A 72089-nucleotide genomic window follows, 5' to 3' on the forward strand; every position below is an offset into this window, starting at 1 on the left:
TTTATTGACAATATATGCTTGTAATTTTGAAAATGTAATAAAAAAAAAAAAACGAAAAAAAAAAAAGTAGTGCATGCACTATTTTGGTGTGGTGTGGCATTAGAATTGCACCATGCTGAATCACACAGGAATCACCCAAGAACATGGACCATGTTCCCCTGTATGAACCGGGCCCTTAAAGTGGTTGTAAACCCTTACATATACCCAGTGAAGTGACCAGCCTCAAATGATACACAGAGAAGAACCACATCCCCCTATATAATTTTTACATGTTTATCTGCTGTCTTCATCTCTCTCTATTTTTTTTTTAATTCTTACATCGTGTTAGAATTTTTACTTTCTCATTCTGCAGCAGGAATGGTGTCTGGGCTTACACTGTGTGACAGCTGATTGGAGAAAAGGCACCCCTCCCTCCACATAGGAAGCAGAGGAAGGAGGATACTTTCAGAGCTGTGCTGTGACAAGACAAGTTCTCTGCTAATCTATTTATAGCACCCACCCCGACAAAATTTTAAGGCTGGTTTTATCTCCGGTCTTGGAGAACTTTTCAGAAGTTATCATGCTGATAACAGAGGAACGAAACAATAGAAAGACACAGGATTTAGGACATTGGAGAGAGATAAGTAAGCACTACAAATATATATGCCTAAGTCAAATTTCATGAATCAGGTTTACATCCACTTTAAGGAGTCATAGACTCCCTTTTAGAAATCTGGTTTGAGGTGCAGCAGTGAAAGTGTCCACACTAGCCCCCACCATCTTCAGTGCATTCACTTTTGACCTCCCTAGCCACTGAGCCCATCACACTGACAGACTCATGGCTACAAATTTTTATACTGGGGTGGGCGGAGCCTGATTGGGAACTGATAGGCTAGTTCCCCATCAGGTTTTCTTTACTGTTGATTGACAGCTCACAGCAGATGGGGGGAGGGGGTGATCATAGCTGCTATTCTGTCCAATAGCAGCTTTCACATTTGCCTACTGCCATGCAATGTCAACTTCAAAGTCACGGCTCATTTTCCAAATACAGTCATTGCTGTATTTGGGTAATGACATCACCTGTCTACCCATTGGCTAGAGAATCTCCTTGCCAACAGCTGAATGGGGCAAGATACCGCTCTGTATGGCATACTGAGGGATATTTACTAAAACTGGTGCACATAAAACCTGCTTCAGCCAGGGCCGGACTGGCCTACCGGGAAATTTCCCGGTAGGCCGCCTGTAAAGGGGCCGCTTTGATCTGTGGCTGCAAGCGCTCCCCTCCTGCCTCCTCTTGTTTGTCACACAGCACCGGGAGAGCTGTGTGTCACATAGCTGGGTCTTTGTGTGTTTGGCAGCGCTGTAACAAGGTCCCGCCCCCCTAGACCGGCTCGTGTGATAGCAGATTGAATATGGGCACAGTGAGGCGGCATTGATGGGCACAGTGAGGTGGCATTGGGCACAGTGAGGCTGCAATAATGGGCACAGAGAGGCTGCGATTATGGGCACAGAGAAACTGTGATTATGGGCACAGTGAGGCTGCATTGATGAACACAGTGAGGCTGTGATTATGGGCACAGTTAGGCTGCGATTATGGGCACAGAGAGGCGGCATTGATGGGCACAGTGAGGCTGTGATTATGGGCACAGTGAAGCTGTGATTATGGACACAGTGGGGCTGAGATTATGGGCACAGTGAGGCGACATTGATGGGCATAGTGAGGCGACATTGATGAGCACAGTGAGGCTACATTGATTGGCACAGTGGTAGGCTGCAATTGATGGGCACTGGTGAGACTGCATTGATCTCTTGTATCAGGTCTGCAGTCTCTGACCATCTTTAGTATGATGTCCTCAGTCTCTAACCATCCCCTGAATCATGTCCACAGTCTCTAACCATCTCTTGTATCATGTTCTCATGTCTCTGACCATCTCTTGTGTTATATCATGTCTGCAGTCTCTGAGGGGGAGTTTGGAGAGGAGTCAAGAGTAGGAGTGCCAACAGGATGGGGGTCATGGGAGAAGTCAGACGTGTGTGGACTGTGGAGAGGAGACTATAGGATAAAACCAGAGCCACCAACCTGGAGCCATCTGTATGAGCCCTACACGTGCACCTGAGAGGAGGTCAGTGAAAAGCGTTGCCAGGCCAGTATAAGGGGGGGGGGGTCACTGATGTAAGGGGGGAGTTAATACAATAATGTAAAGGGATACTGATATAAAGGTTTCCCCCCTTATATTAGTAACCCACCCCCCCCTTACCTTAATGTATTCTTTTTGCGGAAGGTGGTCACCAGAGTCCCCCCATGTTCCCAGAGTTCCCAGAGATCCTATGTGATTTCATATCGGTCATATATATATATATATATATATATATATATATATATATATATATATATATATATATATATATATATAATACGCTCTTCAAATATGCTTTAAAATGCATGGGTTTTTCCTTTCATGAACAAGAAAATAATGAGGTTATGATGTTGGGCTGGTATTATAATGCTATGGGGCTGGTATAAATTTTTTCCAGGGCTGGTTTTTATTACCAGTCCGGCTTTGGCTGCAGCTGTGCATAGTGACCAGTCAGCTTCTAGGTTTTATTTTCAAAGATTAACTGAACAAGTTGACGTTAGAAGCTGATTGGTTACTATTCACAGCTACACCAGATTATGTGTGCACCAGTTTTAGTAAATCCCTCCCACTGTCACATTCATGGCAGTTTCCCAACACAGACACGGCTAACTCTGAGTTCTGGCGTAACCCTTTACAGCAGTTTGGAATTGGTCTTAATTAATGCCAGTTTCTTAACCTGAGTACTGGCAGTATTGAATTGGCAATTCCATACTTACAGATTCTTAAAGTGGCAGTAGTAAAAACGACCTGAATTTGCCGCACGTGTCAGTAATGTTACCGACACTGGCACAAATGCTTGACTGAGTAAGACAGAGGTGGTTCTTAAGGGAACTACCACCAAAAAAGTGCTGTGAGGGTTGTTTTGAATTTATCTGTGTCTCTTTCCTATATTGTAGATGGAAAATCCAAGATCATGATAGTTCAGCATAGGTTCCTCAAAGATCGTGACATTTGTTAGGCACTAAGGTGCTAAAGTCATATTAATTAAAATAACATTTAATGACCTCTGACATTCCTGGAACTGCTAAATGCTGAAGAGTTCTGCTGAAGCCTTAAGCACTTTAAGACAGTAAAGTTCGGACTTGCTGTCTACTTGAGAGGTAAGTATTTTGAGTATTCTATCACAGATGCAATATTTTTTTTCTAGAAGCAACTTAGGCTCCCTTTGAAGACAAGGGATTTTGAACCCAAAGACATGTCCTATATGTCTTAATAGTCAAAGGATTAGAATAAGCATAGCTTAGGCACAGATTTTTGATGTAGAAGTTATCTAGATGGCTAAAAAAGCCAGCTGATTGCTTTTTTCAGAATGTGGAAGTTGCAGGACCCCCCCCCCCCTTCTGAACTGTCGGCGCTAAATAAATCTGTATAATAATAATAATGGTCAAGCTGGCCAACAGTTCATAACCCATAGGTACGATATGTCCACTGAATACACTTTGCTTTATCTGATAAATAAATCTGATGCCAGTGATGCACACAAAAAAATATATATATATATTGTTTTTTTAATTTCCCTCCCACAAGACTGGGCACTTAAAGTTAGCACAGGTTTCTTCCTATTTATAGTCATACACTTTGCAAAGTGAACATTCACTTTTACAACATGAACATTTACTCTGCCTCTACTCCTTTTGTAAACCAAACACAGTCATCAGTTTTTGTAATGCTTGGAAACTGTCTCAGAACACTCTCCAGAGACTCCTTAATAATACAGTCAATGCTCTGCAGGAAAAACTGAGGCAGAATCACTATGAGTCCACAACAGACATTTGGGGAGTTATAGTTAAGCTACTGTCTCAACTTAGTTAGCTCCACTTAACAGCTCCATCAGTATTAGCAAAGTGCCATTGCCTTGCCAAAAAACATGAAATGTGAAACTAAGGAACATTAGCATGAAACAATACCAAATAGTAAAGCTTACATTTTTTTTTTATTATTTTAATCAGCACAAGGTATTATACTTATGTTTATTCAGAGGTGTCCCTTGTGCTGATGGCTGATCTTTTTAGTTGAAATGCTCCATCCTCTGGGGCAGTGGTGGTTGTTACAGCTACTGGATCTGTCAAAGGCACTCGTCAACTATGCCTACCGTTTCCACCCCCTTCTCCCTTCATAGAAGCTTTACTATAGCTTCCATCAATGAACAGTGTCCTATGAATAGAGGAGGTGGATCTTTCAGTCATCCACCCATCCTCCATTAATAAATCGCTTTTTATTGATGGAAGCTATAGTACAGCATCTATGAATGGAGGAGGAGGCAGAAAGAGTGGGCACAGTTAGCAGTTTTAACGAGTGCCTATGGCAGTTCCAGCAGATTTATTAACTCCTGCAACACTGGAAGATTATGGCTGCAGTGTGCGCATTGGGCAGAGGATGAAAGATGTCTACTAGGATAGCCGGCACTAGCACAAGGAACACTTCTCATTAAGCCCCCGTTAACACCAGTGCAACTTGTCATGCAATTTGATTTGACAAGTCAAATTGCATAACAATTCGCACCCTATTGTCGGCAACAGAACTGTTCAAATCGGGGTGACGCTGACTTTGCGGTGTCACACTGATTTGAAAAAGTCTCTGCACTACTTTTTTCTGATTTCAGGTGCGATCTGCATACACATCTGTGCATGAAGTCACACAAATGTCAGCCAAGTAGCACCTGAAGTCGCACTAACGTGTGGCTTTGAAATTGTGCGATTTTAAGTGAAGTTGCGCGATTTCAAAGCCGTATTCAGTGTGAACCAGGGATAAAGGATAGGTTCACATGTTGGGCCATGTTGCATGTTACAATCATATTCGGGTGTATGTTACAACATGTTCCAGCCTCCTCCCCCTCACCCCCTGAGCTCCCCTTTCCCCTGTGACAGTGAGCAGGGGTTTCTCTCCCCACAACCATTGTCACATTTAAAATTGTCTCTGCCACATCATTCATTCACAGTGATCTGTAAATTAATAAACTACAAGTTCCTCCTCCCACCGTGGCATACAGACTTGTAGTTCTCAATGGTCTATGAGAGTGCCGATCAGTGCCCTCGTAGTCCATTGGCACTTCCTGCATCTAGGCAACAGTCTGCCCATACAGAGGTGCAGGCAAAAAGCTGTACCAATGTCTGCAGGAGCCTAACATTGCACCTGAGATCTACTGAATTCGGGTGATATGTTCTGTAGGCAGGCTGAGAAAATAAATAAATGCACATTTTTTTTACCTGAGCAAACAATAAACATGTGAATGAAACATTCCAAATTTAAAGTTACAGGTAAAAAAAAAAAAATGTGCATTTATTATTTTTTTCTCAGGAGCCTGCAGAACATATCACCCACATTCAGTAGATCTCAGGTGCAATGTTAGGCTGCTGCAGACACTGGTGCAGCTCTGTGCCTGTACCTCTGTATGGGCAGACAGTTGCCTAGCTGCAGGAAGTGTCAATGGACTACAAGGGCGCTGATCGGCACTCTCATAGACCATTGAGAACTACAAGTGTGCCGGCCACGTTGGGAGGAAATGTAAAATGTTCAATGTTTCATTCACATATGTAATTTTGAATGTTTCATTCACATATGTATTGTTTTCTCAGCGCCACTATTTACCTAGTTGCTTTTCCTTATTTATGGTAGATGGGTTTTATGCTAATTATTTTTCAAGTGGCAGCTATATTTTAAAATGTACTATTAATTCACGTATATTCTTTGAAGCATTCAGATAAAAAGCCATCTGTGTGCAGCAGCCTCCTTCACCCCCCCCCCCTAAAACTCATCTAAGCCAATCAAGAGAGAGGGGTCGGGCCAGCCACGCCCCTCTGTCTGAATAGACACAGGGAGCTGTGACTCGACTTATGTGCCCCCATAGCAAGCTGCTTACTGTGGGGGAACTCAAATAAAGGGAGGGGACAGAATGACAGAAGAGGGACACGAGAAGAGGAGGATCTGGGCTGCTCTGACCAAATTTACTGCACAGAGCAGGTAAGTATAACATGTTTGTTATTTTTATAGGGGGAAAAAACAAGACTTTACAATCACTTGAAGGTGCATGTATCAGTTTTGGTTTAAAATATATTTGAACCTTTTGGATATTTTTATAGATATATATTTGATACTTCCCAATTATTTTATTCAAAAATAGTAGCTAAATTACTACCATCCACACTTCCAATAAGGCTGACTATCTTAAAGAGGTTGTAAAGGTTCATTTTTTATTTTCTAAATAGGTTCCTTTAACCACTTGCTTACTGGGCACATATACCCCCTTCCTGCCCAGGCGAAATTTCAGCTTCCGGCACTGCGTCAAACTGACAATTGCGCGGTCGTGCGACTTGGCTCCCAAACAAAATTTTATATAAATATGCACTGATTACTGTATAAATGTGACTGGCAGGGAAGTGGTTAACACTAGGGGGAGAGGAAGGGGTTAAATGTGTACCCTGGGAGTGATTCTTACTGTGGGAGGAGGGGACAGACTGGGGGAGGTGACCGATCTGTGTCCCTATGTACAAGGGACACTACATCTGTCTCCTCTCCCTGACAGGACGTGGATCTCTGTGTTTACACACAGAGATCCACGGTCCTGCTCAGTTACTGGGCAATCGTGGGTGCCCGGCGGCCATCGCGGCCGCCGGGCACGCACATCGTGTTACCAGTAACGCGGCGGCCCCCTTAGTGCCTCTAAAAGACGAGGACGTCATATGACGTCCTGTCAGAACAATGGAGCTATCGTGCTGCCGTCAATTGATGGCGGCCGGTAGTTAAGAGGTTAAGCTAGTGCATTGTTGGTTCACTTAGATTTCCCTTCTAAATGTTTTTTTTTCTTTCTTTTCTTTGTCTGAATTTCTCACTTCCTGTTCCTCCTCAGTAAGCTGTTCTGGCTGACTAACCACCGCTCGGATGATGGTGTGAAGTTTACTGAGGAGAAACAGAAAGTGAGAAATTCAGACAAAGAAAAAAAACATTTAGAAGGGAAATCGAAGGCAAAGGTAAGTGAACCAACAATGCACTAGCTTAAAGGAACCTATTTAGAAAATAAAAAACGAACCTTTACAACACCTTTAAAGCACACATTAGATCCCATACATAAAATGAAAAGAACCAGTCGATTTTTCTTAATTTGTAATGACAGCTAGAATTTGATTGGTTAATATGAGGACCACTCCTATTTGTTATGTAAGATCCTGCTAATGCAAATAAGACATTATTGAGTCGTTATGAAGACGTGCCTTGAAATGTACAGCTTTTTGTAGATGAAATAATAGTAAGTTTGGACATAGAAAGCACCCGGAAGGAAGGCATGAGAACGTGTCTGGTAATGGACTCCATGGGCTTTATATTTATTAGCAGTCTTATTATTAAGCACCTATTGACCTTGCAAGTTTAAACAAACTGTGTCATAAAGAAATGTGTCATTCAGCATAATATTCCAGCTGTAAGGACAACGGTTCAACATAGGAGCCAGGTATATATGACTTGTTTATACATAAAAAGTCAAGAACAAACACAGGTTTATTAAATAACAGCTAAATAGGACAAACCTTTGCAACAGCAGTGTTAACATTTAAAAATCAACATAGAGGGGTAAAGGTCACAGAAGATCAAGTAAGACGCTAATAGTTGTGCTTTTTCCATTTTCTTATCGATCAATAGTATGTTTTTTCGAGCGAAAATGCAACAACAGAGTTATTGCTGACCTTTTCCTCACCTTTCTATTGTGAATAAAATCACAGCAATATAACAAACGACTTTATAAGCTGTACAGTTTTTCTGATTGTTTGAGAAAGGGCAATTCTTTGAGTTTAAATTTTGTGCACTTGGCATTTGGATTTCTCACTGATCGCTGGAATGTTCAGACCATAAAAATAGAAAGAAACTTTTATTTCATGTTTTCACAAACACCTATGACAGAGGGTTAGTATTAGTATTTATGTGGCTGGCCCCAAGAGCAGTAAATACACTCGAAAATCAGAAAAAATGGAGAAACACAGAAGGGAATTATGATAAAACTGAGTGCAAAGGAAAATAACCTTTGGAAAAGAAAAAGGGAAATGTATATTTACTGGTATTCCCTGTGTTCAGGGACCACTACAATCTCTGGATCAACTGTGGGTGAAGGATTGTGTACATAGGATTGGATTGTTTTTTGGTTGAACTAGATTCACTTGTGTCTTTTTTCAACCTGACTAACTATGTAACTATGTAATGTCATAGTTATTGAACCCAAAATATAAATATGCAATATATTGCAGCTTGCCAATCCTTAAAGAGGAGTTCCAACCTTTTAGGGGCAGATTCACATAGAAATAGATGGGCGCAGCGTATCAGAGATACGCTACGCCGCTGTAACTTACTTTTGGCCGGTTCGAATCCCCAAAGAATTTGTGCCGTAAGTTACGGCGGCGTAGTGTATCTCTGGTGGCGGAATTCAAATCGGCGATTAGGGGGCGTGTTTCATTTAAATGAAGTGCGTCCCCACGCCGAATGAACTGCGCATGCTCCGTTTCTAAATTTCCCGCCGTGCATTGTGCTAAATGACGTCACAACGACGTCATTTTTTTTAACTTAGACATGAATTACGTCCATCCCGATTCACGGACGACTTACGCAAAAAAAAAAAATTCAAATTTCGACGCGGGAACGACGGCCATACTTGCAAGTCTAACTATACGCCGCGAAACAGCAGCTTTAACTATACGCTGGAAAAAGCCGACTAGAGACGACGTAAGAGAATGGGACGGCCGCGCGTATGTTCGTGGATCGTCGGAAATAGCTAATTTGCATACCCGACGCGAAAAACGACGTGAACGCCACCCAGCGGACGCCGAAGTATTGCATTTTAGATCCGAAGGCGTACGAGGAGGTACACCTGTCGGATCTAACCCAGATGCCGTCGTATCTTGGTTTGAGGATTCAAACCAAAGATACGACGCGGGTAATTTGAAAGTACGCCGGCGTATCAGTAGATACGCCGGCGTACTCGCTCTGAGGATCTGCCCCTTAGTGTTTATTAAAAGTCAGCAGCTACAAAAAGTGTAGCTGCTGACTCTTAATAAACAGACACTTTCCTGCTCCACGGTCCAGCGACGTGGCCGCCCGGAGCTCCGCTCTTTTTTCCCCCCTCTCCGGCCGGCGCCTTCATTCATAGTGTGGGCACCCGGCCCTGACAGCTTTTGGCTTCACGGCCGGGCACTCACTGCGCATGTGCGAGGCGCTCTATGAATGGACAGGCATTCTCCCGGGACCTGTTACGTGCCCCTGGAGATCACCTAAAGGGAGGGGCCACCTAAGGCGAGAAGAGAAGTCGCCGAGGCGGTCCCTGGGCAGAAGGAGGAAGTGGGACAGAAGGTCCCACCCCCCCAAAAAAAATTACATGCCAAATGTGGCCTGTAATAGGGTGAGGAGTGCTTAAAGCGGAAGTTCCACTTTTGGGTGGAACTCTTCTTTAAATCAGGATTAAACCCAAAAGAAAACATGCATTATATTGCAGCTTACTAATTCTTAGATGTGATGGCTGCATTAGCTTATTTTTTTAGGCTTTCTTTCTTCTGTTTTCACCTGGTGATCTAACCACTAAGTCTGTTGTTTTTCAAAAGAACAAGGTTTCTTCCAGAAGTATATCGTTTAAATCTGGGAGACAATCCATTTAACACTGACAGGGGTCCTTACAATGATCCAATTGTATTTATTTATGTAAAACCTTTATCCCAAATGTAAGCTGTAATTGTTTAACTAATGTTAGCTGGAGTTTGGCTGCAATTTTTTAGTGTTTTTAAATCTGCAAGTACATCTAACACTCCCCTCCCCACCAGACTGACAATGCTGCTGTCCAAATCTGCCCCTGTGCACCATCCAGAATGAGGGCACTTTAAAGCAGATCATACACGATTTCAATCTCAGCAGGTTTAGCAGGAGCCATGTAATTCTCCCGCTCTACAAGACTCTGGTCCAGCCGCACCTGGTGTATGCTGTCCAGTTCTGGGCACCAGTGCTCAGAAAGGATGTACTGGAAATGGAGCGAGTACAAAGAAGGGCAACAAAGCTAATAAAAGGTCTGGAAGATATTAGTTATGAAGAAAGGCTGTGAGCACTGAACTTATTCTCTCTGGAGAAGAGACGCTTGAGAGGGGATATGATTTCAATTTACAAATACCGTTCTGGTGATCTCACAATAGGGATAAAACTTTTTCGTGGAAGGGAGTTTAACAAGACACGTGACCAATCATTAGAATGAGAAGAAATTAGGTCTAACCTTAAACTACGTAGAGGGTTATTTACTGTAAGAGTGGCAAGGATGTGGAATTCCCTTTCACAGGCGGTGGTCTCAGAGGGGGGCATCGATGGTTTCAAAAAACTATTAGATAAGCACCTGAAGGACCACAACATACAGGAATATACAATGTAATACTAATATATAATCACACACATAGGTTGGACTTGATGGTCTTTTTTCAACCTCACCTACTATGTAACTATGTATGGGCAGGTTGAATGTACAGGTTTTACAGCGATTATCGCTATAGCCGTTAATCTCTGTCTCTCTCTGGAGGGGCGGCTTCCCCCTCCCTCCCCCACCGGGAGAAGACACTGGCCCAGCAGGAGGGATTCCCTCATCAACACTGTCTTTCTTGATGGGGGAATTGGGTACATTTCTTTCCTGCAACCTGTGGTTGCATACATGTACCTATAGGTAAGCCTATAATAAGGCTTATCTATAGGTACGGTAAATATCTCTTAAACATGCGCTGTTTAGGAGATATTTACTATATATGCAGCTGATGACGTTATCAGCTTATGAGCTCTGAAGGAACCATTCCTTCAGAATCCTGTGCTGTAAATGGCAGCTCCCCTATGCATGCGTGTTTGTGAAGTCATCACGACTCTGGCCAGTCACACAGCTTCACCCAGAAGGAAGATGAGTGAAGATGGAAGCGGCCTCCAGTGATGACATCACATCGCTGGAATGCTTCTTTTTCAGGTAAGTTTCACATAATGTGCTAGTATGCAATGCATTCTAGCACATTTTGAGTTGACCTTGCAGGTCTGAAAGGTAAACCACTTTGAGCCTGGTACACATTAAAAAAAAATCCGTTCAACCCAGTGGGCTGAACTAAAAAAAAAAGGAAGACCTCCGGAGGAGCCACTGTACTAACTATCCGATGTTAGAACAGCAATCTCCCCTGCTGAGCTATTGTGTTCTGACAAGGGGACGGCACCCATGGCAGAACACACCAGTTAGCGTTCTCAGCCATCGGCTTGTGGTGTGTTTGTTGGCAAAAATGGGGTCATAACAGGTGGTGAAGAGGCATTATATTGCCTCCTCACCACCGGTTCTGTCCCTAGATGTAGGTCTAGTTGTTTATGTGTTTATCAGTTCACATTGCATTTTTTTACCTGTCTTGTAATTCATGTGCATTATATTGTGTGGTAACAGCACCATCTACTGACCAGTTCATGTATTTCATTCAGCCTGTTTTCTCTGTGCATTATGGGAGTCCCAGTGCTTTCTGGGTAGTTCCTGGTCCTTGCTAGTCTTGTGCTGTACAGCAAGCAGTCACCATCTTGTGTCTCAGAAGCCAAACATTCTCACGGGATTTCCTGCCCCATCATCTGTTATTTAGCCTGTTTTCAAGCATAGTCGGTAAGAGCACTATCTTGTGACATTTATCATAGCCTATATGTCAGGGGTGCCCAACCTTTTGAAGAGCGAGGGCCACTTAATCAACTTGGTAACCAGTCGAGGGCCACAATGAGCGGAGCGGACGGATGACAGGTCACAGCTATTCTATAGGCCCTCCTATCTGCCCAGATGAAAGGGGACAAATGTTTTTCAGATTGGAGGTAGGTGGGCGTAAACAGACATCTGTCGCTCTGTAGAGGTGAATTGAGGGTCCCATTTGGTCGGGCTGATCGTGTGAAAAGGGCCTAAGACTGCTTTCACGCTGATGTGTTGCGGTTTACCCATACCGCGAGTGCAGCTGTGTCTATCCTGCCGGTTAGCTGAACTTTGCCATAGACTCCACCTGTGACAAAAGCCGGCGCTGTAGAGGAAGCATTGGCTTATGGTGCTCTGCTCTGCAGCCGCTATCTTCCTCTACCACCAACTTCCTATCACAACACTAATGCTGTGGTATGGCGGGTCGGCAACTTGCGATCTTTGCTTGCCAACTCGCCATTCCAGAGCTGGAGGCCGCGGGCCACATCAGAGGGCTCCGCGGGCCACATGTGGCCCCCGGGCCACTGGTTGGCCACACCTGCTATATGTGTTACTTGTTTGATAGCTCGTTACTGTCATTTGTATTACCTCATGTACTGCATGTATAGCAGATAATGTTGTGTCTTGTACCATGGATTTTATGTTCTAAATGCTACTGTTTTATTCTGTAGTTTCACCTTTCCTGTCAATCTACTATCAATAAAAGAGAAAGTTAAAGCAGTACAGTTTTCTCTTCTTCAAGACAGAATGGTTTAGCTCCATGTCTGATTACACACCGTGCTGACGTGTATGAGGACAGTATACCACCTGTAAATCGGCTCAGATCCATGGATCCGAACATGGATCGTGCTTCATAGGAAAGGTAGATTAAGACTTATGAACAAAAACAGTTTTTTGGACTAAAAAAGCACCATTGTCAATGTTACATGTTTTGTTTCAACACTCTAATGCCGTGTAAACACGATCGGATTTCTGACGGAATAAAATCCGATGGATTTTTTCGCTGGATATCCAATGAAGCTGACTTTCATCAGTCTTGCTTACACACTATGAGGCCCCGTACACACGACCGAGTTTCTCGGCAGAATTCAGCCAGAAACTCGATCGGAGCTGGATTCTGCCGAGAAACTCGGTCGTGTGTACACTTTTCAGCGAGGAAGCCGACGAGGAACTCGTCGGGCCAAATAGAGAACATGTTCTCTATTTCCTCGTTGTTCAATGAGGAAAGTTGGCCCGCCGAGATCCTCGGCGGCTTCAACACAGAACTCGACGAGGAACTCGATGTGTTTGGCACGTCGAGTTCCTCGGACGTGTGTACAGGGCCTCAGACTAAATTCTGACCGTGCCAAAACACGGTGACGTACAACACTACCACGAGCCGAAAAAAATGAAGTTCAATGCTTCCGAGTTTGCCTATTATTGCTTTATTGGGCCCTGGCGGCTTCCCTGGTGGTATCTTAGTATGCAATAAGCCAAAGTTAAATACAATAAATGTTTAAGAGCAATTATATGTATCAGGTCTTCCTGTAGAACTACAAGTGAAACAATTGCTACTTATCCATTTTGTAGGGCTTGAGTTTAGCAGCAAGGGACTCCGTAGTGTAGGGCTACAGCAAGGAAGAACTCCCAGGTTGTCTGCAGCGATGGCAGGCTGGACGCAGTGAAGGACTTTGCTAGCTGGCCATAATGTTGCCTGTATTGTAGCGTGGCCGGTACGGCTGACAATAATAGAACGGTGTCTCTATGTATAATGAATGCCTTTATAGGCAAGAGCCAGGTGTAGTGCATCAGCACTGAATCCAGCGCAGCCGTGATGTGCAGCGCACTTCCGCGTTTCAAGCTGGAACGCATGCGGCACCGGGCGATGACGTCATCACGCGTTCGCCGTAATGCGTTCCAGCGTGGAACGCATTACGGCGCTAGGAGCGCCTGTTACACTGGAACACATCAGTGTAACAGTTTTATTAATATGAATTAAAAACACTGCACTTACAAGGGATGGGGAACTGACAGGCACATCTAAGGTATTCCTGGCCACCTCTCCCTGGAGCACTGGATCACATCCCAGTATTTCTGTCTCTATAGAGCTGTCAAAGCTCAGGAGACAGCACTCTGTGTTGGAGGAGAGGTCCTTTACCGTCAGGACTGGGAGAGTCGGGACAGCTAAGCTAGTCTGGAGGACTGGGAAAGCTCAGGCAAGTCCAGGATACTGAAGGAACTATAAGTCTCAAAGGAGTGAGAGAGCCCATAGTGCCAGGGAGTGGGCCCGTATAACTGGGTGCTACAACTAAAAGGTTGAGTGAGCCAGAAGAGCCCAGAGGGTCAAGCTGGGATATTTTAAAGAGCAATGGAACTGCTGAAGAGTGATGCAGCTAGCTTAGTATTATCATTATCGGTTGTGTTGGTGATAATCAACCACTTTGTGAACTTTTAGTTTCCATTTTAAATAAAAGTGGTCTCACAAGCTCTAAACACCACAGTTCAGACTGGCAAGGCCTCAATAAAATACTTTTAAAACTGAATTACCCCAATATTAATATACAGTATACTGTATATGTATACATATAAACACATTTCTGGACATATGAGAGCAAGTGTTTGCTTCTTTACACCCTCCCTTCTTATATTTTCACAGAATGCCAGAGCGACATATAGCTTTTGATCCCTTAGTCAACAAGAGTCACAGATTTAGATTTACAATTACAAGGCATATGTAGCCGTCAGTTTTCCATCAGCAGCTCAGTCTGTTGCCATATTGTATTTTTGGCAATATGACAGTGGATGGCAGAGTTGAAGGAAAACTGCTAAGTGTGCATTTCTGCTCAGGCAGTGTACAGGAGGATAGTTACATAGTAAGTCAGGTTGAAAAAAGACACAAGTCCATCTAGTTCAACCACAAAAAAATAAGGATTTATTCACCCAAGACTGCCTGTATATTTTTCTCTTCTCATAGGTGTAACTTCCAACATGTCTGTGCCATGGGGCCAGCACATAATACTGACATATATACTTCTCCACTGTCCTCCATTGCCATAATGCGTTTCTCCAAAAATGGTATAAATGCACTCACTATTATATAATCTCCACGTACTGCTACCTCACTGGCTAGCGTCTCTACTGACCACCATGGAACCTGTGCACTTTAACTATGACAACCACTGCATTAACAAGCTAGTCCACTGACCACCACAACCATGACACATCTTTCTGGAGACTTCTAATGTACAAATGCACATCTTCAGTTACCATCACTTTACTAGCAAACTTTTTTACTGACTACACACTTCTTTACTGACCTCCATCATCACAGTGCACTTCTGCAGAGATTGCTAATGTTCAGATGCACTTCTTTACTTGCCATAACTTTCTCCTCTGAACAACACTCCTCCACTGTGGTGTAATTACTTAAAGGGGTTTTCCACCCATTTTTTAAGTTTATTAAAAGTCAGCAGCTACAAAAAGTGTAGCTGCTGGCTTTTAATAAACTGACACTTACCTGCTCCAGCGTTCCAGCGACGCGCCGGCCGGGGGTCTGCTCCTCTCCCTCCCTCCCCGGCTGGCGTCTTCATTGTCACTGTGGGCACCCGGCCGTGACAGCTTTCGGCTTCACGGCCGGGCACCCACTGCGCATGCGCGAGCGGCACTGCGCATGTGCGCGCGGCCCGGCGCTGCACTGTTTGATTGGACAGGAGATCGCCTAGGACCTGACGTGTCCTAGGCGATCGCCTACAGGGAGGGGCTGCCAAAAGGCGATTAAGCTTAATCGCCTTTGCAGCCCCTCGGCGGAAGGAGGAAGTGGGACAGGAAGTCCCCTTCTCCTGAAGCCCCCACTCCCCCCACCAAAAAAAATTACATGCCAAATGTGGCATGTAAGGGGGAGAGGAGTGGGTTAAGAGGAAGTTCCATTTTTGGGTGGAACTCCTCTTTAAGTTTCTACATGGAAAGTATTACATTAGGAAAACTACAGATCAAGTGAAAGATTGTTTTGCTAGACACAGATACTCTATTAGACATAGGGTTGTGCAATTACCTCTTGTTGCCCAACATTTTGTCGACCATTAAAGTGTAATTCAAGGCTATTAATAACTATGCTCACATCTACTCCAACCCCACTTCTAAGTCCTATTCTAAATACCCTTTACAAGAAAGATGCTTATACCTACCTATTCTCAGGACGCTCTGGTCCAGTCACATGATCGGCTCCCAGAGGTGGCTTTAGGGGAGAGGAGGGACAGTCGACAACAGATGTCCCATAGTAAACCTATGGTGACATCACTGGGCAAGAATTGCAGCCAATGTCACCGGTCTCTCCTCTCCCCTGAAGGTCGCCGCTAGGGACACCGCATGACTAGACCAAAAAGCTCTCAGAATAGGTAACTATACACATCTTTCTTTCATAGGGTAGATAAAAAAGAATTTAGAAAGGTGTAGGACAGTGGTCTCCAAACTGCGGCCCGAGGGCCGGATGTGGCCCTTTGCATGCCTTTATCCGGCCCTTGGAGCACTATCCCTCCCAATGATACGAGATACTATTCTCTAATCTGACACCGACAATGGAGCACCATTTCTCCCACTGACACCACTAATGGGGCACTGTTCCTCCCTATGATTCCAGCAATGGGGCACTATTCCTCCCCCAATACCAGATGTTTACTCCCACTGATGCCAGGAAAATTTTCACTCCCACTGGCCAAAGTGCGGCCCTCCAAGAGTCTGAGGAACAATAAACCGGCCCTTTGTTTAGAATGTTTGGAGACCCTTGGTGTAGGATCAGGTTTAAGCCTAAATAGCAACAGCCTGTAATTCCATTGCAACATTTATCTGTACTGTACCCAAAAATAGGAGAGGGGGCAAAAGGGAATTGACACTAAAGAAGTATGAATTTTTTTTTTGGATTGAGGGTCTGAACACATTACAACCCAGTGGTTTAAATTCAGATTTCGATTGATGCTTGTTTTAGTTATAGGATATACTGTAGAAGAGAAAGATTAGTGGTATTATTATTATTATTATTATTTTTTTAAGTGTATACGCATTTTTATTTCTGTTTTGTTCTTTTTTTTAGGCTGCTTTGATATATTTAACATTTGATTGAGCTAAATAAAAGTTTATTTAGAATTGGATTTGCTCTCCCTCTACTGAGTTGAGTATCAAGGGAACATATCTCTAAAGATTCATGTGCGCTCTATAATTATGTGATTGTTAATCACATAATTATGCAGTTAATTAATCGATACTATACTTCTGGTTCCCATGTACATAATATACTAAGTAATATTCTTCTTGTTTCATATCCGAGTAAATATATTCCTGAAAGCTTGCATTGTTGATTTTGCATTGGCACATACACACACATCAATATTTTTATAAAGAGCTAAATGTGAAGCAATAGGATTAATATTGCAAGCACAGAGACACTTTAAAATATTTTTTATGTACAACAAAAAGCACAAGAACACTTTTATTGTTAATTCAATTTAAATGTATTTATTAGAATTTATTAGGATGTTAATCACAGCACTGAGACACTTTAAAAATAAATACATTTTTTACGCACAAAGAAGCACAAAGAGACTTCATTGTTGATTAATTTGAAATTGATTATTACTATATAAATTAGCAGCATTTAATCACAGTATGTATTCATGAAGTATATACATTTGTAGAAATTTCAAAAGGGATGGACAGCCGCACTCCAAAAAAACTTCTTAAGTTGTCTTTATTGATAAAATAAATAGAAATGCATCACAGGATACAGCCAAAGAATCGGGAAAATGAGCAGCCGACGCGTTTCACACTAGTTAGTGCTTATACATTTGCAATGGGAAGGTTTTGAGGCACAGAGAGAATTTATTTTATCTAGAAGTGTTGTATATGTTTAGAATTAAAGAACGTTTTTTTTTTTAACACTGTGGTCTTTAGTGATTGCACAGGGATGCTATAGCTGCTTCTAATGTAGAGATACAACAGTGCAGCTGTATATTTAAGGGGTAGTAGTGCAGGTGTTTCTAATTTAATAAAAAAAAATATATGTGTATGTATGTATGTATGTGTGTGTGTGTATATATATATATATATATATATATATATATATATATATATATATATATATATATATATATATATATATATATATTCCATTTTGTTTTTTTCTGAAACTTACTCTTCACTCTTTTGCTAACAGTCCCAAGAAGCAGCAGAGGTGGGTGAAGTTGGAACATAACCCTACAAATTACAATGCCGGCAAAGGATTAAAACATTTTTTTGAATAAAAAGTGTTTAACAAACTGCACTTCAAAAATAAAATATAAATCTCTCTGCCTTTGAACAGGAATTGTATTAAAACAAGCATCACAAAATAACCTTTTCTATTTATTTTTGGTAGTGTTTGCTGAAGAATGTGATGAGGACGTGATGAGGGCTCTGGAGACGACTGCAATGTTTTCCACTAGACTTGCCTCACCTTATGCGCAGGCAGAAGTGCAGAGGTGAAGAGATTTAGATAACAGTATCATAGGGCCAAAACACAGATGTGTTGGATGTTTTTGTAGTATTTCAAAGATGTAATGCACAACACAACCAAAAAGGACAAGGAAAATGTACTGAAAATATTTATTTGTAAATCTGCATGAATAACTACATTTATTATTATGTTTGACTGTTTAAAAACATAATATACACCACATAATAAGTATGTTAACAAAAACAGTTTTTTTGAAATGGAGAACCAGAAGTAAAAAACGTACAGTATAATGTAAAAAAAAAAAAGTAAAATAAAATGAATGTGTGGAACTGTTTTGTTTTATGTGTTTTTTTTTTTTTTTGCAATATGATGTCAGTAAGGATATTCATAACATCAACTGCAGAATGTCATCGGTGTGTTTTTTAATGAAAACTAAGGATATTCTAAAATATTTTTTTAAGGTTATTATATAGTTATCAGATGAATATGTTTATAATAACAGTTAGTAAAAATAACACTATTTTCTGACTTAAAGTAACCAAACACTGTAATGTCTATTTATAAACAAAATTTTCACAGCCTTCATGAATAATCTCTGTCATTTGTGTATTATATCTAAACTGTCATTTAATATTTGTTGCCTTTCATTCTCAGTTCTAGTGGCCATAATGCAGTATTTTCCTAAAAATGTGATGTAGTACCCTGATGTTTAACCACTTGCTTACTGGGCACTTAAGCCACCCTCCTGCCCAAACCAAATTTCAACTTTCAGCGCTGATGCATTTTGAATAAAAATTGCCTGGTCATACACCACTGTACCCAAATGACATTTTTATAAAAAAAAAAAAATTCCCACAAATAGAGTTTTCTTTTTGTGGTATTTGATCACCTCTGTGGTTTTTATTTTTTGTTAAAAAAAAATGAAAAAGACAAATTTGTTTTAAAAAATATTTTTTTATATTTTGTTATAAAAAATTTCAAACAGTGAATTTTTATCCTTCATTGATGTACGCTGATGAGGCTGCACTGATGGGCGGCACTGATGGGTTGCACTGATAGGCACCAGTAGGCTGCACTGATGGGCACCGTTGGGCTGCATTGATGGGCACCGATAAGGCGGCACTGGTGGGCATTGATAGGTGGGACTGGTGGGCACTGATAGGCGGCACTGGTGGGCACTGAGAGGGGTACTGATGGGTGGCAGTGAAGGGCATTGATAGGTGGCACTGGTGGGCACTGAGAAGTGGCACTAATAGGTGGCATTGATAGGTGACACTGATAGCTGTCAGTGATGGGCACTGATAGGTGGCAGTGATGGGCACTGATGGGTGGCAGTGATGGAGACTGATCGCACTGGTAGGTTACACTGATAGGCAGCACTGCCAGGTGTCACTGATGAGGCCCTGATTGGCACCATGGTGGGCATTGATAGGTGGCACTCATGGGCAATGATAGGTGGCACTGATGGGCAATGTGGACTGGACACTGGCAGGTGGCAATGGCAGTTGACACTGGCAGGGGGTATGGATTGCACAGATGACGGATTGATGGATTGTCCCTCTTCGGGACCGATGTCCCTTGCACATAAGCCAGTGGTCGGCTTTTTATTCTCCACATAAACGGTTACTGAGCTTTTGTTTACATCACGTGATCAGCTGTCATTGGCTGACACATGGTATGGGGCCAGGATCTGTGATCACTCGAGTCTCAGTGACTAGAGTGATCACAGCGCACGCCGAGCATGCCACGCAGCGAGAAGGGGAGGACGTCTATTGATGGACTCCCGGCAATTGGGGTCCATGCTGTGGCCGTCATTCGGCTATAGCACGGACGCATAGTGGTTAAGCACGGTTGCTAGTAAACTTATTTGCCAAGTGATAGTTGCCTTGGCCAATTGATAGGTCAATTGATTTCACCCTAATTCTGGAATTGCTGCACTTCTCTCTTCTGTCACTAGATGGCTGGGTATCTGGTGGCATTAGATAAGACAAGGGTATTGCAAGGACAGATTAGGAATGAATGGGTGTCTCAGCCAATGGGCAGAGATTTTATTGGGTCCCTTGGCCTGCTGGGAGAGCCTATTTATTTGGGTGAAGTCAGGTGATCGGGGTTCTGGGCTGTCTGGGTGAACATGTGTGGTGCTGCCCTGGGCTGCTAGGCCAGAGCCTGAGGCCTATCCTGGGGACATCTGGCTGCTAGACTGTCTGAGGGCCTATCCAGAAGCAATAAAGCAGCATAGGGTTGGGATTGCAGCTTGCAGCCCAACCAGAAGTGGTGGTGGAAGGCAGAGGGGAAGCTGTCGCCACTAAGGGACCATTAACCTTACTACTAGAGGCCGCTGTGGGTAGCTGAAGCAAGTACCAGAGCAGTATTCTCACTAACCGGGGACAGTGAAGAATTGAGAAATTTCAGCAGATGTCTAGCCAGGGACCCAGAAAGTGGATGTGACGCTTGAAGAGCAATATTGTGTGCCAAGCCAGGAACCAAGCAGGCCAGCGGGCTCACATTTGAGGAGTTAATGTGAGTGCCAAGCTAGGGACCCAGCAGGGACGTGGAGGGGTGACACTTGAGGAATATATTGAATGAGAAGATTGGAAAAGCTCTGGGGATCCAGTGGCAGTGGATCAGCAAGTCTAGTGAAAGACTGGGAGCTCAGTTGAATGAAGATCTACAATAGGAGATAGTAGAAGTGGATAAGTTCATTACAACCTTTGTTAGAAAATGTTTCAAGATTGTTGCCATAGGAGACAGCGATCCTACTCATGTAGATTAAGTGTCTTGCTGGATGCCTTTCCCTGCATGGCTGTCTACCTATAGAAATCTTGGAGTCTGCTAAATTAACATTGCCAATACTAAAGTTTGTCCTGGCCCTAACCCTCTCTCCCACGGTTCTGTTTAAGAGACAATAAATCTCTTTGCATTCAAGAAGTGTCTGGCACCCATTAATCTAACTTGCATCGCACCCATCAGGCCTCGTAACCCACTCTACACAGAAGGATGTTAGATGTCCCTAACTCTGGAGGTTACCATTAGGCCTGGAGAGGCCCGGGACTTGGCTACAATGACAATCAGGAAATACTGCATTATAGCAACTAGATTTAGCTGACGATCATAAGAACTAATAGGGTTTGACATTTCACGCAAAGTAGACTAATTACAGGGATTACTCACAATGGCATGTGAATGACGACAAATGTTTGTAAAATAGCTCTGTGTAAATACCTTTTCTTTTTTAATCTGCTTCGGTGCAGTCATGTTTTTTTCTAAACTATGGTAGCCCTGCATTAGTGAGCAGCTTCACAATAGAGCTGAATTTCAAGATCCATCACCTCACCCACCGGGTTCTATTACCCTCCTCTACACAGATCCAATATTAATATCAACAAAACTAGTTCAGGCCAGCTCAGTAGATAAAAAAAAAAAAGATGGATACAAAATATAACTTGATACTAACTTAGAAGTAATAATGCCTAAGATTGTTGATCCAGGGAATATCCTATTCATTTCCGGGGGGGTGAATTGGATCATGTTTTTTTTTTTTTGCCCTCCTCTGGATCAAGTATGGGATTGTGTATATGGAGGTTTTGAGGTTTTCTATTACCTTTTTTTAAAATTTATTTTTATTTTCACTTCTGCTGGAGAGACCACAACTTAAATCACCTTTGCGGTATGGGACTCTTTTGCAAATTCATGATAACATTCAGTACTCTGCAAAGTGGCCTAAATGGAGACAAAAATGTATGTGCCACTATGACTTTCTACATCTGACATCTCTGCATCAAGGGGACTTCACAAAGACTAAAGTTGGCCATAGATGGATCGAAAATTGGCTGGTTCAACAAAGAGTGGACACAATTTGATCCATCTATGGCTGTTTTCACTCAAGAGAAGATCTAATGATCAGTTTCTTTTGAACATACATGTTGGAAATTTTTTATTCAATCAGCACATACAAATAGTCGACTGCAGTGCCGATTAGTGTATTCTGATGTCAGAATACAATTGCACAGCGGTGAGGATTCCTGCTAGCTAAACAAAAAAAACAAAAACAATCCTATGGTCAGTTTAACATCATCCCCACTAAGGCCCCGTACACACGTCCAAGGAACGTGACTGGCAAAACTCATCGTTTTGCTCGTCGAGTTCTGTGTGAAGCCGCCGAGGATCTCGGCGAGCCAACTTTCCTCATTGAACAACGAGGAAATAGAGAACATGTTCTCTATTTGGCTCGACGAGGAACTCGTCAGCTTCCTCGGCCGAAAGTGTACACGCGGCCGGGTTTCTCGGCAGAATTCAGCTCTGATCGAGTTTCTGGCTGAATTCTGCCGAGAAGCTTGGTCGTGTGTACGGGGCCTTAGGTGTGAAGTGAGACAGGACAGCTTCTCCTTCTCACAGAGAAACTACATCTATTTATCCCAATTGTTTCAGCAACTAATGCAATGTATGGCTGTTAAATTGATACCATCTCTATCTATTTGTTGTTTTGTGTATAATATTCATGTTTCTTACTATTAAGAGGAAGCCAGGATGCCTTTAAAGCTTGTATCACAATCTAATTAGTTAGTCAAACTAGCCATAAAGCCAGCCATAGATGGTTTGAATTTTGGCCGGTCCATACAAGACTCAAACAAATTATGGGCAAGCTGATTGTACCCATTTCGATCCATCGATTTGGGTACAACCATCATGTCAGATTTTTACGTGCAAATATTTCCATATATTTCTATAGCTCCCGCTGGGAGAACACATTAGCTCTGTTGGAGGGATTCTTTCCTAAAAATTACCACCTTTTATCCAAACCCCTTCTGCTGCTATTTTAGGAGCGAAACTACTCAAACCACTGAATGTTTTTTTCTCAACTGGTTGATGCATCTTTTGGTGTTTATCACTCTTTCTCGACAAAAGTCTTAACTGATACCCAGCTGTGCAGAAACAGGGAGTGCAAGCCTGAACTCAATTGGCTGGAGTTGCTTGCTCTCTGTTCCAAAAGAATTAATCGCTGCTGCACTACTTTCTTACACTTTAAAAACTAACCTAAAACAAGCATGCACATTGGGAAAGTCAGAGGGGTCGATTTACTAAAACTGGAGAGTGCAAACTCTGGTGCAACTCTGCAAAGAAACCAACCAGCTTTTGTCAAAGCTTAATTGAACAAGCTGAAGATAAAATCTAATTAGCTACCATACACAGTTGCTCCAGATTTTGCACTCTCCAGTTTTAGTAAATTAACCCCACATTGATGTAAACTCTGATCTGCATGTTTTTGTTCAGTGGTTTAGAATGCACCAATGCCATTGGCAACCAATAAATGTATTACTATGCATAAAAAGGGTTGGTATATGGACTCACCATATTGAATGATGTACTTTTTGGTATGTACTCAATATTCATGCTTTTGTACTGTAAACTATGATGTTATGTTTATATAGGTTTATGTGTCCTTGGACCATACCCTCTGACTAAATAAAAGATTTGAAAGAAGGGTTCTGCCAGTTAAACTGAAAAGTTATAAAAGGTTTGATGATTTACATCTTTGATATGTTCCTTTAATTTCCACCCAAAAAGGTACGCCTGCCACCCTATATTATATCTTAAAAGATAATTCATGGTAAAAGCAGAATTAAACTTTTCTCTAGTGATCTCTGGTCAAAACTAAAAAAATTGAATTTAGAGTTGAGTGGGCTGATTAGATGAGCTTTTTTTTCTTCATTGTAAGAACTATATCTTCCATACTGATTGTGGGCTGGTGGAACTAGCCAACTAGTGGATTTTCTTTTGGAATATAATTCATTCCTGAGAGAGAATTCACAATGTTTCACTCACATCAGATTACTTGCTGCCATGCAAGACTAGGGATAGGGTAGGCCTCCTCATCAAGATAACACATAGCAAAACAGACCTGGCAGAACATATAACCCTGCCACACTGCACCTAAACAAAACAACAACAAACACGATATGAGTAGCGTTCCACTTTAATTGCTAAATTTACATTGTATAATCAATAAGCAGGTTTAATATTTTCATTGTGAATAAACGTAATTGGATATTCTTTTAATATGTTTTGCAAATGAACAGTAGCTAATTCTCATAGTGTGATCTTTTCACCTGTGACAGTTTTTAGTATAAGGATTATACTGGGTCCTTTAATGACCAGTTTTATTCCATCTCAAACTCCTTTGTGTTCTGTCATAGGAAATGCTGATGCTGTACATCCAGGTTGAATTCAAATTAACAGTAGTCTTCATGTAGAAATAAAATGACTGGTTTAAGACACTCACATAGTTATATACTCTCAGCAGGGAACTTGCATTAAAATTATATTTAAAGGTCACATTTGCAATAAGAGAGTGGGTATGAGTAATTGGTTGAAGACTCCGTTAATACCTATGCAGACCATTAAAAGCAATCTTTTGCACTTCAAACAATATATATTATAGCCATTTAAAATCTGGATATGTGTTTTATTTAAAGTCAGTGAATCATATTCTCCATTTACAACATACTTGTTCTTAAGGTGTTACTAAATCCAGGAGCCTGCATTCACGATATCTGGTCTCCCACAGTTTACAAAGCATGGAAATGCAATTATTTTAGTAAATATAAACTGCAAAATACATTTTCTCATCATTAGTATTTAGCAGTATTGTGACTTCTATCAGACGAGCACTGGTTAACACTTGTAGGAGGAGTTTTCGTTGTCCTCTGATAGTCCAATGAGGCCGCATGACTTCTGACCATGTCTTCCCTCAGTATGCACCATTGGCAAAAAACCTCCCAGTAGCTGGCCAGAAGAAACATAAATATTCATAAATTATTGTTAATGTGGCCTCTCACTCTAATGCCAGACGTACTAGTGAAACCTATTGGCAGCAGGCAGAAACAACAACAACAGTGAGATTAGGGGAAGACTCAATGAGCATGGGTTATCAATCAGCGTGAGCTGTTTATCACCCAGACTAAATTTAGAAATGTAGCGGCTACACTTATGCATGTAGAATTAGATTACAATTACCCTCCCTTCTAGATTGTAAGCTCTAACGAGCAGGGCCCTCTGATCCCTCCTGTATTGAATTGTATTGTGACTGTACTGTCTTCCCTGATGTAAAGCGCTGCGCAAACTGTTGGCGCTATATAAATCCTGTATAATAATAATTATAAAACAATAAACACAATTTAGGGGATACCTTGTTCTTCATTGCACAAATAAGTTCTTAAAGTGATTGTAAAGTCTTGTTTATAAAAAATAACAAACATGTTATACTTACTTATACTTACCAGCTCTGTGCAGTTGGTTTTGCAAAGGGCAGACTGGATCCTCCTCTTCTTGGGTCCTTTTTTGCTCCTCATGGCCCCTCCCTCCTGTCAAGTGCCCCCACAGCCAGAAGCTTTCTATGGGGGCAACCGAGTCAGAGCTCCATGTATCTATGCAGACATGGAGCTCGACACAACCCCACACCCTCTCTCCATGACTGACTTTGATTGACAGCCATGGGAGCCAATGGCACTGTTGCTGTGTCTCAGCCAATCGGGAGGAGTGTCCCGGATGGCTTAGACATTCATGGACATCGCTGGAGAGAGATGGGGCTCAGAAGGTAATGAGGGGGTGCTGGGGAGGCTGCTACACATAACGATTTTTTTTATCTTAATGCATAGAATGCATTAAGATAAAAAAACTTCTGCCTTTACAACTCCTTTAAATCATTAAAACATGTCATGAACATTACAGGAAAATTTGTGCATCATATTTACAAATATTTATTCATTTTTTGAGAGTGTGTTTTTAAAAGGAACTGCTATTTGAAATAGAATTCATGTCTTTGATCTAGATTCTAGATCACTAAGTATGAGTTCTCACTTCCCTCATTTCCTTTGTTTTGATGAATGTGTTTAGTGGAATGAGATCTGACTATTTACATGCAATGATTCTTGTAGAGAACCGTTAAAGTTTATAGTTGCACTGTGATTCCAGATTTAATGAACAGGCACTGCTTCTACTAATATCTGGAATTAAAGATGCTGGGCCAGATTCAGGTAGAAGTGCGGCGGCGTAACGTATCGTAGATACGTTACACCGCCGCAAGTTTTCATCGTAAGTGCCTGATTCACAAAGCACTTGCGATGAAAACTACGCCGGCGGCCTCCAGCGTAAGCCCACGTAATTTAAATGGGCATGTGCCATTTAAATTTGGCGCGCTCCCGCGCCGGACCTACTGCGCATGCTCCGTTTCGTAACTCCCACCGTGCTTCTACGAAGAGAGGTGATTTTTTCTAACGGCGACGCGCGTAGCGTAATTCCGTATTCCCGGACGGCTTGCGCAAACGACGTGCATTTTTAAATTTCGACGCAGGAACGACGGCCATACTTTATACAGCAATACGATTGCTGTGTAAAGTTAAGGCACCAAAAACGACGACTAACTTTGCGACGGGAAACTAGACTAGTGGCGACGTAGCGAACGCGAAAATCCGTCGTGGATCGCCGTAACTCCTAATTTGCATACCCAACGCTGGTTTACGACGCAAACTCCCCCCAGCGGCGGCCGCGGTACTGCATCCTAAGATCCGACAGTGTAAAACAATTACACCTGTCAGATCTTAGGGATATCTATGCGTAATTGATTCTATGAATCAGTCGCATAGATACTCTGAGAGATACGACGGAGTATCTGAGATACTCCGTCGTATCTCCTTTGTGAATCTGGCCCGCTGTTTCCATCAAATTCTAGGAGCTGTGGGAAGTGAGTAGAAACTCCTATACATTGCCATACAAAGAAATCCTAGGTAGATTTAAAATAGTTTAGCTCTAAAGTAAACAAATAAAAATTACAAACATAGCTTGTTATATCCAAAGAAAAGGCACAACAATGCATATGCTGATGTAAGAGTCAAAAAGCATTGACCCTTGAGCATTGTAAAAAGGTATTATGGCATTACAAGTCATTTTTGCAATTTTTCCAACATTAAGATGGATTTATGTTTGGAAAAATCCAAAGGATGCCCTGAATCCATAATGCTTGTTGCCAATTAATTCACACAGAGCAAAATCCATTATGGGAGTCATTGTAGTTGATTTCCTAAAGGCAACTAGGCCATTCACATTGCAAGGAAATTTACACTTTGCAAACAAATTTTTCCTTACCTTACTGAATGTGGTGAAAATTCACTTTATAAACAATGCCATATGCAAGGAAGTTAAAAAAAAAAAAAAAACAGTATGTTGGCTTGCACATGATTTGTTGATAGAAGTTGACAGCGCTTCGCCACATTCACTAAACATAGTAGAAAAATCCCTTGCATAATGCAATTTCCTTTGCAAAGTGAGAGGCATATTTGCCTTTAGTAAATCAATCCTATTGGGTCCGATGGTTGCTCTTCATCTTCATAAAACACAGAGGAATATAAAAACATTTACAGCACTGTGCACAATATATGGCATGAACACTGTTCCCTTCTTCATATGAAAAACACTTCAAGAGTGTTTTCAAGAATATCATACTGAAGTAAAACAAATTCTTGGGCTCCATAATCTCTGTTTATTTGTGTAGCACAGGTCTACTACCAAAGTTATCATTTAATAAATGTATTGTTCTTTAGAAAGGGGTTTGGCTCCCTCTAGTGGCCATTGAAACTTTATCAGGATATTTCCTTCTGGTTAAGAAAAACAGTTATGCATTGTGGGATATCTAGGACAATGAGGAAGTACTCATGTTGTTAAATCAGACTGGGAACTACAAACCCACAATGCCAAGCTACACACCCACAATGCCAAGTCACAGCACAGCCTGCTGGGTAAGCAGATAAAAGGAAAGGCGTGGCCTGCTTTCTCTCTCTCTCTCTCTGGACGTCATTCAACAACCAGCAAGAGGCCTATGTGTGTGCCCAGGGCTGGGAGAGCCTGTGGCCTATAGAAAAGAGCTGATTGCCTGGCCCAGAAGGATCCTTGTGAGCATCCCTGCTGATCGAGCAGGAGAACCAGCCAGCGCTTCAGAGTTTTTGAAGCCACCTGCCTTCCAGCACACCGGGAGGAGCAGCATGCTGTGGAGGTGCCATCTACACAGAGTCCACAGCCAGCTGGGATCCAGAGTGGTGAGAAGGCATTTGCCTATCCATGTAGTGACTGTACTATTGCTAAGTGATTGCTTGCTATACAGACTGCTGCTGAGACCTGTAGTTCCATGGCTGTGGAACTATTTTACCTGAGTATTCTATAGCTGGATCCTGGGGTTTTCTGTTTCCTTTTCCCCCATGCTGCAAGGTCAGTACTGTACTGTTCACTCACAGAAGGAATTACAAGTGGGAATAGTTTGCAGCTAAGTAATCAATCTCACCATATTCTACAGTTACTGTTTCCTTTGCTATTTTGGATTACAAATACATGCACCACCTCACACTGCAGTACAATTAAGCTAGCTGAAGACAAGAAAACTGGAACTGGAGGAACTTTCAATACTTTATTCTTTCACATGGCTTTACTGCTATACAATTGTGTGTCACTCTGAACTGCACTCTAGGGGGAGCCATTTAGCAACATACAGTTAGAACTTGTACTTTTATTACTGTGTTCACTGTTGTGTATTCTGTGTGCTGAGGCCTCAGTTGGGAGGTGCTTCAATACAGGTATTAAAGTATTGAGGAACTGTATTGAGAAGGTTGCAATTGGATACAGCGGTGGGATGTTATTGCTTTGAACAAATATCTCTGCCAATCAATGCTTGTGTTATTCATCTGTTATTCACGACATTTCTTTGTTATTCTTCTCCATTTTTCATCATAGTAAACTTTTACAAGTTGCTCATTGATACCTTGTGTGACTCTCTATTTACTGCCACAACTGATGAAGTGACAGAACTCAGGGGCTCGGTAAATATACTATTTTCTCTTTCATTATTGTATCACTTTCTGTTGCTGGGTTCTACACTAACATTGTTAAGCAGGTGTGCCAGAGGGGTTGAGACAGTTCTTGGGGCTGAGCGGCAGAGTGCAGAACCAAACAAATATTAAGCGGCTCCTACGGGGATGGCACTGATTTATGTTTGGAAAATTCCAAAGGATGCCCTGAATCCATGATGCTTGTTGCCAATTAATTCACACAGAGCAAAATCTAAAATGGGAGTCATTGGGGTTGATTTACTAAAGGCAACGAGGCCATTCACATTGCAATGAAAATTACCCTTTGCAAACACATTTGCCCTTACCTTAGTGAATGTGGTAAAAATTCACTTTGCAAACAATGCCATGTGCAAGTAAGGTTAAAAAACAAACAAAAAACAATTAGCTAGATTCACATAGAGTTAGGTCGGCATATCAGTAGATACGCCGACCTAACTCGGAATCTGCGCCAACCTAAGTTTAAGTGTATTCTCAAACAGAGATACACTTAAACCTATCTAAGATACGACGGCTTGCGCCGTCCTATCTTAGGGTGCAATATTTAGGCTGGCCACTAGGCAGCGCTTCCATTGCGGGCGGCGTAGAATATGTAAATCACTACATACGCCTATTCACGAACGTACGCCCGGACGACGCAGTACAGATACGCCGTTTACGTAACGCATTATCAGGCCTAAAGATATTCCATCAAATAGTTGGAAGAGTAATGTTAAAGTATGGCCGCCGTTCCCGCTTCGAAATTCGAAAATTTTACGTCGTTTGCGTAAGTCGTTCGTGAATAGGGATTTACGTCATTTACGGCCACGTCAAAATCAATAGGACCGCAATGCACACTGGGAAATGTAGGCGGACGGCGCAATGCGCCGTTCCAAAAAAACGTCAATCACGTCAGGTCAAACCAAATTATCATAAAACACGCCCCCTCAGCCTATTTTGAATTAGGCGCGCTTGCGCCCGCCGCATTTACGCTACGCCGCCGTAAGTTAGGAGGCAAGTACTTTGAGAATACAGTACTTGCCTCTCTGACTTAAGGCGGCGTAGCGTAAATACGATACGCTACGCCGCCTTAAAGTTGCGCGGGGCTACCTGAATCTAGCTAAATATGTTTGCTTGCACATGATTTGTTGATAGAAGTTGACAGAGCTTTGCCACGTTCACTAAACTAGGAGAAAATTTCCTTGCATAATGCAATTTCCTTTGCAAAGTGAGAGGTATATTTGCCTTAAGTAAATCAATCTCATTGGGTCCGATGGTTGCTCTTCCTCTTCATAAAACACCGAGGAATATAAAAACATTTACAGCACTGTGCACAATATATGGCATGAACACTGTTCCCTACTTCATATGAAAAACACTTCAAGAGTGTTTTCAAGAATATCATACTGAAGTAAAACAAATTCTTGGGCTCCATAATCTTTTTTTGTAACATATTTTTTTAAATTGTTGGGCAGTTTTAGTTAATTACATCCTATTTCATTCCTTTTTTATAAAGAATCATGGAAAACCTTCAACATACACTCCATCTCGCTTACAAGCAAGCATTGAACAGAGGACTGATGCTGTTCAGGTGGTAAGGTTGCTCTTTCTGTTTATTAGGTTCTTGTGTGCGCACTGTTTCTTGAAAAAAAACATAAATTTTTGCATTTACCATGTTAAACTACAGATGCTTCTGCAATTTATCCAGTGTTTTAGCTAAATACTGTTTATGGGGATCACCCTTTTGTGTGAGTATTGTATTTTAAGACATTTAGGGATCAAAATTCTTATTGATATAAAGTTAATCTTGTTATCTTTAGGATAAGGAAAGGATTTGAACTCACAGTCAATTGTATACTTTTAGAGGCATTCTTTACAAGTGCTTTTAAGTGATTATAGAGATCCCTGCTGAACTGGCCAAGATTTGATCGGCTTTAATGCATTATATATATTAAAGGAGTTGTAAAGGAAAAAAAATGTTTTGCTCAAATGACTGTTTACAGGGTACAGAGACATAATAGTTAACTGATTCCTTTTAAAAACGATTAAAAATAGATAACAATCAATCATAAAATGTACCTGTAGTTTCAGTTTCGTTTTTCCATGTTATCCTGCCTTTGTGCTGTATAGAGCCATAGGGAAGTGATGGTTTGGAAAACGAAACTAGAAGCTCCCAGTACTGTGGTCATCAGGAAACAGACAACCAGGAAGTGTCCAGAACAGAGCAGAATTACAGCAACATCAGAGCAAAAACGAACAATGAGGACATGAAACCAGGACTGCAGTAAGGTAAAGGAAGCTATTTAGCTAAAAAAAAAAATCCTTTAGTGACCCTTTAAGGTAAAAATCCTTTTAATAGCTGCTCCTCCCATCACACGCCCCCCTCCACAACCCCTCCCTTCTGAACCTTTACAGTTTTACCAGATCCCCATCTGTTAAGGGGGGTCACCACCCTAAAACACTATATAGTCGATGGAAGATTGATGTAATTTAATGAGCTTAAATCCATATTTTCACTTTACAATTGGATGATTTTCAAGTTCTTACAACTACGGCATGCGGTGAAAACTCAATTCCTGTTGCCTTAGACTTTGCAATTGGACCCCCTGGAAAGACTGATCATCACTAAAAAAAATGGAGAAGCCATTGTTCGCTATATATGCAGGTGTATACGTCTATTTCAGGCTTATGCCACCAAGTTAGAGTGTACCTAGTGGAAATGGAGAGGTGATATACATAACCTTACTGAAAAAGTTTGAAAGCACTGTAGAAAAATAAGTTCCATGCATGAGCTCAGTTAGAAACAGATTTATCCAACCCAAATTTCTTCAAGGGCTTATTACACCCCACTGAGACTGGCCGGTATCTATCTTACCTATATCCCCTTCTGTGTCCGTTGTGGTGCCTTGGTGGGTACCTTTTTTCCTCAAGGTGTGGACCTGTTCCTCTCTGCAGCCCTTCTCTGGGTTGGTGATCAAGGTCCTTATTGTCATCTGCGACCTGCGGTTGTGACATGATCCTTTTCCTGTTATGAAAAGCTTGATGATTTAGAGGCGAGCCACTACGTTAAATTGTTTATTTTCTATGCTGGGCTCTATGAGAGGAGAGAAGTCCTGATACACCGGAAGTTAGGCGCCCCCACCTTAACCACCTCGAAACCAACCAATAATAGGGTCCTTCCCTTGTATAAATGAATTTAGTAGAGTAGGAATTGCTAAAGAAGTTAAATAAAATCTGGTCTGCCTGGATCGATGGGCGGAATACTTCCCATGAGATGAAATCTCTGAGCATTTTTTTAAATTTCTGTTGTTTCATTTGGGCTTTACTCTGTGAATCCCCTGGATGGATTACCAGCCCCCCTCCCCCCTTTTTTCCCATCTATATTTCTGTTGATTGCTATTAGAGTGGTGCATGATGGAAACATTTGTTTCTCTTAGTTTCTGTTTCATTCGTTAATTTATTAATTAATTTAATCATATTCCTCATGTTAGAATTATCTGTTTTCGGAATTTATTTAGTATATTCGGATTTATTTAGTATATTCGTTGTTCTGAATCTATTTGGATTTTTGGAAGTTATTACAGAAGATTTGGATTCATTCATTATGTTATTATTTTAAGATTCTGATGGATCCACCTCTACCCAACCTAAACACAATAATAAGGAATCATCTTATTTAACTTTTATACCTTACTATAATGCCCTGTACACACGATCGTTTCATCCGATGAAAACGGTCTGATGGATTTTTTCAGCAAATATCCGATGAAGCTGATTTTCATCAGTCTTGCCTACACACCATCAGTTAAAAAAACGATTGTGTCAGAACACGGTGACGTAAAACACGACGTGCTGAGAAAAATGAAGTTCAATGCTTCCGAGCATGCGTCGACTTGATTCTGTGCATGCGTTGATTTTTAACCGATGAATTTCCTCACAGACAATCGTTTTTTAACCATAAGATAATTTTCTATGTTTTTTCACTGATGGGAAAAAAAACAATGGGGCCCACACACGATCGGTTCGTCTGATGAAAACGGTCCATCACTATTCATTGCAATTTTTCCCATTTCATGCGTATTATGTAGCACATTTTTTTATTATTCATGCTACGCTCACTAGAGTAAAACCAAATGGATCTGAATCAGTTTAGATCATTTGCTATGTTGTTATGTTATTCTTGATGCTTCAAACATTGACAAAAAGAGGATATCGGGAAACTGGAGAAAGTGCAGAGAAGGGCAGCTAAACTAATAAGAGGCATGGAGGAACTCAGCTATGAGGAAAGGTAAGAGGAACTGAATCTATTCCCTCTTGAGAAGAGGAGATTAAGGGGGGATATGATCAACATTTACAAATACATAAGTGGCCCATATAGTGAACTTGGTGTTGAGTTATTCATTTTATGGTCATCACATAGGACAAGGGGGCACTATTTATGTCTAGAGGAAAAAAGACTAAAAGTTTTTTTCACAGTAAGAGCTGTCAAAACAAGGAATAGACTCCCTGCATAGGTGGTTCTGGCCAGCTCAGTAGATTTTGCTTAAAAAAAGGCCTGGATTCTTTCCTAAATGTACATAATATAACTGGGTACTAACATTTATAGGTAAAGTTGATCCAGGGAAAATCTGATTGCCTCTCGGGGGTTTGGGAAGGATTTTTTCCCTCTGCTGTAGCAAATTGGATCATGCTCTGCTGGGGTTTTCCACCTTCCTCTGGATCAACTGTGGGTGAAGGATTGTGTATATGGGACTGTTTTGTTGTTGTTTTTTTTGGTTGAACTAGATGGACGTGTGTCTTTTTTTAACCTGAATATGTAACTATGTAATGTGCCTAATTCATCCTTTGTGGGCTACCATTTTGATGCAATGTTTTCTCATGTTATTCTCTCTGATGTGTATGGTGATGTTCCATACCAGGCATATGATATTGTTTGTATACTATGTTGTACAAATTCAATAAATGTTACTTTGCAAAGAATACCCAATCCAATGCAAGGAAAATAAATAAAAAACCTGCATTTTTGCTTGCACATGATTAATGATGGAAGTCAGCAGAGCTTCATCTTATTCACTGAGCTCTGGAAGAACTGCCAAAGTGCACAGTCTATAATCCACTCCACAGGGTGTGCAAGCAGTGATTACAACCACTGGCAAGAATCAACTGCTAAACTGCCATGTGAATATAGTCTAACTCTCCTGTGCCCAGGGCCATTTTTAATATTGACTGGACCCTGGGCAAACATTTTCTTAGGTCCCTCTTCCATGCAATTTCGCTCTTCACATGCTTTGAGACATACAATAAATAGCAGCTAGACTCAAAATCAGTTTACTGAATCAGATCAGGCAGCAATTGTGATTGGTTGCCAGAGGTTGCAGTGTATCATTACCGCTTACTGACTGGCTGCTAGAGGTTACAGGACACGTTATGGCTCACTGTTTATTTTCTAAAGGTTTACAGCACATGACTTCTGCTTGTTAATTGGTTGCTAGAGATTACTGTACATCAATACTGCTCACTGATTAATTGCTAAAGGTTACTGGACATCTATATCACTCACTAATTGGTTGGTAGAGGTTACTGTACATTATTACTGCTCACTGATTGGTTCCTAGAGGATACTGCATATCCTTACCACTTAATGATTGGTTGCAAGAGGTTAGTGCACAGCATTACTTCTCACTGATTGGTTGCTAAAGGTTTACAGCACATCATCTCTTCACTGCTAGGTTTTTGTGATGGTGTATATAAGAGGAAAGTCGAGGGGACCCATCAACAGACAGAAATCTGCTAGGAATCCTAGGACTCCTGGGATCAGTGGCAATGCTGGGGGGTTGATGGGATCAGTGGCAGTGGTGGGAGGAGAGGATTACCGTATTTTTCGCTCTATAAGACACACCTAGATTTTAGAGGAGGAAAATATAAAAAGAAAAATCCTCAACCAAATGGTGTACTAAAATATTTAATAAAATTTAACAGAATAATATTTCTACACTGACAACCAATGTAAGGGGGCACCCTACACTGATCCCCAATGTAACTGGGACATTTACATGACCTCAACACAATAGGAGCATTTGCATATTGAGACATTTACACTGACCAATGAAGTAAATGCTGTATTTACAGTAACCCCTCCCCCCATCTCTCTACTAATCTCTGCATTCTTATCTCCCCCTTTGATCCCCCTCTACATGCTCCCTATACTCACCTGTATGCTGTTCACACCTTCTAGGTGAGCGGCATTCAGAGGTGAGGGCGTAATTTGCATATGAATTGTGGCGGCCGACTAATTAACATAACAATGCCCGAGCAATTTACATATCAATGCCGATCCTGTGGGGGTTAAATAAAGAACAATACCCTTATGTTTCTTTCCCTGTAGCAGCTAAAGGCAGGGGAGGAACATGATTTAGCTGGGGCAGAGTGATGCATAGGGCATCGTTCTGCTGCTGAAAAAATCTCCTTTCAGCAGCTCTCCTGGTCAGTATTCGCTCCGTAAGACACACACATATTTCCGCCCATTTTTATTTGGGGGGGGGGGGAAGTGTGTCTCATGGAGCGAAAAATACGGTAGTTAGGAGGCAGTACACTGTGACAAATTCTAAATCATGTAGAGCAAAGTTGGAAATCTTTGGCAAGTATATAGTGGGAAATTCTACCAATGTCATGGGGAATGTACAATGATCCCCAATGTGAAGGAAGATTTACACTGACCATCAATGTGAGGGGGAATTTGCACTGACCACCATGTAATGGGAGATTTTATGCCACCCACCAACAGAAAAGAGGGATTTATACACTAACAACAATGTAATAAGAGCATTTACACCAACCACCAGTGTAAGGGGGATTTACACTGACCCCCAGTATAAGGGAAAATGTTGCACTAACCACCAATGTAAAGGGAAATGTACACTAATCACCAATGTTATGAAGAATTTACACTGATAACCAATGTAATGGGGGATTTTACATCAACAGCCAATAAATGGGGATTTCTACACTCACCACCAATTTAAAGCGGGCTTCTACATGGACCATGTAAGAGAGGATTTGAAACTGACCACAAATGCAAGTTTGGATTTTTTAACGATTACCAATATAAAGAGAAGTTTCTACAGTGGCCACCAATGTAATGGGCATTTACAGTGACCACAAATGTAATAGGAGCATTCACAGTAGCCACCAGTGTAAAGAGGGATTTACACTGACCACTAATGTAAAGGGGACCACACTGGCCACTAGTGTGAATGAAAGGAGACGATTTACACTGACCACCAATGTAACTGAGACATTTAGCCTGCGTTCACATTTGTGTGTGTCGGGAATACATGCAAAACCGCTTTCCTGACACCACAGAAACATGCTGCCCTTTAGCAGATACACAGAACTGCAGGTAATTGTTAATGACACCTTAATGCATTGGCTGAGATGTGCGTATTCACATGCACCAAAATTCAGGGTGCTCACCATGTTCTTTTGAAGAAGGGTTCCACCTCCAATTTTCTTACCTTTGCAGAACAGGCTGATGTTAGGCTTGACTATAGTTGTAGGCAGGACTTTCAAGCATGGTCCTTTACCTCCCCAGTGGGCAGCATTCAGCAGAATTGATGATAGATATGACCTCAGGGGTCAACATTTTAATGCTGCTGCTATTTACATATCAATTTAGGTTATTTCAGGGGTCAAGTCCTGGGGAAAAAAGTGTGGGAACTCCCAACCAAGATCCACTTCCCCAGCAAAAAAAATAAAAAATGATCCGCTCATATGCATAATTACTACCGCACGTTTTTTTTTTTCGATCCACTGTACCTTAGTAATCCTTTATGTTACTGGCCGTTTCCTGTATTTGGATTCATCGGGTAGTGTGCGGGTATTTCGTCACTTCCTTGATGCCGCAATGTCTCCTGGGAGTTTTTGTCATTGTTCCCAGGAGACATTGCGGAGGTCTGCCGTGAGTTATCGCGGGATTTAGAAAGAAGCAAGTTCACTAGTGACACTACATGATGAATCCATATACAGGAAGTGGCCAGTAACATAAAGGATTACTAAGGTTCGCCTGCCCCTGCCAGTGACTCGAGCTGGGCATCGCTGCTTAGTGAAGGATTGGCTCAGGCGGCTCGGCTGCTCTAGTCCTGCAAAGGAAACTGCGTTTCTGCTGTGAAAAAAGTGCAGGAACTCCATTCCCACGCGTTCCCGAAGGACTTGAGCCCTGGGTTGGTTACATGTAAACACATGGTCAGCAGGTGAGTCATTTGTACATAGCAATAGGGCAGAGCTGGGCAGCAGCAACAGAACTTTACACTACTAAATCAGGACACAACACTGAACTAAAACTTCAAGGGATAAGGGAATTTAAACTGGGATAGTTGGCAAGTATGAGGCAGCTGCTTTGGGCCCCACAACAATGATGGGGCCCAGGGCAGATTCCCCTTTTGCCCTGCTTAAAATCGGTCCTACATGCTAATGTATCCTTCTTCAAACTATTGAGCACGTTAAAGTAGGTCTAAACCCTAACAAGATGACATTTAATTTGCTAAAGCACTGTGGCATAAGCAATTGCCAAGTATTTTTGTTTTCATAAAATACTGTTTTCACCAATTTTCATTCCCTTGGCATATCAACACTGTTTATATGCTCTAATCTCTTTGCAGCCATTTCCTGTCTTTATGCATGCTTTGGCAATTCTGAGGTTTTCATGGTGGTGACAACAGTGGACTGTGTTTGTGCAATGAAATTAAATTAAATTAAGAAAATAAATTAAATTAAATGCAAGTACATTTATTCTACCAATACCCTCTTAATAGGCACAAGTATCTTGGTGCTTTGTTATGTTTTTTGGTTATTTTGTATCTTACTTTTACTGCACCTTGAAAACCTTTTATGGCGAGTTCTTTTGTTCCTCTAGCAATAGCTTGTATTGCCATTGCAGAACATAGTTACATAGTTAGTCAGGTTGAAAAAAGACACAAGTCCATCCAGTTCAACCACAAAAAATAAAAAAACAAAATAAAAAACACAGTAAAATCCTATACACCCAACTCCATACCCACAGTTGATCCAGAGGAAGGCAAAAAACCCCAGCAGAGCATGATCCAATTTGCTACAGCAGGGGAAAAAATTCCTTCCTGATCCCCCGAGAGGCAATCGGATTTACCCTGGATCAACTTTACCTACAAATCTTAGTACTCAGTTATATTCTGTACATTTAGGAAAAAATCCAGGCCTTTCTTAAAGCAATCTACTGAGCTGGCCAGAACCACCTCTGGAGGGAGTCTGTTCCACATTTTCACAGCTCTTACTGTGAAAAAACCTTTCCGTATTTGGAGGTGAAATCTCTTTTCCTCTAGACGTAAAGAGTGCCCCCTTGTCCTCAGTGTTGACCGTAAAGTGAATAACTCAACACCAAGTTCACTGTATGGACCTCTTATATATTTGTACATGTTGATCATATCCCCCCTAATTCTCCTCTTCTCAAGAGTGAATAGATTTAGTTCTTCTAATCTTTCCTCATAGCTGAGCTCCTCCATGCCTCTTATCAGTTTGGTTGCCCTTCTCTGCACTTTCTCCAGTTCTCTGATATCCTTTTTGAGAACTGGGGCCCAAAACTGAACTGCATATTCCAGATGAGGTCTTACTAATGATTTGTACAGGGGCAAAATTATATCTCTGTCTCTGGAGTCCATACCTCTCTTAATACAAGAAAGGACTTTGCTCGCTTTGGAAACCGCAGCTTGGCATTGCATGCCATTATTGAGCTTATGATCAACTAAAACCCCCAGATCCTTCTCCACTACAGATCCCCCCAGTTGTACTCCCCCTAGTATGTATGATGCATGCATATTCTTAGCCCCCAAGTGCATAACTTTACATTTATCTACATTAAACCTCATCTGCCACTTAGTCGCCCAATTAGACAGAGCATTGAGGTCGGCTTGTAAATTGGAGACTTCCTGCAAGGACGTTATTCCACTGCATAGCTTGGTGTCATCTGCAAAGACAGAAATGTTACTTTTGATCTCAGACCCAATATCATTTATAAATATATTGAAAAGTAAGGGTCCCAGCACTGAACCTTGGGGTACACCACTGATAACCTTGGACCATTCAGAGTAAGAATCATTAACCACGATTCTCTGAATTCTGTCTTTCAGACAGTTTTCTATCCATTTACAAACTGATATATCCAATCCTGTAGACCTTACCTTACACATGAGCCGTGTGTGCGGAACTGTATCGAACGCTTTTGCAAAATCCAAATATATCACGTCCACAGCCACGCCTCTGTCCAGGGTTTTACTTACCTCTTCATAAAAGGAAATCAGGTTTGTCTGACAACTTCTGTCTTTCATGAATCCATGTTGTCTGCTGCTTAAATAGTTTTTTTCCAGCAAGAACTCATCCATGTGGTCTTTTATTAAACGTTCCAGTATCTTCCCAACTATAGAAGTTAAACTAACAGGTCTATAGTTACTTGGTAAAGACTTTGTTCCCTTTTTAAATATGGGCACCACATTGGCCCTGCGCCAATCCAGTGGTACTATTCCTGTCTTTAATGAGTCCCTAAATATTAGATACAGTGGCTTTGAAATGACAGAGCTCAACTCACCTAGGATCTGTGGGTGGATGCCATCTGGTCCAGGTGCTTTATCCACCTTTATTCTGTCTAAATATTTCTGGACCATATCACTTTTGAGCCATTGTGGATTTGAGGCTGTGTCACTCCCACCCCCATTTTGGACATGAGCTCCCCCATGCTCCATTGTATACACAGAGCTGAAGAAAACATTTAATAAATTTGCCTTCTCTTTGTCCCCAGTCACCCACTCTAGATTATTTTGTAAGGGGCCTACATGCTCAGACTTCACCTTTTTACTATTAATATATTTAAAGAATTTTTTGGGGTTTGTCCTACTATCTTTTGCAATCTGTCGTTCGTTTTGAATTTTTGCATCCTTGATTTCCTTTTTGCATATCCTGTTATATTCTTTGTAACATTTAAACAACACTAGTGTTCCTTCATTTTTATATTTTTTAAAAGCTACTTTCTTATTGTTTATAGCTTTTTTAACTTTGACCGTGAGCCACATAGGTTTTATTTTTAGCCTTTTAAACTTGTTGCCCATGGGAACATACTTTGCAGTGAGGTTCCACACAGTCTTTTTGAAGAATTCCCATTTCTGTTCTGTGTTCATCTGTGCCAATTCCTGGAGAGCAGCCCTCATCCTTGGAAACTTTGCTCTCTTAAAATTTAGTGTTTTAATATTTCCTGTATGTATTTCTTGCTTATAGTTAACATTAAATGAAATCATGTTATGATCACTGCTACCCAGGTGTTCCTTTATCTGAACATTAGTAATAAGCTCTGCATGGTTTGAGATTATCAGGTCCAACAGGGCATCATTCCTAGTTGGGGCCTCAATAAACTGCACCATAAAATTGTCCTGCAATAGGTTTTTAAATTTTTGTCCTTTAACTGTCCCAGAAGTGCCATTAATCCAGTCAATTTCTGGGTAGTTAAAATCCCCCATTATTATCACATAACAGACCATAGAACTGATTAGACACATTAAGCCCAGGTTCATACTGTTTCACACTCCCACTGGCAGTCCCGATTTCGGCCCCGATTTCAGAGATATCTGTGTAGGTTTCTGCACCGATGTCAATGTAAATCGTGGCCCGAAATCACAAAAAGTAGTACAGAAACTACTTTTTGAAATCGGTGCAATGCTGCAGATGGGGAGTCGCACCGATTAGGATGGTGCCATTGCCACAATTGCAGGCAAATGCTGCCAATTTGACATGCGATTTGACATGTCAAATTGCATGACAAAACGCATAAGTGTGAACCAGGGCTTAGACTTCAGTCTTTGCTGACTCAAGAACAGCTGAGTTGGTGATCCAATTACATAGTTAGTCTGCTTGAAAAGACACAAGGTAATTTGGTTCAACCAATAGAAGGGGAAAAATATTTATACAATCCTATATACACAATCCTATATCCACAGTTGATCCAGAAGAAGGCATGGTCCAATTTTCTCCAGCAGGGGAAAAAAATCTTTCCTGATCCCCCAAGATATTCCCTGGACCAACTTTACCTATAAATGTTAGTATCAAGTTATATTATGTACATTTAGGAAATAATCCAGGCCTTTTTTAAAGCAATCTACTGAGCTCGACAGAACCACCTCTTGAGAGAGTCTATTCCACATTTTCACAGCTCTTACTGTGAAGAAACCTTTCTGTATTTGGAGATTAAATCTCCTTTCCTCCAATGTCCCCTGTGAGGAAAAAAAAAGTAAATAACACCAAGTTCACTATATGGACCACTTTTGTATTTATACATGTTGATTATATCCCCCTTAATCTCCTCTTCGCAAGAGAAAATAAATTCAGTTACTCTAATCTTTCCTCATAGCTGAGTTCTTCCTCTTGTCAGTTTGGTCGCTCGTCTCTGCACTTTCTCCAGTTCCCCGATATCCTTTTTGTGAATTGGTGCCCAAAACTGAACTGTGTATTTCACATAAGGTCTTACTAATGATTTGTACAGGGTGTGGTGGTGTGGTACCCCACCAGAGTATGAATGCAGGATTCTCAACCAGGCAGGTTGAGGGGCTCCAGTGTATTTGCTTGTTTGGCAGGAAACTGGCATTTCCTCATTATTTAGTCCACTTTGGGACCTGAAGCCTAGGGATTTCATAGAGATCTGGGTGGGATAAAATCCCCAGTCCTGGGTCTGGGTTTTGAGACTCACCAGCACACTGATTGTTCAGGTGTGTGTGGGCCTGATAGTAGAATCAGGAATAGGGTTCTGGGCTCCACCCTCCCGAGGAGACCAGGCTTGCAAGGGAGAAGCCAGAGAGTGCAGGTGTGCACAGTGAAAGCCAGAGACCCAAGTCTGAGGGTCAGAGCATCTATATTGACGGTGTTGGCAAGGAAATAGTCTGAAGGAGACAGATGAGAGCCTGAAGTGGTCTTTTATAGGTGTATATTTGTATAAATATAGGCAATATAGATACTTTGATATAGCAGTGCAGCACACCCTTCATAAGAGTTATTGTAATTTGTATCAATAAATGTCTAGCATGTTATGGGGTTTCATATCTGCCATTGAAAATTACAGCTGTTACTGTTAGACAATACTGTAAAGAAAATATGGTACCATTAGCAGTTGTAAAAGCATAATAGTGCATATTGCACTAATTGAATTCACTGTGTGTACAAGGCATAGGTTTCGCAGCCTCCAATGAACTCATTTTGGGGAGAAACTTTAATAGTGTGGGGAATTTTAAGTCCTCTTATATACACCATCACAAAAACCTAGCAGTTGGAAGAACTTCTTTGAATATTAACTTTTGCTGTATCCAAGTGAATAGGTAAGTGTTCCAAATAACCCCTTTGAGATTTCCATTTGTGGGAAACCAAGAAAGTCTTTATTTTTCCATTTAAATTTGCATGTTATATGCACCTGTGCATTTTGCTACTACTGTATTTTTCTGTGGGGCCAGTAACATTAATTCCTGCAGATCAAATGTGCATATCAATTCTCTATTTTACCAAACCACAAAATAGCATGATATTGTGAACTAGCTCACATAAAATAATAAAACCAAATTTTCTTGGTTTCCTGCCACACATTTAATGCACTTCACATGCATGAATGAACTCTTTAAATGCTTATTTTTATTTAATACAACCTTCTTGTACAGCATGCCCATATGTAGACGAAAAGTGAAGGTATTTCACCTGATTCTACCTAATATGAATTTGTGTGCATTACTAGTGGGTTATCAAAAACCCACTCCACTTTATGGCAAATGGGAAAGAAATGCTCATACTACCAATTACAAATGATAAAAGTTCCTAAAATCATTTATGCATATTTTATAGAGATGTGTGCATTTTGAAGATGATCAGCCAAAGCATAATTGGTTTAGACAGTATAATTTTAAATTTTAAATACTTTTAGAAAAATGAAAATTTAAATCTCACTATGTCTAATAAATTAGTACTGTAATGCTGATATTAAGCTCTTAGGAATCAAACCAAGCTTAGCATGACTAAAGAGGTCTGCCAAATGTAAATTTCTCAACTGTCTCTCCAACTTGGAACTCTCTCCCTTTATTTAAACTAAAAGTAAAAAGAAAACTCTACAAAAATTATGTCTTGTAGTCTGTATGGAATTTTAATTACTGCATTCCAATGTCTGCTCTTCACTAAAAAACAACCTTTTACCAATAAATGGCTATTTAAGGACAGAGTAGCGTTTTAATATCTTACCACTAAGGTATAAGTTATGAGTTAACACCACAATTTTTTTTTCTATTTGTGTCCCATTGTGACGGTGACGTAAAACACAACGACGTGCTGAGAAAAATTTCAATGCTTCCAAGCATGCGTCGACTTGATTCTGAGCATGCGTGGATTTTAAACCGATGGACGTGCCCACAGACAATCGTTTTTTTTCTATCGTTTTTTTAACCATCAGATCATTTTAAAACAAGATCCTAGTTTTTTCACAGATGGATAAAAAACCTATGGGGCCCACACACAATCGGTTCGTCTGATGAAAACGGTCCATCAGACCGTTTTCATCAGACGAACCGATCGTGTGTACGCGCGTTACTTATGGGGAAAGCTAAACTGATGACCTGCAAAGGTTTTCAAAGTGCCGCCTACTGACGATTTTAAGTATCATCATTTTTGTCACTTTGTAGTTTCACAGGCAATATTTAACTTCAAAAGAAGAGACTGTGCTGGGTAAATAAATACCAAATATGTTAGATATTTTGTATTTATTTACATAGCACCATCTCCTTTTTTGAATTTTGCGGAAAAAAATAATCCTAACAAAAAATCAAAAAATGCCTACATAGCTGCATTATTCATTTACAGAGTTGTGTGAAAAAATTAACAACAGATCCCATCTGCCAACACGGACATGAAAACAGTGATTACCACATTTGTTTTCCATTGACACATCCTAAAGCTCTCAACTGCATACCCGTACCTCAATTTTGACAGCGAGATGGAAGAAGAGTCTCTTCACAAATAAGATAATACCTCACACGTGTGGCCCAATTTATGTTTACACTGAGCATTTGCATTGAGGTGTGCACAGGGGTACTTTTGCATTTTTGTATTATTTATTTATTACATATAATTTTTTTAACACTTTAGATTATTTTTTGTGTAACTTTATTGCTATCACAAGGGGGCTATCAAGCCCCATATGGACGTGTCCATAGGACACGTCCTCTTTATGGAGACATTAAGGGTCTGTTAGACCCCTAAAATCTTCCCAGCCCATTTTGGGGTTCATGAGTCACAGAGGAGATCAGGCAATGGATTTTCTCTAGCTAGGCGTTGTCCCAGGAAAAGGATTTGAAGGTTTTTATTCATCCAAAGCCACTAGTTCTAGGAACATATTGGCATTGGAAAAAACTTGTATAGTCTTAAAGTTTTAATGTGCTCATACCTGCCCCCCATCCACATATCCAAGTATGTCTTTGATTACTCTCTGCTTTAGGGGCTGTGGACAGGAGGGAACCATCATACACATATGTTGGACCTATCCGAAGGTACAGAGGCTGTCAATTAGAGTTTACGTGCTAATAAATATGGCTCTCCAGTGTAACTTATGGAAGAAACCAGTTGAGGTCTTACAAAATAAGCCTATCCAGGCGTTATGTAGAAATACATAAAAACAAATTGGCTGCATAAACCTTTTCAGTTAACTATAACCTATAGAAAAACTGCTCTCACCCCGTTTTATCAACTCAGAATAAATTTATATAATCAAATAGTGTATTGCTTTTCTTAAACAAACATAAAAATTATATAAATAGATATCACAAATAACTGCTATGACCAGAAAATATATTTGCATTCAAATCTTATCCATAGATATAATGCAAAAATAATGCAGCATAAAACCCACTTATTTTTATGTGCCATGACCAAAGAAAATTTTTGCAATAAAATCGACTCCATATAGTAAACTTCTTTCTCAGGTCACCTGTGGCCAGATGACAGATTCACCCGTTGGACTCAGAAGTGCACCACAAGGTAGTGAACCCTATGTCAGACTCCTTCAGATGGACCACAGAGTGGATATGGAGGTCAGGTCCATTGGAGCTCAAACAGGGATCCCACAGGAAGCTTGAGCCCAAGATTCCCCAGGGCGCGGAGTCTAAGATCCAGCTGGTATTCACCAGAGCCTCTATTGGTGAGGATGGCCTTAGCTGCAACTGAATAGAGGTCGTGGCCCCCAGAGTCCCCTAGGTCACGCTCCGTAGGGAGAGAGGGGAAGCAGCCACTCAGGACACAAGAGATAGTGAAGGGTTAAGCCAAGGTCAGGGCGACAAGCAGACAAGGATAAACAATAGACAGGCCAAGGGTCAGGGTCACAGGCAAACAAGAGTAGTCGGGGACAAGCCAAGATCGGTACACAGAGATAAACGTAGCACACGGCAAGAAGGAACCCAAGCACACAATGCTTAACAAACAACTTTAATCAGCAAGGCAGACCTGCAGTGCGCTGGTTAATATAGAATTCCTGATATGGCCTGGGGTGGAGCCATACAGGGAGGAGAGATGATAAAGGCAGCCAGGTGAGAGGGCCTGGCCTCTAAGGTGAACACATGGAGAGCAAGTTAAGCTGCCAGACATTGCTGCATATCCATGACATTCTTGCATAACAACAACTACTGTATATAAAATGTGATAATTCAAATTCGATATTTGAATGTCACATCTGATTTTTCTAGGTCAGATTCCCTGTTTGTGATTGTAGATGCCCAACATAAGGGCCTTTGAAGCATCAACCAGTTTTGTGCATAAGGTTTTACAGGCAGCAGTTTGATTGGCCTGTATAATTGTCTTTGACATGGCTAGTGGATTTCCATTAAAACATGTATCACCCCATTGGTGGTACTGCTTTGGAACATCTTAGTGGTAATGATCTAAAACAGAGTTTTGTCCTCCAATGAATGAAAGATATAGATGGGCTTTTTGTGTTCACTATAAATCCATTTTCGCTACACTCATTGGAGGACACAGCACCCACCCCTCTGGTTTGGCTGCTGGCTGTGAGATGAAATATTTCTTTTTTTTTGTACTGCTGTGTTATAAACTGAATTTGTTGCTTTTTTTTTTTTTAATTGAACCCAGGGTCCTAGTGTACTCATGCAGGTGGCACTATACCACGTGATAATATTTAAAGCAAAGCTGTGTCCTCCAATGAACACAAAGAAAAAAGATTTTACGGTGATTATAAAAAACAATCATATTATTTAAGAAACAGGTAAGGTCACAGTAAGGAAAGAAGAGCAAAATAACTTGGAGGAACACTCCACCACAACCAACTTGTATTGCTGAATGAGTCTGATGATTTCCAACTTTCAGATAGTATGCACTAACTTCCCAGAGCCACCACATCTCTGGTCAAATGTCTTTTAGGGGTTCTAAGAAATGTTCTAGCAAAAAAAAAAAAAAAAGACTGATTGTTGTGAACAAAATGTGCCAGAAAAAGCCTGGTCTTCAAGTGGTAAAAAAGAAAAGAAAAGAATAAGTATTTAGAATGATATACCGTATATACTCGAGTATAAGCCAAGTTTTTCAGCACATTTTTTTTTGTGCTGAAAATGCCCCCCTCGGCTTATACTAGAGTCACCTTTTTGCGCCTGATCTCCCGGACTTTGGGGACAAAACTCCAACTTGGCACACATGTAGCCCCACTCTTCTCCAACAAGTGTGCAAAGTTTGTTGTCTGAGGAACCTACGGCTGGGGAGCACCAATTTTTCAAAACCTGGCACCCCTTCATAGACTCCCATGGTAAATGTCAGTCTAGTCATGGGCACAGTGAGGCATTGGCACAGTGAGGCATGCACATGGACACAGTGAGGCAAAGTGAGGCACAGTGAGGCATGCAGATGGACACCCTAGGCTTATACTCAAGTCAATACGTTTTCCCATTTTTTCGTGGTAAAATTAGGTTCCCTCGGCTTATATTTGGGTCGGCTTATACTCAAGTATATACGGTGTATATATATATATATATATATATATATATATATATATATATATATATATATATATATATATATATATATATATATATATATATATATTATATACACAGTATCTCAAAAAAGTGAGCACACCCCTCACAATTTTGTAAATATTTTATTTTATCTTTTTATGTGACAACACTGAAGAAATTACACTTTGCTACAATGTAAAGTATTGAGTGTACAGCTTGTATAACAGTGTAAATTTGCGGTTCCCTCAAAATAACTCAACACACAGCCATTATTGTCTAAACCACTGGCAACAAAAGTGAATACACCCCTCAGTGAAAATGTCCTAATTGGGCCCAATTAGCCATTTTACCTCCCCGGCATCATTTGACCCGTTAATGTTACAAGGTCTCCGGTTATGAATGGGGAGCAGGTGTGTTAAATTTGGTGTTATCGCTCTCACTCTCTCATAACATCAGGGGTGCCAGCGTTCGCCATCACTGGCCTAGGCTATAAGAAGATTGCCAAGACCCTGAAACTGAGCTGTAGCATGTGGCCAAGACCATACAGCGGTTTAACAGGACAGGTTCCACTCAGAACAGGCCTCACCATGGTCGACCAAATAAGTCAAGTGCATATGCTCATCATCATATCCAGAGGTTGTCTTTGGGAATTAGACATATAAATGCTGCCAGCATTGCTGCAGAGGTTGAAGGGGTGGGGGATCAGCCTGTCAGTGCTCAGACCATACGCCGCACACTGCATCAAATTGGTCTGCATGGCTGTTGTCCCATAAGGAAGCCCCTTCTGAAGATGATGCACAAGAAAGCCTGTAAACAGTTTGCTGAAGACAAGCAGACTAAGGACATGGATTACTGGAGCCATGCCCTGTGGTCTGATGAGACCAAGATAAGCTTATTTGGTTCAGATGGTGTCAAATGTGTGTGACGGCAATCAGGTGAGGAGTACAGACAAGTGTGTCTTGCCTACAGTCAAGCATAGTGGGGGGAGTGTCATGGTCTGGGGCTGCATGAGTGCTGCCGGCACTGGGGAGCTTCAGTTAATTGAGGGAAACATGAATGCCACATGTACTGTGACATACTGAAGCAGAGCATGATCCCCTCCCTTCGGAGACTGGGCTGCAGGGCAGTATTACAACATTATAACGACCCCAGACACACCTCCAAGACAACGGTGATGGACTGGCCAAGCATGTCTCCAGACCTAAACCCTATTGAGCATCTGTGGGGCATCCTCAAACAGAAGGTGAAGGAGTACAAGTTCTCCACCATCCACCAGTTCTATGATGTCGTCATGGAGGAGTGGAAGAGGACTCCAATGGCAACCTGTGAAGCTCTGGTGAACCCCATGCCCAAGAGAGTTAGGGCAGTGCTGCAAAATAATTGTGACCACACAAAATATTGACACTTTGGGCCCAAAGTGGAAATTTTTACTTAGGGGTGTACTCACGTTTGTTGCCAGCGGCTTAGACATTAATGGCTGTGTGTTGAGTTATTTTGAGGGGACAGTAAATTTACACTGTTATACAAGCTGTACACTCACTACTTTACTTTGTAGCAAAGTGTCATTTCTTCAGTGTTGTCACATGAAAAGATATAATAAAATATTTACAAAAATGTGAGAGGTGTACTCACTTTTGTAAGATACTGTATACACACATGACCACACACACACACACACACAAATGTTTTGTTTTACAAGTTAAGGGTTCACATATACACTGCTCAAAAAAATTAAAGGAACACTTTTGAATCAGAACTTCTGGGATATTGATTTGGTCAGTTAAGTAGCAGAGGGGGAGGGGTGTATACAGAGGGGGTTGTTAATCAGTTTCAGCTGCTTTGCTGTTAATTGAAATTAATAACAGGTGCACTAGATGGGCAACAATGAGATGACCTCCAAAACAGGAATGTTTTTTCAGGTGGATGTGTCTGACATTGTTTTCCCTACTCATCTTTTCTGACTGTTTTTCACTAGTTTTGCATTTGGCTAGGGTCAGTGTCACTACTGGTAGCGCAAGGCGATACTTGGACCCTATAAAGGTTGCACAGGCAGTCTAACTCCTCCAGGATAGCACATCAATACGTGTCATTGCCAGAAGGTTTGCCGTGTCTCCTAGCACAGTCTCAAGAGCATGGAGGAGATTCCAAGAGACAGGCAGTTACTCTAGGAGAGCTGGACAGAGCCGTAGAAGGTCCTTAACCCATCAGCAGGACCGGTATCTGCTCCTTTGTGCAAGGAGGAACAGGATGAGCACTGCCAGAGCCCTCCAAAATGACCTCCAGCAGGCCACTGGTGTGAATGTCTCTGACCAAACAATCAGAAACAGACTTCATGGGGGTTGCCTGAGGGCCCGACGTCCTCTAGTGTGCTCTGTGCTCACTGCCGGACACTGTGGAGCTTGATTGGCATTTTCCATTGAACACCAGAATTTGCAGGTCCACCACTGGTGCCCCATGCTTTTCACAGATGAGAGCAGGTTCACCCTGAGCATATGTGACAGATGTGAAAGGGTCTGGAGAAGTCGCGGAGAACTTTATGCTGCCTGTAACATCGTTCCATGACCAGTTCCATAACCGGTTTGGTGGTGGGTCAGTGGTGGTATGGGGAGGCATATTCATTGAGGGACGCACAGACCTCTACAGGCTACACAATGGCACCCTGACTGCCATTAGGTATCGGAATGAAATCCTTGGACCCATTGTCAGACCCTACAATGGTGCAGTGGGACCTGGGTTAGTCCTGGTGCACGACAATGCCCAGCTTCAAGGTGGCGAGAGCATGCAGCCAGTTCCTGGAGGATGAAGAAATTGATACCATTGAATGGCCCCCACGCTCATCTGACCTAAATCCAAAAGAACACCTCTGGGACATTATGTTTCGGTCCATCCGGTGCCGCAAAGTGGCACCTCAGTCTGTTCAGGAGCTCAGTGATGCTCTGGTCCAAATCTGGGAGGAAATACCCCAGGACACCATCCATTGTCTCATTAGGAGCATGCCCTGATGTTGTCAGGCATGCATACAAGCACTTGGAGGCCATACAAACTAGTGAGGACCATTTTGAGTTGTTGCAATGAAATTTCAGCAAAATGGACTAGCTTGCTGCATAACATTTTTCACTTTGATTTTTGGGGTGTCTTTGAATTCAGCCCTCTGTAGGTGGATAATTTTCATTTTCATCAAATGATGTGCCATCCTTTCATTCCTAACACATTGCCCAGTCCATATCAGTATAGGTATCTAGCAAGAGATGTTTGCCCATTAAAATCCGATATGTTTTCAAAGTGTTCCTTTAATTTTTTTGAGCAGTGTACTGTAAAATGAACCCAAATTTCATTGAATATATAAATCCAGCAAATTTTTGCCCTAGTTAAAACTGTGCGCTTGAATAAAGAAAACATTCTGGCCTTCTCTAATTAGAGAAAATTAGCAAAGGGTATACATGATTTACTTACTTCTGTACTTTTTGTCCCTCTTCTGTAAATATACAAATATATTATTATTGTCCTCTACTTGTTAAAACAAAATAGATTTAGGTTAGTGCTAGGATACCAAAACTACTACTACTACTTACTATTGTTTAGGAGAACTATTGTAGAACCTGAAATGCAAATCACAGTGTATTACTTGCAGTCAATACTGTTTCATTACCCACTGCCATCTGCTGGTCTACGCCCATACACTACAAGGGTTATTATAGCTATAGGTCTCAGCATGCATTTTAAACCTGAACATCAACAATTCTAGTGTATCAAAATCAAAGTACACTACCCACTTCAATTATTTTCATTTTCAGATTAATAGTTTATTTATGTTAGAAAGGAGGATTCAAACCTTTTATCCTCTTCCAGATCAGAACAAATCTTTCTAGTTGGATTGGACTGCTACACTGAGTAAGAGACAAGTTTTCTGTGACAGCACCTGGGCTCTTTCATCTTTTTCAGTGTGCTGCATGTTTCCCTTTTATATGAAAGGAAATATTGTGAGAGAAACACAGTTCTCTACAAGAAGCATGGAGCTGCCTAAAAACAAATGCTTCACTCACGAACAATTGATGCCCTGTACACACGGTCAGACTTTTGACCGGCCAAAATCACATTGAAATCACGACAGAATTCCATCGGAGTAAAAGAGAACATGTTCTCCATCTAAACTCCGACAGTATTCCTCGGAATTTTCGATGAAAAAAAGTCTGATGGGGCATACACATGGTCGGAATTTCTAATGGAAAAAGTCTGTCTGACTTTTTCCATCGTAAATTCCGGTCAAGGCCGATCCGCCCTATAGGCTCACAATGCAAGCCACTTAGGGCCCCGCAGAGCTGCAGAGGGCCCCCCAAATTACTAGAGGCCCAGCCTGATGAGAAGTCATTTTTGGCCCCTCACCCCGCTTCTCAACTCGCAGGCTGCATGGGAGAAGAGGTAAGAAGTCAGCACCCCCCGCTTCTCACTTTAATGTAAGATGCCATTTCCGACAGCAGAACACCCCCTCATCCCGATTCTCAACTTTAATGTGACATGTCACTGTCGACAAAGCCCCCCTCCCCCCGCTTCTCAACTTTAATGTGACATGTCATTCAATTTCGGCAGCCATCCAAACCAAACCCCCCCCCGGCTTTTGCTTAGGGCCTCAGAGAGGTCAGGATCGGCACTGGTTCCGGTCACATGTACAGGGCATTACTCTTTGGAATACTATAAAGCAATTGCAATCTCTAAACCTTAGCGATACATAGTGAACTCCTCATCCAGACTAAAGGGATTATGGGCCATATTCTTAGAGATCTCCGGCGGCGTAACGTATGTCCTTTACGTTACTCCGCCGCAAGTTTAACTGGCAAGTGCCTGATTCCCAAACCACTTACCTGTAAACTTGCGGCGGCGTAGCATAAAGTCCACCTGCGCAAGCACTCCTAATTCAAATGATCCTGGTAGGGGGCCTGGATCATTTAAATTAGGCGCGCTCCCGCGCCGATCGTAATGCGCATGCTCCGTCGGGGAAATTACCCGACGTGCATTGCGCTAAATGACGTCTCACGGACGTCATTTGTTTTGACGGTAACGTAAATGGCGTCCATCGCCATTCACGGACGACTTACGCAAACAACGTTAAATTTTCAAATTTCGACGTGGGAACGACGGCCGTACGCCACCTAGGGGGCATCTTTATCTTTACGCCGCGTATCGCTTACGGAAACAACGTAAAATCACTACGACGGGCAAGCGTACGTTAGAGAATCGGCGTGACTAGTCATTTGCATATTCTACGCTGACCGCAAAGGAAACGCCACCTAGCGGTCAGCGTAGATATTGCAGCCTAAGATACAACAGCGCAGGCCGTCGTATCTTAGGCATGTTTAAGTGTATCTCAGTTTAAGAATACACTTAAACATAGGACGGCCTTAGAATCGGACTTACGCCGGCATATCTGCTTATACGCCGGCGTAAATTCTTTGAGAATATGGCCCTATATGTTTTTCTCATCTATTCACAATAAATATACGTGCAACAATACGTTCACAAAAGGACCTCCTAAACCTTAAAAATGAATCTATCCACCCACAAATATTATCAGATCACCCCTGATTTCCCTAATTTCGCCATAATTGGAAACTCGACACTTCATTTCCTTACGCGGAAGAAAATGTTACCCAACTCAAACAGGTGACTGAAAGCATTTTTTTTTAAACAACCAGATTCTATTTTTTTTTTTTATCATTAAAGAATTTTTATTGAAATTTCCATACAAATAACAGAAAAATTAAAGGCAGCTGGTTTTGGTATATAACAATCAGGTATAGCAGTAGAACATTTACACAATAATCCCAGTCAAAGTAATGGACGATAGTCATACAAATTATCAAACAAAGCATACATAAACAGTATAGTAACATCCCTGTTTGGGTTCTAACTGTAAACAGGCGCTAACTAATATAATGACAACATTATTATGGACAATTCAAGAAATTAGAAAAAGAGAGAACTGTGAAACCTTGATATTACTCCTGAAATAATACTGAAATATGGTTTAAGAACTGCAGCTCATGTTTTTGAGTGAGGTAGAAGCTGGAGGGTGACTAGTCCATATTTGCCATAGTTTCTCAAACCTGACTGTGTTGTAATTTTTATACGCTAACATTAACTCATATTGAGCTTGTTTATTCAACCGTATAACAACATAAATGTGGTGCTTCGTTGATTTCCATAGTTTTGTTATAGTAAACCTTGCTGCTATTAATATGTTTGCTATTAATGTTCTATACTCTATAGAGTAAAGCTCCAGATTTATTCCTAAAAGGGCCATTGCGGGAGTAAGGGGAAGTAAATTACTAGTGAGGTTAGCAATAAATGTTGAAACTGATTTCCAAAAGCTACTAAAATGTTTGCCATTCCATAAAATATGATAAAGGGAACCAGTTTGTTCATTGCATCGCCAGCAATTTTGGGAGAGTGATGGGTGGATTTTGAAAGTTTATATGGTGTAAGGTTAAGGTACCATCTTTTTAATATTGTTTGGGCATTATCCCAATGTTCAATGCAGGATGATGCTTTAGTGCTCAGAATTATGGCCTTATTCCATTGTTGCCAAGAACCAGATTCTATTTTACACCCAACTTCCTGGAAAGCACATACATTTACTTAGGGATGGGAAGAACTTATAGGTAGATTCAGGTAGGGGCGCGCAAATCTAAGGCGGCGTAGCCTAGTGTGTTTACACTACGCCGCCTTAAGTAAGAGAGGCAAGTACTGTATTCTCAAAGTACTTGCCTCCTTACTTAGGCTGGTGTAGCGTAAATGCGGCGGGCGTAAGGGCGCCTAATTTAAATGTGTTGGAGGGGGGCGTGTTTTATGGTAATGAGGCTTGACCTCATGTTTTTGCCGTTTTCTCTTTACTGCGCATGCGGCCCGGGCGCCTACATTTCACAGTGTGCATTGCGGCTAAGTACGCCGCACGGGCCTATTGATTTCGACGTGGACGTAAACGACGTAAATCACGATTCGCGGACGACTTACGCAAACGACGTAAAAAATTTGAATCTCGCGGCGGGAACGGCGGCCATACTTTAACATTGTTATTCCACCTAATAGATGGAATTACTTTAGGCCTGCTAATGCCTTACGGAAACGGTGTAAATCTACTGCGGCAGCCGGGCGTACGTTCGTGAATCGGCGTATCAACTCATTTACATATTCTACGCCAACCGCCAACAAGCGCCACCTAGCGGCCATCCGAACAATTGCAACCTAAGATAGGACGGCGCAAGCCGTCTTATCTTAGATATGTTTAAGCGTATCTCTGTTTGAGCATACGCTTAAACATAAGTCGGCGTAGATTCTGAGTTAGGTCGGCTTATCTACTGATAAGCCGGCCTAACTCTTACTGAATCTACCTATTAGTGTCCTCTCTTGTAATTAAAAAAAAAAAAACTTTAATTAAGCACATCACTAAAATCTCTTATCTGGAGGCCCTTCACAAACAATCACTCTCAGCCAAACAAGCCGCTGCCCTGACTCAACCACAAGTACAGTCTTCTTCTTGTGATCCTGGATATTTTTGTTGAACATGGCAATAAAAGCAGAACTTATTTAGCAAGGGTCTTTCTTAAACTCCAGCATCCTTAGAGCGGTATTAAACCCAAAGCCAAAAATGTAATATATTGCAGCTTACCAATCATTAGATGTTGGCTGCATCAGTTTTCTTTTCTTTGGCTCCCCCCCCCCCTCTGTTTTCACCTAATCATCTGACCAGTAACACACTTCCTATTTTAGTAAGACAAAAGTCCTGAGGAATGAGCATTACAAGCACAGTAAACAGCAGCATTGTCAGCCTGGGGGGGGGGGGGTCTCCAATTTGTCTGCCAGTGTCACAGTCCTAATAAAAATTGCTGATCGCCTCCATTACTAGTAAAACTTTTTTTTTTAAGTCCCTAAATCTATCCCATAGTTTGTAGGAACGATAACTTTTCTGCAAACCAATCAATAAACGCCAATTGTGATTTTATTTATTTTTTTTACAATTTTTTTTTAGCAGACTACAAATTGGCCTAAATTGATGAAGAAATTCGATTTTTTACTATTTTTTTGTTTATAGAGCAAAATATCACCAAAAGAAAGCCCTATTTGTGGGGGGGGAAAAAATTGTTTGGGTACAACGTCGTTATTGTTAAAATAATGAAGTGCTGTGTCGCAAAAAATGGCCTGGTCATTAAAGGGGTAAATCTTTCCGGAGCTGAAGTGGTTAATATTTGCAGTGATTAAGCACAGAAGTGTGAAATGCGGTTGCTGACCCTCTGTGGGTTGAGTGTGTGTGGCATGTTTACTATTTTAACGATTTTTCAATAAAGAAGTTGGTTTTATTCCCTGAAAGTTCCATTCCTTCTTCCTTGCTCATGGTAACAGACCAGCTTAAATAGGCCACTGGGTGGCAAGTACACATGCTAATTCGTATGTGCACGTGCCTGTGTATGTGTGCGAGTGCGTGCACGTGCTTTTGCAAATGTGCACACACATACGCATGCTAATTCGTATGTGCATGTGTGTGTACATGTGCAAGTGCACACGCGAATGTGAGCATGATGAACTGGAATAGTAGATCTATTGACTCCTTGCCTAGAAGTATTAGCATGTGAGCAATGCACACACGCACGAAAATGAGCATAAGCCCATACTGGTTTTCTGGTGCTGGGAATCTGGTTTACATTACAAGCTAATTTAGAACCACTGAAAAAATTAAATCCAAACTCCAGCTCACACTTTATAATCAGTAACAGCAAACTGTTTTTTTTTCCTTTTGGGATAAAGGTTTTGCATGAAAAGAATGTGTTGTAGCAGCCTGTTAGCGGCCATTCCAGCAAAAATGTTGGTATCCATGTTCAGAAGCAAGATTCATTTAGTTTTAGCAATAGGTGTTCTCTTTCCTGGCTTTATGGATGACAGTTATGTGTGTCTCTAGGTGGCATGGAAGTAGGGGGTGGTTTTGAATCTTGGCTTTGAAAGCCATAAGGAAATTAAATGAAAGGCTTTTGGAAAGAGTTTTGTAGTACTGAGACGTGAACCCATCTGGACCAGGACTTTTGCCAGGTTTTATTTGACAAAGTGCAGTAAAGAATTTGTCAGTGCTAAATAGTTTTTCAAGGTCTGTCAAGTATGATTGTAGGCTGGTTTTGATGAGAGATAGTAGAATGCAGAATAAAAAGCCAGAAAAAATTGTGCCATTTTCCTGGGGTTTTGGTTGGGTTTGGTGGGATTGATTTTAAAACAGTGTTAAACCCAAAAGCAAACATTTATTATATTGCAGCTTACCAATTCTTAGATGTAATGGATGTATTTGTTTTCTTTTTATAGGTTTTCTTTCTTCTATTTTCACCTGATGAACCAGGCAGCAAGTCTGTTATTTTTCAAAGCACAGCTTTTTCTTCTCTCCCGCAGAATGTATCAGTTTACATGGATGAGCTTTTATTTATTCATGCAAAACCTTTATCCCAAAAGAAAAGTTGCATACTACTGATTATAAAGTGTGAACTGGAGTTTGGCTTCAATTTGTTAGCAGTTCTAAATCTCCCTAATACATTTAACACTCCCTTCCCCGCCCCCCAGATGGTCGGGCCTGGAGCACTTACCCTTTCTATGATGGGCAGTGCTTTACTCGGGCAACAAGAATCAGGCATCATGGGGGTCTTCCCTTTCCCCTGCTCTGCCGGCATCACAGCGGTTTCTTCTTCCTCCTCCTCCCACCTTTTACGGGGTCAATCGGAATGCTTCTTCTTTCGGCCAATTGGGAAACGGGTCTCAAACCCACTTTCTGATTGGCCAGGAGGAGAATCAGTGTGAAAATGGTGAATATTCATTCACTATTCTCAGACAACTGGGTGGGCTCAGTTCACAGTGCTCTACGCCCATCCTTTTTTTTAGGGGAGAAAAATATTCAGAAGACACACAGCCACTCAATGAAGTTGGAGTAGTGGTGTAACCTTAAACTGCGTAAGGGGTTCTTTACTGTCAGAGAGATAAGGATGTGGAATTCTCTTGCACAATCGGTGGTGGCAGCAGGTGGCATTGATAATTAAAAAAACTCTTAAATCTTAACAAATGCAATATACAGGCATATGGGAAATGGTTTTGGCATAAACACATCCATACAGGTTGAACTGGTGGGACTGGTGTCTTTTGTTCAACCTTACCAACTATGTAACCATGTAAAAAGTTAGTTCTAAAATGGAGTGTTGAGTCCATGCACTGTGAACACAAGGGGTGGGAGTACACATTATTATATAGCCCACCACACTGCAAATCACAGCAATATAAGGGCAATGTGTACAGCAATTTACAGTGCCTGGCAAAAGTATTCATCCCCCTTGGCATTTTTCATGTTTTGTTGCCTCACAACCTGGAATTAGCATTGATTGTTGGAGAATTTGCATCATTTAATTTACAGAACATGCCCAAAACTTTGAAGATGATTATTTTATTTTATTTATTGTGCAGCAAACAACACATAGGACAATATAACAGAAAAGTCAATGTGCATAACTATTCACCCCATAAAGTCAATACTTTGTAGAGCCACCTTTTGCGGCTATCACAGCTCCAAGTCACTTTGGATAAGTCTCTATGAGCTTGCCACATCTTACCACTTGGATTTTTGCCCATTCCTCCTTGCAAAACTGCTCCAGCTCCTTCAAGTTGGATGGTTTGCGCTTGTGAACAGCAATCTGTAAGTCTGACCACAGATTTTCTATTGGATTGAAGTCTGGGCTCCGACTAGGCCATTCCAACACATTTACATGTAGAATGGATAAAACATATATATATATATATATATATATATGAGCTGTTGGTGCTGCACACCACAATTGGTACTATTAAATGGAAAGTCCCTCAAGGTTTTTTTTTAGCAGCAAAATATATTTAAAAAAGTAGCGATCAATTTATAAAAGTTAATGTTTATTTTTGACATTGTATCAAAAAGTATTGAATAAATACATAGGATTTGTAGAAAGCAATTCTGGCTTTAACATAAAAAGAATGACCCATCAACAGTAGAAAAAATACAGCTCATGTTATATAAACCCATAGTAATTGTGTAATTGAGTTTCACTTGATACCCCTACGCGTTTTGACTTTTTAATTATTGGTCTTCTTCAAGGTAGTTTTTTCTATGCGAGAAAGAAAAAATATGTAGATTATATTTTGAATGAACCATCATTTTGTATATTACGTATGTTCCATTGCAGTAAAGCAGTGTATATCTACAATTTTCCGATGAGAGAGGGTGTTCTGTTGCCAGAAAGATTGCTGGTCCTTTAAAATCACATCAAGCCCAGATGATCACGGAATGATCTCCTGCCCTCCAAGGAGGAACACTCACCTCCACAAGACTTGCAAGACATTACCCTTCTGTGGTACTGGGAAATTAGTTGGGAAGGGCGAGAGGGCCCCTGTGATTTTATAAATTCCAAAATTGGAAAATTAATTAAAACCCCTCAAAGTATGCTAGAGACAGACCACTCTTGGTGCTTTAGCAGTGCGTTTGCGGTCACTGTCCCGATGAAAGGTGAACCTTCGTCCTAGCTTCAAATCACACACAGAGTGGTACAGGTTTTGCTGAAGAATATCCCTGTATTTATCACCAACCATCTTTCCTTCAACTTTGACCAGTTTCCCAGTCCCGACTGCTGAAAAACATCCCCACAGCATGATGAGGCCATCATCATGTTTCATGGGCTTTCACACTGAGGAGGCATGAGAGGCAGTTTTGCTATTTTTAGCACTAAAATGCCTGAAAACTGCCTCAGTGCGAAAATAGCCTTATAGAGATGGGCTGGCACTTAAACCCCCCCCCCCCCCCCCTAAAAAAAAAAAAACATCATTAGCCTTTCTAAGCCACCTGAACACAGTTCAGGTGCCATGAATTGCATTATTGGTAATCAGTTGCTATGGTGACAAATGGCTGCGTTAGTTTGCCGGGTCAGCAAACCATGAAAAATATGTGTTTACCCATGCTCAGCCCGAACCCGAAGCTCATCCCTAGACTCCAACAGGTGTAACAATCCAGGTCTTCAGTCAGCTGTTGTCCTTTTATTTTTGTGCTGAACCTTTTAGCTGTATTGATAAACATATTTATGCATTTTGCATGCTTACTATATTGATATTTATAAAAAAAAAATCCATAATTCTCATACCTTTTGGGCTCCAGGGAATGCTTACTTGTAATGGTCCTTAAAGCATCCACCAAATCAATTTTTGTTATCTCACAGTAATTTGTTTTACAATTCAGAATGAATTATTTGGATCAACAGGAGTTTGTAAGAGGCAATTAGAATGCGGGATGAATCAAGGAGGGAAACTAGGACATCTGCTGTTTAAAAAACAGAACCCCAGCATGAGACGTGGCATATACTATTCTAGCTGATGGATGTGCATTTAACACAACATCTTACTTTACAAGACGATGATACAAAGCATGTTTCTATCAAAGAAACAAAAAACACTAATTTATGATATGTTAACGAGAAAACATTGTCCAATAAAATACACTAAAAACATATCTCCAGAGTTCTCTGACAATATTTGAGCTAAAATGGAGAACTGAACAACTGTCACTTTCAGTATATCAACAAAACAATTATTTCACAATTGACCTACTGCCTGGGCCTTTTTTAACTAGTTTGGTCACCTGAGTTAAGAAATCTCTTGATAAAAGAATACAAAATTATGGATAAGCCATTAAGTCACTTCAACAAAGAGTTCAGGAGGAATATATAACGGGAACTACATTTAAGCAATGCTCTACCTGCTGTTATGAATGATACATGAAACACTTTACTTGGTATCATGGGGTTTGTATTGATGAGCTGCCAGTATGACTTTCATTGGCTGTGTGTGCACACTATCAAGAGATTTTGCGCAGTCATTCCTTATTTGAAGACCCATTTACAGAAGAAGGTTGCAAGGCTTTTGCTAGCACTAAGACTTAACATCAACTACTGCAAACAAAGGGTTTGTATGCCATGGTTAGCAAATGTAATGTGTGAATATCATAGCTATGAATGCAAAACCCTATTTTGACACAGAAATGGTTTGAAACACTCCATTGCAATTTGAGTCAAGGGAGTGGTTATTTCATAAAGTCATAGTTGGTACACAAGGGGTGAATTTACTAAAGGCAAATAGACTTCCCCCTTTTCAAGTGCAGCTGCACTAATTTTCCCAGGAGTTTAGTAAATGTGGTAAAGCTCTGCTGACTTCCATCATCCAATTATGTGCCAGCAAAAAGTTATTTTTTTCTTTCCTTGCACCTGATTGGGTATTCTTTAGAAAGTGAAGCTTTCCCACATTACATTTACTGTAGAAGGGAAAATGTATTCAACTGTACTTGAGAAGTGCACCGTCTATTTGTCTTTCATAAATAAACCCACAGGTGTCTTTTCAGAAATTAGCCAAATCACTATTTTTTTTTTACAGGTACTAATATAGCACAGTCAATTTATGCAGCACTTATAAATTGTGCTTCACATTTGTCCCTGCGATCAAGATGCTTGATCTAAGGTCCCTATCTCACATTCATATATACACATACTAGGGCCAATTTAGACAGGAGCCAATTAACCAGCATGTCTTTGGAGTTTGTGAAGAAATCGGAGTACCCAGAGGACCCTCGTGCAGGCAAAGGGAGAACATGCAAACTCCATGCAGGTAGTGCCTTGGTTGGTATTCCTCTAGGATTTAGATTTAATACCTGTCTGCTTGATTGCTTTCAGATAACAAACAGGGGGTGCATCTGCCTTTATGGAACTGATTACTAAAACTAGAGAGTACAAAATATGGTGCAGCCCTGCACAGAAACCAATCATCTTCCATTTTTTTTTGTCAAGCGTAGTTAAACAAGGGGACGTTAGAAGCTGATTGGCTACCATGCACATGCACCAGATTTTGCACTCTCCAGCTTTAGTAAATTAACCCAGATATGTCATTACTGTTGACTTTTTCTTGGTAATCACACAATCAGGCTGATGATTACCTATTGAACAGCAGAGGTGACACAAATATTTTAGGCGAGCCAATTTTTCAAAACTGTGCTCAATATTGCAAGATATTAAATGGGACCAAATCTTATATACATTAAACAAAGAAGAAAATGTGAGTGCTTTAGAAACATATTATTTAAAGGTATCGCTGAGTGCATTCCAATGGGCAATAACTATAAAAGAACAAAGGTTACACCTGGGTGGCTGAACCATAGCACAAAAAGTAATATTAAAGACAACAAAATGGTTTCTGGTGAAAAAAAAAGACAACAAAATGGCATTTAAAAAATATAAAGCAGACGGGTAATTGTCAGCATTCCAACACTACAAGGAATTAAACAAGAAGAAGTGTAAGAACACAATCGGGATGACTAAGATAAAGCAGAAAAAGACACATAAAGGAGGACAGTAAAAAAAAATCCCAAGAAATTCTTTAACCTCCCTGGCGGTATGATTCTTTCTGGTTTTAGGTGCTGAAAGCGGTACAATTATTTTGCATGGAAATTTGGCGTTTTATATTGTAGGCCTGTAATTCTTAGGAATAACTCACCTTAATCTGCCAAGATTTAGTGAAAGTACTTAAAATTGACTGGAAGTTTCACATTCCTTACCATCCTCAAAGTTCAGGAATTGTATAAAGAATGAATAGGACAATAAAAGATAAAATCAGGAAGGCTACAGGTGGAACTTATACCAATTGGAAAAGGGTGCTGCCGGCAATTCTAGCAGAGGTAAGAATGACCCCAAATAACAAGACAGGTTATTCTCCCTTTGAAATTCTTATGGGCAGACCATTTCCCAGTCCCTGGGCCAGAGAACCCTTAATGTTAGAAAGAGGGGATCTTGATCTTATTCAGGAAGAATATGTAAGAAAATTAATTGAAACGTTGGACAAAGTTGAAAGAAATGTCGCTCGCACCTCTCTTTTTTCTTCACAGGAACCAACACACCCCTTTAAGGTCGGTGACCTCGTAGTGATCCAGCAGCTGAACTGAAATAAGAAAAGCACTTATATCCTTTTGGAACCGCCAACCACCGTGATCGCAGTAACCAGGACAGCCATCCTTGTGGAAGGACAACAGTCTTGGATGCATGCCAGTCGAGTAAAGAAGGTCAACCAGGACCGTAAGAGGCAAGGCAAAGATAAAGACAAAGGAGGTGAAGAAAGTAGTGAAAATCCTCGAATACTGAGTGAAGAAAGTGGTCAAGTCTCTGAAAAAGATGACCTTGCTTATTTCACCACAGACTTCTGGGAAGGCATTTTGCCTCCTGTTCCTAATCTCTCTGATAGTGTTCCTACCTACATGGATTGTTTCCTACCTACATGGATTTTAACTCACTGTATTTATCATCCTGAGGACTTGGGAGCCCTTAAAGTCATATGTGGGTCAAACAATAACACCATCAATAATACACATATCAGACACAAGAGAGATCACATAATGAAGGAGTTAAAACAGATAGTTTTACAGACAAAATGTTGCTACTGAAATTTAAATATAGCTATGCCCAGAAGTCTGGATATGAAAAATGTTGGATATGTAGTAAACTCCATCCTAGCACAGCTAGGATCCCCCTAATGGCAGTACCTCTAAACTTCACCCCCCTCCTAAATGGCACACCTCCTGTCGTCCTGACAAATGTCACAAGAACACTTTCAAATAATACCCTTACTTTACAAATTATTGGTAGAAGTCATTCCCTAGACTGGTGTTTCAGGTTGGGAAACTCTACAAAAGGGAGCTGAAGTGTGCCAACAAGCTAAAATTAACTTTTCAATGACTTCAATTGAAAGCCCTTTCTTTCACACTTCAGAACCTGCCCTAAACACCACTCTCATACATTTTCTTAGCTCCAGTTCCACTTCCACAGTAGGAAAATTATTGTCGAGTTTAACCTTTTCCAGTTTTTCTGATAAAATGATGACAATATTCAACAAACGATCCTTAGCTCTAGAAACAGTATGCATTACAATAAGTAGACTACCTATGTTACAATGAGGGGAAAATGCGCCATTTAAATTCATGGCGCAAAGAGGGGATTGTAATAGAATGTATTCATTTTCAACTCCATTTTAAAGCGGGGGTTCACCCTATAAAATAAAAAAAAAATATTTTTTTTCTTCTAGCCTAAAATTCGGCATTGTAGCGCGAGCTACAGTATGCCGGTCTTAATTTTTTTATCGCCGTACTCACAGTGTAATCGTACATAGTAGATTCCGACTGCCCACGGGGAATGGGCGTTCCAATCCAGACGGAAGGTGATTGACGGCCGGCTCTGGCGCGTCACGCTTCTCCGGAAATAGCCGAAATAGGCTTGGCTCTTCACGGCGCCTGCGCATAGTCTGTGCGCAGGCGCCGTGAAGAGCCGAGACCTACTCCGGCTGTCTTCGGGGAGCGTGACGTGCCAGAGCCGGCCGTCAATCACCCTCCCTCTTGAAAGGAACGCCCATTCCCCGCGGGCAGTCAGAATCTACTATGTACGATTACACTGTGAGTACGGCGATAAAAAAATTAAGACCGGCATACTGTAGCTCGCGCTACAATGCCGAATTGTATGCTAAAATGTTGTTCTGCAGGGTGAACCACCGCTTTAAGTAGAAACTTTTCTATTTGTGTTTTGACATACTTAGCTTAGCTAACAGTTTTGCATAGAGTCACACCCTGCTAATGCTAAGTCATTGTGGTTAAATTCATGGAACAGCCTGATTGTATAAGCAAAGTCATATTTTAGCCATTGTTAAAACTAAATTCAGCTGGTTTAAATCTTGATAAGAATATACTGAGTTTGTATAATATTTACAGACATATGCAATAATATGCAGCCCCTCCTATTTTTCTTCTGTATATAAGTCCCTCTGAGAGAATACATTTTAGAGCAGTGGCGGCCCGTCCATAGGGGGCGCCCGGGCGCCGCCCCCCCCCCCCCAAAGTCAGTAAAAAAAAATTATAAAAAAAAAATATTTAAACATGTCTCTTTAATAATAAAAAAAAAATCGAAAAAAGGTCCTTATGTGCACTGTGCGCCGGGCACAGTGCAGGACGGGTAGCGCTACGTCTGTGCAATCACGGGATTGCAGACGAGGCGCTACATTGGCAGCGGAAAAATGCCTTTGTGGCCATACCCACATACCCGCGATGGACAGTATTGCGGGTGCACATAGTAAAGAGCTTATGTCAGTTCCCCACTAGGAGTACAGGAACAGGAAGTGACGTCTGCTTAGTTGAACTCATCGCTGTCTCCATATCGCTAAAGAACAGAAGCCTGCACATTGCTAAGTAAGCAATTATGTTGTAGAGACAGCAGCGTCCACGTCCAAACAACCCCCATCATCCCCACAGCTGATCAACATTTATTCCCCGATAATTGCGACCGCGAGCACCCCCCCATATTAACGTATTTTTTCTTTTCAATGTTCCCCGCTAATTGCGGCCGCGAGCACCTCCCCCCGCATATTAACTTTTTTTTTTCTTTTCAATGTTCCCCGCTAATTGCGGCCGCGAGCACCTCTCCCCCCCCCCTCGCGCATATTAACTTTTTTTTTCTTTTCACTGTTCCCCGATAATTGCGGCCGCGAGCACAGCCTCTCAACCAGCCCCCCCCCCCCCCCCTTCCTGCGTATTAACTTATGGAACTGCTTACAGAGAAGGGTGGTTATTTTTAATACCATTGCAATACCATTTTTACATTGATATTTTATATTGTGTTAATGTAATTTCTTAACTTTATAATTTTATATAATTTATTAGTTATAATGAATATTTGTTAATTACTCTTTTGACATTGCTTCCATTGCAAGGTTCGTTGTTGCAGCATTGTTCTCCTCATTATTTTCAGAGATTATATGAATAAATTGTAGGAGAATGTATTCATCTTGTACAGATATTTTTTTTGGCTTCTGCTCTGTTTAACCTTACGCTGCCTGTTAAAGCAACTAAATACTCTGCTGCCTTTTCTGAAACAGCAAATCACCCCAGAAGGTGCTGAGCGTTTATTTAATCCAACCTTGCTGGTGCATTCTATCTATCTGCTGATGTGTTGAGGCTTCAACCCAAACTTATAAAAAAAATTCTTTACAGCGTTCCCCAAAAAATTCGGGCGCGAGCACCCCCCCACCCCACACACTTATTAACTTTTTTTTTTCTTTTCAGTGTTCCCCGAAAATTGTGCCCACAAGCAAAATATTTGTGGAAAAATGGCGGCCGCAGCCTCCATCACCCCCGGCATGTTAACAATTTATCTTTTATATTTAAACTACCTGGTTATCTAAATTTTCTGGTAGTCTCATGCAGTATGTCTGCAGTCTCTGGTAATCTCATGCAGTAAGTCAGTCTCCGGTAATCTCATGCAGTATGTCCGCACTCCGCAGCCTCTGGTAATCTTGTGCAGTATGTCCGCAGTCTCTGGTAGTCTCGTGCAGTAAGTCAGTCTCTGGTAATCTCATGCAGTATGTCCGCAGTCTCTAATAATCTTGTGCAGTATGTCCGCAGTCTCTGGTAATTTCGTGCAGTAGGTCAGTCTCTGGTAATCTCATGCAGTATGTCCGCACTCCGCAGTCTCTGGTAATCTTGTGCAGTATGTCTGCAGTCTCTGGTAGTCTCGTGCAGTAAGTCAGTCTCTGGTAATCTCATGCAGTATGTCCGCAGTCTCTAATAATCTTGTGCAGTATGTCCGCAGTCTCTGGTAATCTCGTGCAGTAAGTCAGTCTCTGGTAATCTCATGCAGTATGTCTGCAGTCTCTGGTAATCTTGTGCAGTATGTCCGCAGTCTCTGGTAATCTTGTGCAGTATGTCCGCAGTCTCTGGTAATCTTGTGCAGTATGTCCGCAGTCTCTGGTAATCTTGTGCAGTATGTCCGCAGTCTCTGGTAATCTCGTGTAGTATGTCCGCAGTCTCTGGTAATCTCGTGCAGTATGTCCGCAGTCTCTGGTAATCTCATGCCCATTTAGAGTCCTTCCTTACTAACAGTGTAATTTTTTTAGTTTGCACCAATCTGTAAGGCTGCGCTATATACCATGATTTGTGATGCTGGGGCTATATACTCTGTCCTGTGATGCTGAGCTGTATACTCCTGACACTATGAGTGGAAGCAATTGGAATACAGGGGACGGAGTGGGTGGATTCTATGAGGGTGTGGCTTATGAGAAGTGGGAGGGGCCAAATGTGGAGGGTCGGGGTCTTGCACCCCCCCATCCTAAAACTTCACCAGCCGCCACTGTTTTAGAGATCTAATGAACAGCATATCTGTCTGTGTCATTTTTTCTCTCCGGATCCGTGGGTCATTGAAACTCTTCTTTCATTAACTGAAGTACACCTGGTGGCCGTATTACCTGTTTATCTCTTCACCACCCCTCCTCTCCTTCTCAGATCTCCTCCTGTCTTCATAAGGAGAGCAGGCTTTGGAAGTAGGTTTTGTTTGTTAGAAACTGTATGACAGATTACAATACAACATGCTGCAGATTTTCTACAGCCACATGGTTGTTTCTGTATGGCACTGTGTGTATGGTGTGGCACACGCCCAGCTGAGGGAGCTACATGCGAGTAATGAGTTTAAGGCTCCGTTTCCACTAGTGCAACTTGTTATGTGACTTTGGACACAAAGTTGCATGACAAGTCACAGTCCATTGATTTCAATGGCAAATGTCCCCTTCTATGCGACTTTGAAAAGGTGCCTGCACTACTTTGATGCAACTTTTGATGCGGCTTTGATCCAGAGTGTAAAGTTGGTTCAAAGCTGCACTCAAAGTCGCACTCTAAATCACACAGCTTTGGTGTCGCGCTAGTGGAAACATAGCCTATAGCTAGAGTGCGACTTTGGAGTGCAGCTTTGATTCAACTTTACACTCCCTGGACAAAATTAGCATCAAAGGTTGCATCAATGCATTGCAGGTACCTTTTGAAAGTCGCATAGATGGGAATGGGTACCATTAAATCAATGGGCTGTGACTTTTCATACGACTTTGGACACATAGTCGCATGACAAGTCATGTTTCCACTATTGCAACCACAAAGTTGCACGATTTAGAGTGCAACTTTACACTCTCTGGATCAAAGTCACATCAAAGTATTGCAGGTAGTTTTTCAAAGTAGCTGATTTTCAAAGTTGCATAGATGGGAAAGGGTGCCAATCAATGGGCTGTGACTTGTCATACGACTTTGTGTCCAAAGTTGCATGGCAAGTTGCACTAGTGGAAAACGGAGCCTTAGTGTGGTTGCCTGTACTATGATCAATGTAGACTGTGAGCTGAGACCCCAGAGCACTTCCTGCTACCCTGAAGGTCCCCCCCATGTCCAGATTCCTTCTCCTATGCACAGCCCCTACCATCCCCCCCTCGGGTCCTGTGTGGATGGGGCTTTTAATTTCTTAATTTCCCTATGAATCAGGATGTACAATGAGAGAACACTGGGCGGTTACCTATGATCACCTCCTCCCATCCTGTATACACCCACTGGCTACACAGGAACAGTGTCCCTCCCAGGAAGTGATGGCACTAGCTTTCAGTAACCACACCCACTGGCTGATTTTAGTTTCAGAAGGAAGTAGATTTATAGTCATGTACGGCACTGGATACTGCAAAATAAAGGTAGAAAAACTGTGATTTTTTGATTTTGAGGCATAAGGCTGAACTTAGCTCACATTAATGATTGCAAGGTGAGAATTTTAGTGTTAGGGTGGACTTCCACTTTAACACTTCTCTGTGTACTATCACTGTGTCCGTTTACATGGATGACAGAGTGTACGATAAAAAGTAAGGAGGAATTACACTTGTAGAATTGATACTGTTTTGGATTAAATTCTTGAGTTTGCAATAGATACTGCGCTCATAAATCAACCCTAAAAAGCTGCAACTAGAAAGTGGGATATACACCAAATAAAAATATACAAAAATAATGCTGCGCTGTAAGCACCTAAGAGTGAAATAAAAAATATACCAAAACATGCGATATGCTGAACCAATATATGTGATTGGTATAAAATAAATTGTTCAATTGAAATACGTATAAATCAATCAATGTAAATGCCACTCCTCGAGTAACTAACTAAATAGCATATATAATGTGGTTCGGAAAATAAAGAAAAGTTCATAGGTGATATATTAAGTTGAAAGATGTCAGCCCACAAATCCTCGGAGAGTATTCAAAGTGATCCGATAAACACCAAATTGAACAGTGCACCTCCACTGTACAAAAAAAGGCTTACCAGAGGCCTGCGGCTATAACCCAGCCAGGGTCCTTTGTCCAAGGAAGTGTCAGCAACACATCAGATATTCCAAGTGGGTAAACCACAGCGAACCAGCTCACGGATGTTCAGGGCCCACATAAGTCAGGAAATTACCCTAAAGTGAAGAGGGAGCTCACACATTCCAGTTTATTAAAAGATAAATTGCACTTACATGGTATAAGACATCACAAGATAAAAAAAGGAATCCCCATATTGCAGGCGCTCCCACCACTGACACAAACAAGTTCACAGCAGTACAAATACATTAAAGAGTTTTGGCAAGTAAACATAGCAAACAAAGGGAAAGACAAAAATAAATTGTATGCTCATGAGTTGTCTATCAACGCATTAACATCCACGTCCACATTCAAGCCGAATGGGACGTAGCATCTCAGCCTGTGTATCCAAGACATGTCAAATCTGGAAATGCTTCTGACTAGGAAGCTACCTCTCCATTGTGGGCGGTATTTATCAATTCCCATAAAGATGGTTTTAGAGGGGTCCTTATCATGGGCCAAAAGATAGTGCTTGGACAATGAGTGTTTTGGGAAACCACTTTTAATGTTAATCTCACCAAAAGGGGGCGCTTTGTCCGGCCAACGTATTGAAGCCCGCGAGGGCATTTGATCAGATAGACCACACCCTCAGTTGCACATGTGATGAAGGGCTCTATTTCGTACCCTTATGGTATGAGTTTCCTCTGTTTTTCGACCTGTTAGATTTAGGTCAAGCTGGGTATGTTTGATGTTGGCATTTGCCCCCTACGACCTAGATTGGACTGTTAACATATTTTAATCCATAAACATCCTTCTATGTTTGATGCCCGTTTTATGTTATATGTGACGGTAATTATGATAAAATGTCCTTCATATGTTTATGCATCTTTCTTATATACCGTCTTTTTTTTATCTTGTGAGGTCTTATACTATGCAAGTGCAATTTATCTTTTAATAAACTGGAATGTGTAAATGATCTTACACTATGTGAGCTCCCTCTTCAATTGTGGGTAATTTTCATGACCTATCCGGGCCCTGGACATCCGTGAGCATTCACTTGCTGGTTCGCTGTGGTTTACCCACTTGGAATATCTGATGTGTTGCTGACACTTCCTTGGACAAAGGACCCTGGTTGGGTTATAGCCGCAGGCTTGCTATAGCTTGCCTCTGGTAAGCCTTTATTTTGTACAGTGGAGGTGCACTGTTCAATTTGGTGTTTATCGGATCACTTTGAATACTCTCTGGTGATTTGTGGACTGACATCTTTCAACTAAATATATCACCTATGGACTTTTTTTTCCTATCCACACTATATATACTATTTAGTTAGTTACTCGAGGAGTGGCATTTACATGGATTAATTTATACATATTTCAATTGAACAATTTATTTTATACCAATCACATATATTGATTCAGCATATCACATGTTTTGGTATATTCAATATTGCATTGACCCACCCTCTGCAGCTATAACAGCTTCAACGCTTCTGGGAAGGCTGCCCACAAGGTTTAGGAATGTGTCTATGGGAATGTTTGACCATTCCTCCAAAAGCACATTTGTGAGGTCAGGCACAAATGTGGACAATAAGGCCTGGCTCTTAGGCTCTGTTCCAATTCATCCCAAAGGTGTTCTACCGGGTTGAGGTCAGGACTCTGTGCAGGCCAGTCAAGTTCCTCCACCCCAAACTTGCTCATCCATGTCTTTATGGACCTTGCTTTATGCCCTGGTCCAAATAATTTGGTGGAGGGGGAATAATGTTTTAGGGTTGTTTTGCAGGGGTTGGGCTCGGCCCCTTAGTTCCAGTGAAGGGAACTCTTAAGGCGACAGCATACTAAGACATTTTGGACAATGTCATGCTCCCAACTTTGTTCCACCATGACTGTGCACCAGGGCACAACAAGGTTCATAATGACATGGATGAGCGAGTTTGGGGTGGAGGAACTTGACTGGCCTGCACAGAGTCCTGACCTCAACCCAATAGAACACCTTTAGGATGATTTAGAGCGGAGACTGCGAGCAAGGCCTTCTCGTCCACATCAGTGCCTGACCTCACAAATGCGCTTTTGGCAGAATGGTCAAACATTCCCATAGACACACTCCTAATCCATTTGTGGGCAGCCTTTCCAGATTTGAAGCTGTAAAAGCTGCAAAGGGTGGGCCAACTCAATATTATACCCTATGGACTAAGGTGGCATTAAAAGTTTATGTGCGTGTAAAGGCAGGTGTCCCAATACTTTTGGTAATAGTGTATATAGTGATAGCTGTGACATTGACATAACACTTGGTAACAACAACAAAAAAAGTGTGCCAAAAAAGTGTTGATAAAAAATAAGAGCCAAGGAGCAGATGACAGCCTTGCATACCTGGTGCTGAAAGAACCAACCACTCTGGTAAATGAGCAATCAGAGGCAATCGGAACTCTTATCCCTCAAGAGAATAAACCTGGGATACAACATAAATAATTCAATGTGCAATAGTAGAACTTGACACTGGGGAACCCTTGCAAAGACCATTTGAAGAGATAAGTGCGTCCATCATATGAAAGGAAGCAGTGCAATCTTACCATAGTTACATAGTTAGTCAGGTTGAAAAAATACACAAGTCCATCCAGTTCAACCATAAAAATATATAATATTATACAAATCGCATATACCTAATTCTATACCCACAGTTGATCCAGAGGAAGGCGAAAAACCCCAGCAGAGCATGATCCAATTTGCTACAGCAGGGGAAAATATGCCTTCCTGATCCCCCGAGAGGCAATTGGAGATTCCCTGGATTAACTTTACCTATAAATGTTAGTACTCAGTTATATTATGTACATTTGGAAAATAATCCAGGCCTTTCTTAAAGCATCCTACTGAGCTGGCCAGAACCACCTCTGGAGGGAGTCTGTATTTCCGTATTTGGAGATGAAATCTCTTTTTCTCGAGACGTAAAGAATGCCCCCTTGTCCTCAGTGTTGACTGTAAAGTGAATAACTCAACACCAAGTTCACTATATGGACCTCTTATATATTTGTACATGTTGATCATATCCCCCCTTATTCTCCTCTTCTCAAGAGTGAATAAATTCAGATCCTCTAATCTTTTCTCATAGCTGATCTCCTCCATGCCTCTTATCAGTTTGGTTGCCCTTCTCTGCACTTTCTCCAGTTCTCCAATATCCTTTTTGAGAACTGGTGCCCAAAACTGAACTGCATATTCCAGATGAGGTCTTACTAATGATTTATACAGGGGCAAAATGATATCTCTGTCTCTGGAGTCCATACCTCTCTTAATACAAGAAAGGACTTTGCTCGCTTTGGAAACTGCAGCTTGGCATTGCATATTATTATTGAGCTTATGATCTACCAAAACCCCCAGATCCTTCTCCACTATGGATCCCCCCAGTTGTACTCCCCCTAGTATGTATGATGCATGCATATTCTTAGCCCCCAATTGCATAACTTTACATTTATCAACATTAAACCTCATCTGCCACTCAGTCGCCCAATTAGACAGAGCATTGAGGTCGGCTTGTAAATTGGAGACATCCTGCAAGGACGTTATTCCACTGCATAGCTTGGTGTCATCTGCAAAGACAGAAATGTTACTTTTGATCCCAGATCCAATATCATTTATAAAGATATTAAAATGTAAGGGTCCCAGCACTGAACC

Source organism: Rana temporaria, chromosome 5, assembly GCF_905171775.1.
Source record: "Rana temporaria chromosome 5, aRanTem1.1, whole genome shotgun sequence".
Lineage (NCBI taxonomy): Eukaryota > Metazoa > Chordata > Amphibia > Anura > Ranidae > Rana > Rana temporaria.